General features: G+C 41.5%; 2 protein-coding genes across 4 annotated transcripts; one reads left to right on the forward strand and one right to left on the reverse strand.

Moving 5' to 3' along the window:
* Positions 1-2,352: 2,352 nt before the first annotated feature.
* On the reverse strand, positions 2,353-50,572 carry ACSF2 (acyl-CoA synthetase family member 2). 2 transcript variants are annotated; one of them, XM_056816658.1, is made up of 16 exons: positions 50,462-50,572; positions 20,702-20,897; positions 20,028-20,156; positions 19,440-19,493; positions 18,645-18,763; positions 18,235-18,397; positions 17,799-17,894; positions 17,244-17,392; positions 16,751-16,842; positions 16,303-16,379; positions 7,623-7,730; positions 4,321-4,472; positions 3,823-3,964; positions 3,590-3,703; positions 2,678-2,746; positions 2,353-2,535 (listed from the first exon to the last, which is right to left on the reverse strand). In XM_056816658.1, exons 3-16 carry the CDS (start codon positions 20,148-20,150, stop codon positions 2,485-2,487), a joined length of 1,509 nt encoding a protein of 502 aa, XP_056672636.1. In that variant the 5' UTR covers positions 20,151-20,156; positions 20,702-20,897; positions 50,462-50,572; the 3' UTR covers positions 2,353-2,484. The 2 variants fall into 2 exon arrangements, with proteins under 2 accessions (XP_056672636.1, XP_056672635.1); XM_056816657.1 differs by lacking the exon at positions 50,462-50,572 and adding an exon at positions 49,676-49,982.
* Positions 10,420-16,031, forward strand: CHAD (chondroadherin). 2 transcript variants are annotated; one of them, XM_003342148.4, is made up of 4 exons: positions 10,424-11,902; positions 14,481-14,644; positions 14,988-15,133; positions 15,878-16,031. In XM_003342148.4, the coding sequence occupies exons 1-3, from the start codon at positions 11,123-11,125 to the stop codon at positions 15,127-15,129; spliced, it is 1,086 nt and encodes a 361-aa protein (XP_003342196.1). In that variant the 5' UTR covers positions 10,424-11,122; the 3' UTR covers positions 15,130-15,133; positions 15,878-16,031. The 2 variants fall into 2 exon arrangements, with proteins under 2 accessions (XP_056672637.1, XP_003342196.1); XM_056816659.1 differs by having other exon boundaries at positions 10,420-11,902; positions 14,988-16,031.
* Positions 50,573-71,640: the final 21,068 nt, after the last annotated feature.

Below are 71,640 nucleotides of genomic sequence, written 5' to 3' on the forward strand. Positions count from 1 at the left end.
TGTGGTACAATCAAATGTAATGGACTTCTCTACTGGTAGCAATGCAATGATCCAGGACAATTCTGAGGGACTTATGAGAAAGGACACTATCCACATCCAGAGGAAGAACTAGGGAGTAGAAACACAGAAGAAAAACAACTGCTTGATCATATGGGTTGAAGGGGATATGATTAGGGATATAGACTCTAACTGATCACCCTAGTGCAAATATCAATAATATGGAAATAGGTCTTGATCAACAACACATGTAAAATCCAGTGGAATAGTGTTTTGGCTATGGGGGTGGGTTGGGGGAAGGGGAGGGAAAGAATATGATTCTTGTAACCATGGAAAACTATTCTAAATTAATTAAATAAAATTTTCAAATAAAAAAAATAAAGGTAGACATTTTCTCCAAAGGGGGGGTGGGAAACATGGCCCTTTCCCAGGGACTTTTATACTCTTCTCTTCCACTTTTTAGTTTCCTTTCATGTATTCTCTTCCCCTATTAAAATTTAAGTTCCTTGGGGCTAAGAATTCTTTCCTTCTTCCTTCCTCCTTTCCTTCTATCCTTCCTTTTTTCCTTTCTTCTGTCTTCCCTCCCTCCTTTCTTTCCTTACTTACTTGATTCTTTCCTTTCTTTTTCTTTCTTTCCTTTTTCCTTTCTTTTTCTCATTCTTCATTTATCTTTCTTTTTTAATTCCTGCCCTTTCCCCTTTCTTCCTTCCTCTTTCCCTTCTTTCCTCACTCACTCCCTTTATTTCCTTCCTCCCTCCATTACTCCTTTTCTTTCCTTCCTTCCTTCCTCCATTCCCTTCTTCCTTCATTCCTTTCCTTCCTTTCTCCATTCCCTTCCTTCCTTACTCCATTCCCTTTCTTCCTTCCTTCCTCACTCAATTCTTCCTTTTCTTTCCTCCCTCCCTTCCTTTCTACTTTGTGCCATATGGTTTGAAATTTTGATCTATTCCTATTTTTCATCAAACTGCTAACCAATTTTCCCAACAGTTTTTGTTGAATGATGAATTCTTTTATCAGTGTTTTGTGATCTTAAATTCATGAAACAAAATATTACTGTATGAATTTGACTTTAGCTTGTCATTATTTCATGAGTTCCACTGTTCTAGTTTTCTTCTTCTAATAATGGACATTTTTATAATTACTCTTAGAGTATAATCTGAAATCTAGAAGTATAAGCCTTTGAAAAAAGGAATATTTGAGAAGAGAGGGGAGAATAGAAAAGGAAAGCTACTTCTGGGTCTTAGTTTCCCCTACTGTGAAATGCGGGCATCTTTGCTTCTAGCCTCTCATTAACTGACATTAAAGCTAAGACTTGAAGGAAGCCAGGGAAGCCAAATGGCAGTAATGAGGAGAGAGAGAATTCCAAGTCTGGGCAACTGCCCCTGAAAATGCCTAGGGTTGGGAAATGGAGTGTCTTGTTTGAGGAACAGTAAGGAGGCCAGTGTCACTAGATCACAGAGTCTGGAAGAACACTCTGGACTGAAGAAGTTTTAACTTTACAATCTTTGGCCACTGCTAGATGAAAGACATCCTTATTACTCATCTGAATCAATTCTGTCCCTTCTTGCCTAAACCTAGCGTCTGAGAAACTAATGTGTTTGTTGTTGTTTGGTCACGTCTGGCTCTTCGTGAGTCCATTTGGGGTTTTCTTGGCAAAAGTACTGTAGTGGTTTTCCATTTCCTTCTCCAGCTAACTTTAGAGATGAGGAAACTAACACGAACAAGTTAAGTGACTTGCCCAGGGTCATACAGCTAATATGCATCTGAGGCCAGGTTTGAGCTCTTTCTGACTCCAGGCTAGGCACTCTATCTACCGTGCCTTTTTGCTGCCTAACCTGAGTAAACCTTGGGCAAATCATTTGACCAACCTGGGCCTTAGTTTCCTATCTATAATTTGAGGAAGGTTGAACCAGATGGTTTTTAAGGTTCCACTTATTTCTAAATCTATGAACCAGACTAGTCCCCACTTTCTATTTTCTTCTGTTCCCTTCTACTTCCTTGTCCTGATTCACCCATTAGGAAATACCCTTCAGACTATAAGAACTATAAAAAACTATGCCTCTTCCCCTCCTGCAGTATGATGATGGAGACAAAGGAAGGGAAGATGGGACAACCACAGACGTCTTAAAAGAGTAGTAGGACTGGCTTCAGACACCTCCTAGCTGTGTGACCCTGGACAAGTCACTTCACCCCAGTTGCCTAGCCCTTGTCCCTCTTCTGCCTTGGAACCAATATACAGTATTGATTCTAAGACAGAAGGTAGGAGTTTAAAAAAGAGTTGTGGGAGAATCTTATCTCCTGCTCTATCTTTTAGGGTTTCTTTTTTTCTTCATTAAAACACCTGAAATACATGAATTGAAATGAGCTCTTTATATGATGTTAAAAAGGAGTGATGAATATGGTGATGATTGGGGCAGGCAGGGAGGCTCTGGTAGGCTGGAAATGGGGTGCTGAGAGAAAAGCCCTTCCCCAACCCTGGTTCTGGATTTAGAGCTTCAGATGCTCTTCCATCCTCTGACGAAGTTTATATTTTTGAATCTAAAGGAAAAAGAAAAGAGATAACATTTGAATGACAAAGCCCTCCTCTATCTACCCTGCTTGTCTCTGATCCTTGAGGTCCTCTCCCAGGCTATTGGCACCCACTCTTCCTTCCCTCTTTCTTCTGCCCAACTTTACACACCTTCCCAGAGGCAGTGAGGGGATAGTCCTTAACAAACACGATGTATCGAGGGATCTTGAAATGGGAGATCTGTGAACACAGAGAGAGATCAGAGAGTGAGAATGGAGGTCCCCAGAGGGAAACTTGGGGTAGGGGATAGCCCAAGAAGGGGAGGCTATTAGAGTGTGGATGCTAAGGGGGAAGGGCCATGTACTTCATCCCTTTCCCTGACTAAGTTATAAAAGTGATCTTCCTCAGGGGCAGCTCTAATCATGTCACTCTTCCACTCAGGAAACTCAGGAAACTCCTTCCTTCTTTCCCTCCTTCCTTCCTTCCTTTCTTTTTCTTTCCCACCTTTTCCAGGAAAAGGACTCCTGGTCTCTTTGGTCTCTTCCTCTTCCACTATTATTGCCTTCCCTCTGAGATCATTTCCCATCTAGAGTGCACATATCTAGCACTTACACTGTATATTTCTTGGCACATGCGTGGTTGTTGCATGCTGTCTCACCCAAGTAGAAGGTGAGCTGCTTTAGGGCAGGGATGATGATTTTTGCCTTTGCTGCATCCAAGCACTTAATACAACACCCATCACATTTGTTGTTGTTGTTGTTGTTGTTGTTCAGTCTTCTGAGTTGGGTCTGAGTCATTTGGGGTTTTCATGACAGAGGTACTGGAGTGTTTTACCATTTCCTTCTCCAACTCATTTGGCAGATGAGGAAACTGAGGCCAACAGGACTAAGTGATTTGCCCAGGGTCACAAAGCTAGGAAGTGGCTGAGGCCAGATTTGAATTCATGAAGATGAGACTTCTTGATTCCAAGCCCAGTGCTCTATGCACTGTGCCATTTAGTTGCCCTCATCTGGCACATAGTAGGCACTTGATAAATGCTAGTTGACTGACTTGCTGGATTGTGCCAATGAGTGAACCACCTACCTTTCCTTTGCAGTAAGCTTTCAGGTCTTCAGGGGTGATATCCTTTGCTGTGCCTTTGAGACGAATACAAGCACAGATTTCCTCCCCCAAACGATGATCTTTCACTCCAATCACCTGGTATAGGGAGATGAGGCAGGTGGAAGAAGGGCTGAGAGCATAACCCAAGCCCTTACCACTTTCTTTCATACTTTTGGTCACTGAATGGCACCCTCAGTAGGTCAGAGGTGGCTCACCTGGACTTCCTGGATCATAGGATGCTTGTGAAAGAAGTCTTCCAGTTCAGCTGGGTAGATATTCTCCCCTCCTCGGATGATCATGTCCTTGGAGCGGCCCACAATCCTACAAAAGCCTTCTTCATCTATGGTGGCAACATCCCTGTAGTGAAATTCTCAGACTCAGTTCTCAGCTCTTTCCAACTCAGACCTACTCTAGCCTGCCCCTACCCAATGCTTTCTAGCCCTCTAGATGTGGTGCCCACCCCTCCAACTGACTACCTAAATCCCTAGCAATAGAAAAACCCTCTCCCCTGAATCCTAGCATCTGTTCCCCCTCCCCTCCACTTTTTTCTCCCTCATTGTTTTAACTTTCCGCTTTCCTTGGCTTCCATCATAACTCAAAAACTGTGGCCTTGAGCCCCTTCTCTCTTCTCCTTCTAACAGACCCTTTCCTCTCCCTTTGTAAACTAAGTCTTCTCCCCTGGCCATTAGGCTTGATCCCTTATGTCCTCTCACCCGGTCCAGTACCACTTGTCCTCATCAATGGCCTCCTCTGTCTTCTGAGGATCATCCCAGTAGCCCAGCATGACACAGTAACCACGGATACACAGCTCCCCTGCCATGTTTCTCTCTAGCTCCTTCCCTGTCTGTAAATCCAGGATCTTGGCCTGGGACAGGGTAACTTTATGCCAGGCCCTCCTCAACCCCAACTTATTCAGGGCTGGGAGGACCTGACCAAATGATCATGACTGGAGGAAAGCAATTGAACTGAGCTCAAGATCAAAGAATGGGCAAAGATCTCACCTCATTGTAGGAGGGTAGACTGAGGATTGAGATGAGGCTAGAGTGGCCAGTGACAAAGGGAAAAGTATGTAGTACAGGAGTACAAACAAAAGGTGTTAAGGGTCTAGGATAGTCAGAGTAGATAGGAGAGCATATAAAAGAGACCTGGCAGAAGTGAAGAAAAATATTTGAGAAGAAAAGCAAACAAAAGCAAACAATAAGGGAGGGTTCAATTTACAAAGCACCTTCAGATTGAATTTGCAAATCACCTTACAGATATCATCTCATCTGACACAACAGCCCTGGAAGGTACAGATATTATTCCCATCTTATGGATGAGGAACCTGAGGCTGATAGCTCAGGATCACACAGATAATGTGTCCAAGGCTATGTGTAATCTCAGATCTTCCTGACTCCAGAGCCAGCATTCTCTCCACTACGCAATCTAGCTGCCTCCCTTATAAAGTGTCCAAAAAATCACAAAGTATTACACAAAGTATTATTTTACCAATAATGGCATTAATTATTAATAAAAATAAATTATTGACCATTATATAGTTAGAAAGTTAATTCTATAACATTATAACAGCATTATATAATTATGTAATGATTGATCATTATTAACGTTTAAGGAGAATGATTTCAATATGATTGGCTTTCTTTGTCATCTCATTTATTTTATCTTTTACATTTAAAATATTTTTCAGGGAAGGGGTTCATAGGCTTATTAAATGATACCCCAAAGGCTAAGAACCCTTGCGCTAAGCTGTTGGTGTGTTAAAGATGATGGTGGCAAGAGGAGTATTTGGGGGATGGAGGGGAGTGAGAGTGGGCCAGGATCCACAAGAAAGTACAATGAAGAAAAACAGAGCACGGATACTATGCTGAGAATTATTCCATGCCTCAGTTTACTCATCTGAATAAAAAAAGAAATAATACCTCCCTCATTTCCTTCACAGGGACTTCATAAAGATCTACTGTGAAAGTGTCCTATGTAAGGGGCAGCTAGCTGGCACAGTAAATTGAATACCAGTCCTGGAGACAGGAGGTCCTGGATTTAAATTTGGCCTCAGACATTTCCTAGCTGTGTGACCCTGAGCAAGTTACTTAACCTCCATTGCTTAGCTCTTCACACTCTTCTTCCTTGGAACTGATACTTATTGATTCTACGATAGAAGGTAAGGGTTGTTTAAAATGCCTGCAGTAGGAACACACTCCACCATAAATCCCAAGGAGTTGCTTGAGGTCCCTGATAAGTGACTTGCACAGGGTTCACACAGCTGGTATCTGAGGTAAGATTCAAACTCAGGTCTTCCTGTTTCTGCTATTTCAAAAAGAGTTTAAAGTGTTAACAAAATGAGATGTCTGTAAAGTGCTTAGCATTGTGCATGGCACATAGTAGGTGCTCAATAAATGTTGGGGATGTCATTTAAAAAAACCCTGTACCTTCTGTCCTAGTAATAACTCTAAGACAGAAAGGCAAGGGCTAGGTAATCTGGGTTAAGTGGCTTGCCCAGGGTCACACAACTGGGAAGTGTTGCAAACCAAATCTGAACCCAGGACAGCTCATCTCCAGGTCTAGCTCTCTAACCACTGAGATACTTAGCTGTCCTCTTCCATTATATCAATGGGAAGTGGCACATTATCATTCATTTATTAACAAACATTTATTAAACACTTTCAACATATAAGATGGGAAGACTCTATGCTATAGTGGACAGAGAATGGCCTTCAGAATCAGCAGGGACTGGATTCAAGTTTTATTCCTGACAGATATTGTTTGTGTAACTCTAGGAAAGACACTAAAGTGTCTTTGAAGTGTTTTTCAGTGTCATAGGCAGTTCTTTAAGACTATAAATTTCAGGTGCCAATCTGCATTAGTAGTGGGATTTTATCAAAGGTCTAGAGACAACTCTATTACAAAAATGAATAATATGGAAATGGGTTTTGAGTGATAATCCCTGTATAACCCAGTGGAATTGCTTGTCAGCTCAGGGAGTGGGGAGAGAGAGAACATAAATCATGTAACCATGGGGGGAAAAAAAAAATATATATATATATATATAAATCTAGGGGCAGTTAGGTGGTACAGCAGATAGAGCAATGGGCCTGGAGTCAGGAAGATCTGAGTTCAAATGTGACCTCAAATACTTACTAGCTGTGTGACCCTGTTTGTCTCAGTTTTCTCATCTGTAAAGTGAACTGAAGAAGGAAATGGCAAACCACTCCAGTATTGCCAAGAAAACCTGAAATGAAGTCACGAATTATTGGGGCAGTTGGTGGCACAGTGGATAGAGTGAGTGCCAGACCTGGAGAAGACTCTTCTTCCTAAGTTTAAATTTGGCCTCTGACACTAGCTGTGTGACCCTGGGCAAGTCACATCACCCTATTTGTCTCAGTTCCTCATAAAATGAGGTAGAAAATGTATTAGCAAAACACTTCTTTATATTTGCCAAGAAAATTCCAAATGATATCACTAAGAATTGGCCATGAATGAACAAAAAAAAAGTTGGCAATAACAAAGCTGAAAAAGGAAGAGAGGTCAGTAAGACTAGCCCTGATCTGTCTTTGGCTGGTCACTAGTCTAACTTTCTTAAGACTGATCCCTATCTTGGGATAGAAGGAGATGATAAACCAGCCCCATCTTTAGTCACCTGAGAATATTCTTCTAGGCTCAGGAAGTTTGTGGAAATATGGGCTTTTCTCAGTGACCTAAATGAAATTGACTGGGATTACTTGGTAAGAGAGGAGGGGCATTTTTGTACAAGAGAGCTTCAGTTCATTAGTTGACAGATGGGGAGGGTTGGAATTATTTAGGTTTGACTTTGGGGCTGAAATTGGTGTGGTAGACTAGGACAGAGGGCAGAAGGCTGAAGTTCAAAGCCAAGCTGTCACCTGCCCCTGTGACCTTGGACAAGTCACTTATTTTCCTACATCTCAATTTCCCCAAATGTAAAATGAAGGATTTGGAGTAGATGGCTTCTAAGATTCCTTAGATTCCATAGATATATGGTTTAATGAATTGGGGTGCTCACCTCTGTGTGGTCCATAATCCTGCCCACTGTTTGTGTCTTCCTTTCTATGCTGTCTTTAGTGTGTTGCATGAAAGTCACAGGGCTGTTTTCTGTGGTCCCATAAGCAACCTACAGAGTTGAAAAATAGGTCTGAATTAGGGGAGGGGCATCTTGTAAAATTATTAGAGGAGGGGCAAGATGATACTCCTTTAGTTTCTTATAGGGGACAGCTGGGTGGCTCAGTGGATTGAGAGCCAGGTCCAGAGACAAGAGGTCCTGGGTTTAAATATGACCTCCTGACTTCCTAACCTTGTGACCCTGGGCAATCACTTAACCCCCATTGCCTAGAGCAGGGGTTCCCAAACTTTTTATACAGGGTCCAGTTCACTGTCCCTCAGACCGTTGGAGGGCCAGACTATTTTTAAAAAGCTATGAACAAATCTGTATACCACTGTCTGAGATAGCAGAGGCTGCAGTGCTGACTGTGATGAGCCTGTCACACCTTGCAAAGGCCCATCACTGCCACCACTATACCAGGCAGCAGTATACCCAGTGAGGAATCCCCTCCCTCAGATCTTTGCTCACCATGCTGATGTCTTCTACTATGCAGCTACATAACCCTTTGCACAGCGCCTCGTTCTCCTTCAGTTACTCTCAGAACAAGGTGCCATGCAAAGGATTATATCACTGGAAGCAGTACTGTACCTGAGTGACATACAGTGCTTCTCTCACTGACCACCAATGAAAGAGGTGCCCCTTCTGGAAGTGTGGTGGGGGCTGGATAAATGGCCTCAGGGGCTGCATGTGACCCCTGGCCTAGAGCTTACCACTCTTTTGTCTTAGAAACAATACACAGTATTGATTCTAACGAAGATAAGGGTTTAAAATAAATAAAATAAAATAAAGTTTCTTTTAAGGGGGCTAGGGAGCTCATAAGAGAGCAAGGATAGAGGCAACATGAGGAAACTGAAATAGTAATTAAGTCATATGGAGACAAAGTGGCTAGATAATTATTAAGCCTATCCAGTAGGAGTTTTAGACAACCTTAAACAGCCTCTGGTCCTCTTGATTCAGTCTCTTAGTTTCCTTATTTACCCACAGTAGCCACAGTCTCATCAATTGGGGCATACCTCTTACCCGATCCCCCTCCCCACTAACCCCCATCCTTCCAGTTCTCTACCCTCCTTTGCCTGTTTCTGGCCTCAGTGCCTCCTCCTTAAACTCCAAAGACGCCAATAAAAATCTGATGAGAAAACCAGCCTCGTTCTTGATTGGAGTGTATGTGGGGTGTGTTTGTGTGTGTGAGGGGGGTGACAGTGGGGACTAGACCTGGGATCTAACCAAGAGACACACCTTTACCCTAGCATTACTCTGGCTAAAGAGCCCTAGGGTGGAGGGCCCCTGCCCTGGATAGTTCCAGGGCTCTGGAAGGTTAGCAGTTTCCTGTAAATTTATGATTGTAAAAATCAAATAAATATCCAAAATGAGGATATTAAGAACCTCAGCGGTCCAGCCATCTCCTGTCCCAGCTAGGGAGGGGCCGGAACTGCATGAAAAATAGAAAAACCAGAAACCAGACCTGGCGCACTGGATGCAAAGGGAGACAAGGGAGAATTCCACTCCCCCAGTACGGGAATTAAGAGAATAGAGGGGAGGAGAAGAGACTAAATTTCCAGGAGAGGGAGCTGGGGGTCCGACAAAGCGGGACTCCACACCTAGATGCAGGATGTGCGACTAGGAGACTGGGTTTCCCATACTTCTAGATACCCTCCGCCTCCCAGCGTCCGGCGCCTCCACTGACCAGTGCCGAGACACCGGGCCCTTTGTCTGTTGCTGAGGCTGCCCCCGTCTCCACCCAAGGTTGGCATGGAGCTGACACCACCGAGACCTGGCGAGACCTCCGTGCCCGGGCTCCTTCCTTCCCTAACCCCTCCCTGGCCATGCCCGTTGCCAGTCAGGCTAGAACTTGGCCTGGGGCCGAATCCAATGCCCTTCATCTTCTCCCGGCCCCCCGCCCCCGCTCCCCTCCACGCCATCCTCCACGCACATGCACGGAGCCTAGCCGACAGCCTCTCCCCATCCCTCAGGAATCCGGACACAGTGGCTGGCAAAGCACAGGGAGACCTTGGGGACTGGCAGGGAATCTCGGAAGGTGGGTGGGGAGCACCTTTCCCATCCCGAGCGGAACCCAGCATCCCCTCCGCCTGACCTGGTCCGACTCTTGTTAATTCCTTTCAGGCTCCCTAAGGAAAAATCCTCGGAGAGAGACCCCTCCCCCTCCCCCCAATCAACCGAAGATCTTGTCTTAGCCAAAAACTGAGATCCAGGCGGGCATTGCCTGGCATGAACACACCCTAGCTCCCCGCTGACCAACCATCTCGAAAAAAAAAAGACCCCGTGGAAACGGAAGTCCCAGGATAGGGTTTACGATGTGGCTGGGGGAAATAAACAGTTGAAGCCTTCCAAGAGTGCTGGCTGGCTTGGGGACTAAGAAGCACCGCGAAGTTCCCTTGTTTATTTACAAGCTGTGGCAGGGTGGGTGTGGTGGTCCACATTTGTGTCCGTTTCTGCACAAGGCTAGCTGCCATTAAGACTGAAGTGCTCTCTGTATATAAATCCCCATATGCAAGCAAACAAATCCTGGAATTCTTTTTTTTCCAACTCCAACTGTCGGAAAAAGTGGCTATAGCCGCAAGCAACTGGGGAAAGGACAAACTGCAAGGGAAGGGGGGGGGAGGAGAGAAAAGAGGGAAAGGCTGGCAGAGTTTGGCCGCCCCAGGGGTGCGGTGGAGTCTGGTGTTTGTCCTGCCCTGGGCTGGCTGGAGAGCTGGACACTGGAGCCACTTCTCACGTTCAGTCTGGGCCGCACAACAAGGGCTCTATTAATACGGCGCGCCCTAGTGGGCAGCTCAGAACCGCCAAGTCCGACGGCGGTCCCAGCCGGTCTTAGGCGCCGGGCAGAGCCCTGGGGACTTGACAGGAGGAGGAGGGAGAGAAGGGTTGGGGAAAATCTAAAACTTTAGGGAAAGTCGCAGAAATCCACGCCCTCTCGCTGTACCCACTTCTCCAATCCGACATAAGCCCTGTGTACCTTCCCACTGTGTCCCTAAGGTGGGTCCTGGCTCAGCGTTCACCTAGGACAGGAAGGGGAGAGAAAGGAATTTGGGATCCGTTAAGAGGCATCCAAATCTAGTCGCATCAGACCCCCCCCCCCCCATTCCTTCCAGCAAAGGGCATACTGCCGACTCTATTGAGGTGTGGGATGGGGAAGAGAAAAGACAAAGGGATTCAGGGGGTGAACTAAACCAGGATAATTGGGCAGAGCCCTCGAGACTCCCCCTGCCCAGGGAGGAGACGTATCTCCAGACGTGAGGGGGTTAAGACTCGACAGCTCCACATAGAAAGTTGGCTCCTGCGGCTGTCTGCGGTCTGGGATACTGAATATATAGGGCGGAGACCTCCGTCTTTTGCAGGACTCCGCTCCCGCCAGTTTATCCCTCTGGTCCGGCATTTCCACGACCATGGCTCCCCCAGCCCTCCTGCTGGGTCTCTGTCTGCTGCTGGTCGGCTTCCTGCCCGCTCTGCACGCTTGCCCCCAGAACTGCCACTGCCATGGAGGGGACCTGCAACATGTCATCTGCGACAACGTGGGGCTGCGCAAGATCCCCAAGGTGTCCGAGAAGACCCGGCTGCTCAACTTGCAGCGCAACAACTTCCCAGTGCTGGCAGCCAACTCCTTCAAAGCCACCCCGGCTCTCGTCTCCCTGCATCTCCAACATTGCCAGGTGCGCGAAGTGGCTGCCGGAGCCTTCCGAGGACTAAAGCAACTCATCTACCTGTACCTGTCCAACAATGACATTCGGGTGTTGCGCAGTGGCGCCTTTGACGACCTCACGGAGCTCACCTACCTCTACTTGGACCACAACAAGGTGAGCGAACTGCCTCGGGGATTGCTCTCCCCTCTAGTCAACCTCTTCATCCTTCAGCTGAGCAGCAATAAGATCCGAGAGCTGCGGCCAGGAGCCTTCCAGGGCGCCAAAGACCTGCGCTGGCTCTACCTGTCCGACAATGCCCTGAGCACCCTGCAGCCTGGAGCCTTGGATGATGTGGAGAACCTTGCGAAGTTCCACCTGGACAAGAATCAGCTGTCCACTTACCCGAGTGCTGCCCTGAGCAAGCTGAGAGTGGTGGAGGAATTAAAATTGTCTCACAACCCACTTAAGGTCATCCCAGACCAAGCCTTCCAGTCTTTTGGACGATACCTGGAGACCCTCATTCTGGACAACATGAACCTGGAGAAGGTGAGTAAGCCCTTTTGCCCATCCTTATTCTCCCTCTGCAGGGGGCTGGGATCCAGAGCCTCCTTGTCACGGCCCAGGGATACCAAGACATCTTGGGTTCAGGATCCCTTCCTTTTCACTGCTGTCTGCCCATCTCTGAGACCGGCCTCCTAATGCTCTTGGAGAAAGTGACATCCCAGCCCGGGATTTCTTCTTTTCTGCCCTCACTTTGTCCAATCTCCTTAGCTCTTGGACATTTCCATCCTAGAATCCTTGCTTATAAAATATTTGGGAACCAGCCTGAGGTGGTATTCACAGCACACCAACTGGCTGCCCCCTCCAGTTGGACCTTGGTGAGAAACCTTCCCTCTCTGCTCCCCCTACCCCAAATTTTCCCTGTAAAATACCATAAAGGAAGGCTTGTTTATTGATGTGCCCTCCTGCAGAATCCAGGCTGAGTCGATCCCACAAAGAGTCCCTGTTCCTTGTGGGCAAAGAGTGAGTGCTATTGGTGGGGATGTGGGGAGTGGAATCAGGAGGGAAGGGGAAGGGCAGGGAAGCAAGGACAGGAAAACAGAATCCCTGATCTTCAGAAGAACAAGAGCCCTGAGCAGAAACATTTCCTTTGCCTAAAAAACAGACAAACAAACAAATCCCTGGATCCCAAAGAAGTGCTTTTCTAGTAGATCTCTCTCTCTTCCCCATAATATTCAACTATTTTTCATAAGCAGAGACATTCCTCTTGTCTCTGAAAAGCCCCTGAGTCCCAGAGAAACATTTTCCTAGATCTCTAATCCCTCCTCCCTCCACCCCCCATAATTTGACTATATTTCATGTGATTACTTTGCCACAAATATAGCTTACAGGGTATAGATTCCCCACCCCACTCCCAAAGGTTTGTTTCCAGTTCCCCAGGAAGGCTCAACTCTCATCCATTCAATCCTTGGCATATGGAGATTGAGTAACTATGATCATCCATCTATCTGGAGATTGGAAGGAGGCTTTCAAGGTCATTTAGTTCAGTGTCCTCTTTTTGATGTTGAAGAAACAAAAGGCTGAGGGAAGGTGGCTTGCCTTTGTGATAAAGATTCAAACTTAGTTTTAAAAATTTCATATCCGGCATTCTTTCGACTATAAGCATAATGCCTCCTCACTAGAGATTATTAACAATGATAATAATAGCTCCAATATTATTTCAACTGATCCTCATAACAAGTCTTGATTCTGTGTGATAATCATTATTATACCCATTTTCCAGAGAAGGAAACTGAGGCTCAGACATATTATTTGACTTGCCTAGCTAGTGTAAGTGTAAGCAAGAAGGTTTGAAGTGAGGTCCCTTCTCTGAATCCAAATCCATTGTTCTTTCTCACTATACCAATACTGTTTGCCTATAAGCCTCTGGACTTGCCTACATTTCCTTTAGCACTGACTGTGACCCTTCTTGGAAAATTCCATATTATGAAAAATAATTCTGAACTATGTTCCAGTGAGCCTTCTGCCCTTCATCTTCACCAATAGAAGACCCAGGGTACAAAGTTGGAGAGTGAAGAAATGGGACAGTGGTGGAAGTTAAATGCTCAATTGTCCCCAAGTCTCAGGAACCTCCCATGCTTTGGCCAATCTAATGCCCATGAAATTCTTTGGCCAGAACTCCAAGGCACAGAGAAGGGTTCCCTCCTTGCAACAGTGGAAAATCAGTCTCAGGCCAAGAGGACTAGGCAAGGAGGCTGGGGTGGGTGCCAGCCCTGCCTGGTGAAAGCATCAGGGCGGAGGATGCAAAGGCAACAGGATAGATGGGGAGGGCTTTAACCAAGGCAAGTTTCAGTGCCAGGAATGTCCTAAACTCCAACACTAACAACAGATGGGGAGGAGCTGGAAATATTGTGAGATGTGTTATAAGGGAGGGAGAAGGGTCTAGATAGGGTTTCCAGTTTTAGAGATAGGGTATCGAAAGCCCATGGCTGATTGTGCAGCTTTTTTGGCTAATGGAAATGATTATTGGGCCTCAGAAGTCCCCTGGTGCCCCTTGCCTGGATTCTATACCTCACTCCCCTCAAGCCTAAGCTGCCCCTCCCCTTCAGTGCAAGAGCACAACTTGGGCAAATCTATTTATGAAGGTTTTGATATTTTCCTATTTCTAGAGGTTCTGGGACTTCTGGCAAAGTTAGCTGTGGAATAGGAAGCAGCAGCTGGATTAGAGAAGGGAGCCAAGATAGTTGGGCCCAAGGCATGAGCACAAACAAACTAGTTTCTCAGGAGCCCTCATATCCAGACAAATCTACAACAGATGATCGAGGAAATCTCAAACATAAATGTGTGTAGTGGCTCTCCATCCTATTAACACTGAATACTTCCTAGATTTTGCAGTTAAAAGTCCTGGACTCTTGGGCACAAAGTTTGCTTACCTCTTTGTCCTTCCCCTAACTCCATACCCTTTGGCATAGGGTCAAAATATAGTGGTAAGTAACAATGTTGACCTCATAGCCAACAAGGGGTGCTGAAAAGCCATATTGTACAGTTAAAGGCTCTGAGAAAGGAAGAAAGGGAAAATCCAGCTGTAACTAGATTCCAATAACCAGTCTACCTTTCTCTTCAGTTCTCTGATAGTGCTTTCTTGGGTGTGACTACCCTAAAACATGTCCATCTGGAGAATAACCGGTTGAGCCAGCTGCCCTCTAATTTCCCCTTTGACGGTTTGGAGACACTGACTCTGACCAACAACCCCTGGAAGTGTACCTGCCAGCTCCATGGCCTTCGAAGGTGAAGCTTGTCCTTAAATCTTGCACTAGGGATTAAATGAGATCTTTTCTCCATTTCCTGGTTTGGGGAGCAGGCATGAAACACCTGCTGATCCACCTGCTGGAAGGTGGGGGTGGGAAATAAAGGAACCCAACTGCTCTGGGCCTCAGAAGGAGAAAGATCCCTACTCATCTGCTCTTTGTGGTCCATAGAACAGAAACTTGAAAGACCTTGTGCTCTCTTCCTCTCTGATTCACATACAAGGTGCAAGTAGCTGTGTCCTTTCCCCAGCAGCTCCTTGAAACACTCATACAGGCCAGCAGCCTGTAGTTCTAGCCCCCACCAACTCTTTCTGCCTTACCAGGTGGCTGGAGGCCAAAACTTCACGCCCAGATGCAACCTGTGCATCTCCCACCAAGTTCCGAGGTCAACACATCCGGGAGACGGCAGCCTTCCGAGGCTGTAAATTCCCCACCAAGAGATCTAAGAAAGCTAGCCGCCATTAAACAGGTAATGGAGTATTGAGTCATGAAGCATGGGGATGGAGTGGAGCTGTGCATGGATTAGTAAGAAGGTCCTTTCTTTCATTCATTTCCATTACCTAGAAACAGGGTCTGAGGGGGTTGAAGGAGTTGGGTTCAGTGGGAGAAGAGAGGTTGGGAAATGTAATCCAAGATACCAAAGGGTGACTGGTCCATTGATTGGACAAGGGGATATAGCTCAGGGACAGGTAACCCTTTCTTTCTAGGGGGAAGGGAGAGGTGGGAGAAGAAGGGGTGGGTTTATCCTTGGGAGGTCTCTCTGGGAAGGGTTCCACCTATGATACAATTCTCTGAGGAATCTCCAATTTTTTGGTTCACCTCCCTATTCCAGGTCCTGGTTACTTTGATCATAGCTCCTTATCCCCCTTTCACTTACACATCCCCCTGATCTGGCCAGTTCCAGTGACTGGCCTCTGTGTCTCAGTAGAGAAACTACTCCCAGTCAACTCCATCCTCTCCCCCAAACCCCTCCCCTATCAATCCCTAGACACCCGGGGGATGGCCTTCTGAGCCACAGTTCTTCAACAACCCCCAATTCCCCTCTCCCATCCCAGATTATCCCTGATAGAGAGATAGTCTGAGGTCAGGATTACCAGCCCATACATTTATTACAAGTCTTCCCCTACCACTTGCCCTCTGAAATTGGAAAGCAGAAATCTTATTTCTCCCCACTCACACCCCACCCAAAGGGATCACCCTTAATTCTTTACAGCCCTACCATGGAGAGAGAGACTCTTCCCCCTTGGCCCTGCCCTCGGGAATCTCCAGCAGGACACCTGTGCTTTGCTGACCTGACCTTCCCTATGTTATATTTCATTCCCTCCTAGATTTATATAAATATATATGTATAATATTTCTTCATCGCTCACCTGTGTCAGTGACTTTCCCATGCTCTGAAGAGATCAAATTGTATTTTTTCTTATGTCCATTTTCTAGATCAAGCATTGGATATGAAGCCATATTCTACCCCTACTCCTGCCCCATTATCTCCCTGGTTGCTACCCCACCCTCAAACCCCTACCCCCTGCCCATCAGGTCTGCCCTTATCCTTGGTCTAGCTCCTACTTGCCCACCTACAAAGTCCATATTGAAGATTCCAGAACCCAAGGGATCTCTTCCCTGTCTGGAAAAGCTCACCGTCAGATCTACCATGTTCATCTTCCTGATGATGGCTCTGATAAGCTCCGGAGGGGCTAAGGACCCCGCAATCACACCTGAATCAGAGACAACACTCACTTACAACTCAGTCTCTCCTCTTCCCTCCTCCCCTTCCTCCATCAAAGAAGGAATATTATTCCCTTCTTTTTCACCGGACATTGCGCCTATCTATCATTTATACCATCCCACATACTACAGACTGGATGGGAGGGACGCAGGGAACTTCTACACATTCTTGTACCATTCACTTCTCAGGGGTGGGGGGAAAAGAGGTTCTGGGCAATAACAGCTACTCTCCCTACTATCCCTCCCTAAAGTACTGTGGCCCAATCAACTTGACCTCTTTGTGGACTTGGTCCCAGAAGAAAGTAGGAGGATAAGGCTCCCAACCCCTTCATCCCTCCAACCCTTGGCCCCCATCATTAACCTCCTTGAAGGGATGAAAGGTCATAGCTGGAAAAATCAGGTTGATTCAGCATGTCAATATACATTGTAGGGGTCCCATATATCAAGGTGGCCCTGCATGGAGAGATGACCTTAGAATCAGGTCTGAAAGTTGGGGTGCCTCCCCTTCATTTTCCATACCCTTCTCTAGCTCCCTAAAATGACCCCCAAATATACAGAACCCCCAGCTCCAAGTTCACGTGTTAAGAAAGAAAAAGGGTCAACATGACTAACCTTGGGTGAGGGGAAAGATAGAGAAAATTGGATACAATGCTGGACCTCTCTTTGAGTCCCCTCCCACATCAAGCCAGGACCCCTTGGTGAAGAAGGAAATCCCAGGGAAGACAGGACAAGAATGAGCTGGTATAACAATTCAGAGGGGCTCCATTTGACAGGGCCAGGGGAAAACAGCCCAGATCTGCTCTAAAGATAGGTCATGGGGCAGGAAATAGAGGGGCATAGCCACAGATGCCCACCTCTCACGAGCAACAACTTCCAGTGCCGTCTTGCCTTCAAAACTTGGAGATGATAAGATGAAAGTGACACCATATAATATAGACACCATCGTGCCCCCCACAGAGCCCAGGCAGTGGTAGAGGGGGCTAGGAAGGACCAACCGGGCCTCCTGGAGTCCCAGATAGACAGAAGAGTGAGGTTAGGCCGTGGGGCCCAAGGCTAGGGCTAAGTACCTAGAAACCCTTTCCTTTAGCAAGAAGTTGGAATTTAGGACACTGTTTAATTCCAGCTTAGGATCATAAATTTAAGAGCTGGAAGGGACCATGGAGATAATCTATTTCAATCCAGATAAGGAAATTGAGGCTTCAGTAGATTAAGTGATTTGTACACAAGCAATAGAATTGAGATCTAAACTCAGGTTCTCTGACTCCAGAGACAATATTCTTTCTAAACTGCCCCATGCACCTTCCCACCTTTTCTCCTTCTAATTGCTCCAAATACTGCTTTTGGGCCCTCTCCCAAAGACTAAAGCTCCCTCATATCTTCTCCATTCCTTTATCCTTCCCACCTTTTACCTTCTTATGAAGATTCATCCGCCTCCCTATGAAGATGGAATTGTTAACAATGTTGTGGTGAGAAAGTGTGGCTGCCTTAGGTGTTCCAGTAGTTCCCTAGCAACACAAAGGTCTTGTTAGTCTGGACATCTCAGAGATAAAGAAGGTGTTTTCCAAAATGTTACCCCTATGCCATGTGTAGGACTTTCCCAGAAGGCAATAGAGTACATGTGTGTTTCAGAGGAAGAGTGGTGCCATGTACATCCTTTCTGGGGAAGGTGGATAAGAATAGAAGTAGTTCAAGCCCCAGGACATTTTTCCTGGCTGCCTGGAAAGGGGACAATGCCCACTACCTGATTCCTTGATCTCCCAGTCCCCAGAAAAATGACCTTAACCAAAGGCCACCTGATTGAGGCTGGGAGACACTGGGCCTGAGGCCCCAAACCCTTTGTCCTACCGAGGTGAACTGGATGTTGATGGGGTCATAGCAGGACAATGATTTCTCTATATCCCTGAGCTGATCCATCTGAGCAGCATTCCCAGACTGTAGTACATCATTCATGTGCAGAGTCCCAGGCAATTTGGAGTCCACCATGATGACTGTGGTCAGGTCTGGAAGTCTGAACCAGGGAGGGTAAAGGAGGATCAGTGAGATCCTGGTGAGTCTGGGCAGGGTAAAACCACAAAAGACTCACCGGCCCTGATCCTTGTTGGAGGGTGAATCTTGATGGGATGAAGGGCTCGGTAGGAATAGGATTAGCTTTCCTTGGAACTTGGGATCACAGTATCAGGAACCAAGAAACCTCCCAACCTCCACATCCACCTCCCATTCCTTACCATTCTTTCCATCTCCTATACCATACCCACCTCTCACTCCTTAATTCCCGTGGGCTGCATGTTTCTAGCTCTGGGCAGATCAACTTCAGAATATTATAATAATTCTGTGTCTTGAACTTGTTGGGGAAGACAATGGCTTTGCAGTTCACCTGGGGAGGTAAACCCCATATCCACATCATCCCAAGTCATAGGGAAATCCTAGGTCTACAGCCAGGGATACCCAGTGATAGAGGGCATCCTTGAAGGATGCTCTATAGATATAACTTCCTTATTACATCTTCCCCATAGGCAATCTCTCTAACCTCTGTGCCCCAATCCAGCTGCAACCCCCAGACAAGTATTACTCCTACCCTTCAGGGCTCCCCAAGATGCTCAATTCTGCCTCTCACCTCCCAACTTTTCAGAAAAGCTCATAGAATAAAGAGTATGAATGAATCTTAATGATCATTTATTCCAATCCCCTTATTTTGAAGAAGTAAGGGAAATAACTTGCCTAAGTTCTCCCAGGGAGTAAGCGGCAAAGATTTAAACTCTTTAACTTCTAGTCCTTTCTACTCCAAAATGTGGCTGCTTCTATGAGACTGGATTTCCTGCTCCTACTTTCTACTAACTAGCCTAAAAAGAGAGTACCTGCTACTCTTTCCAAATTACTCTATGAGATCTGAAGGCATCACTGAACTTAAGGTACAACCTTGCCCCATGAGATACTAGTATCAGTTGAGATATGCAACCCCTCTGCATCAGAGGTAGGCTATAGTCAGAGCTCAGTCCTCTGTACTTATCCTTGCCTCCTCCTCACTCCCATATTCCCCCAGTGGTTTGTACCTTTTTGAGAACAAACTCTAGTTCCTGGGCCTGGTAAGCAGGGTTCACAGATACCTGGCAAAAAGGACAATACAGAAATGTTACCTGTTGTGCAAGGTACAGAGGCTACCTGGCCCCCAGCCTTCCCTAAGTGAAGACACAGATCACTTCCTGCTGTGCTCAGGAAGGGAATTTCATCCCTCTCTTTCCCTCCTGTGTCCCCAAAAGGAACATCTGGATCTCCAAGATATGAACCCTTTTGTGTCAAAGTGACCAGACCTAGAACAAGGTTAGAGACCTGTGGCCACTGGTGAAGTCTCATCCCTAACAATGTAATGTTAGAGCTTGAAAAGATCTAAGAGAACATCTCGTTCAACTTCATCACTTTACAGAAGAGGCTAAAGTCCAAAGAGAAGGGGATTGGGACTTGTTAAGCAAATTCATTTCAGATCCTGGATATAAATCCAATTCTTCCAGCTGAGTACTCTCTCTAGGCTGCCAAACGTTGCTTTTGTTGGAGCTTTCTGACCTTAGGGATTCTCCATTCCATCCTCCACCCTCTTCTTACCCTCTAGGACATTCAACCTAACTATTCCCACCCATCCTCACCAGAACAATGCCAGCCTGAGCAGTGGCCAGTTGCATCAACACCCATTCATAGGAGTTAGGGCTCCACATGGCAAGTCGGTCCCCTGTGTTGATGCCAATTTTCACAAGGCCCAAGGCAGCCATGTCTACCTGAAATAGAAGGTACCATTTGATTACAGGGACAGGGTATATCCCTCCTTCCTCCACTCAAATTACCTGGCCCTTTTGCACTTCACCTTTAATGTTTAATGTTCCCTCAGGAACAGACTGGTTAAATGTTTAACAACTATCCAGGAAGACAGCCTCTTTCCAGAAAAAGCAATGTACCCTATGACACACTTTAACTTGAATCTACCTTTCTAACATATTTTCTATCACTCTTGTGTAAGTTTAGGCAATTAACAATAAAACAAATCTTGATCTGTAGCATTTATCAAATTTAGAGGTATAAATGCTCACACAGAAAATTTAATAATTGTGAGCTTAAACTAACTCTAGTACACCTCTGCCTCCCTTTCCTCATTTCCCCATGGCCTGGAATGGAGGGAGGACACTTTAAATTACAAGCAGTAGGAGAACTTAAGAGTTCACAAGAAGTTCTTGGAGCTTGGTACCCATTCTAACCCCTTTCCCCATTATCTGATCCCAAGCACTAGACCTAGGCTGAGGTTCAAGGATCCTAGGTCAGAGCCTACCTCCTGCTTAAGCTGAGCAAATGTTTTCCGGATGTTCTGTGGTACAGCAACCAGGGCTTCTCGGTCTGGAAACTTCTTGACAGTGTCATCAAAGCACTCTCCCACTGTCTTACAGACAAGCTCAATGTCTTTGGGCCCCTGAATATAGCTGAGGTTGCCTTTAGATGATGAACTGTACCTTCTAATGTCTGCAGAACTTCAAAGAGAAAAGTGAAAATTTACTGGAGTGAAGATCACCTGGCCTAACAAAGGTTGCCTCACCCAGCTTCTTTAGCCATCTTTCCTACTCCAAGATAGCCAAAGCATATTTTTAATAAAAACTCTTACCTTCTGTCTTAGTATCAGTTCTAAGATAGAAGAGTGGTGAAGGCTAGGGCAATCAGGGTTAAGTGACTTACTCAAGGTCACAAAGGCCAGACTTGACTCCAGGTCCTTCTGACTCCAGGTCTGACACTCTATCCACTGTGCTGCCTAGCTCTCCCACCAGAGCAGATTTAGTACTGCACAGACCACTAGGGGTTAGGCCACCCTTTCCCCTACATCCCCCTAAGATTCATTCCCTCCCAGCTCACTTCCTGTTATAGCAGGAGGAAAGGACTCGTGATTTTCCTGATATCAGATCTGGAACAAAATGGAATGGGAACTAGGACAGAGACTAGCTTATATATATGTGTGTGTGTGTGTGTCTATATATAACCCTTACCTTCTGCCTTAGAATCAATACTATGTATTGGTTCCAAGGCAGAAAGAAGAATGGTAAGGACTAGGCAATGGGGGTTAAGTGACTCATCCAGGGTCACATAGCTAAGAAGTGTCTGAGGTCAGATTTGAACCTAGGACTTCCCTAGGCCTGGTTCTCAATACACTGAGCTATTCAGCTGTCTCTGACTAGCTTATATCTTTAAGATACCCTCCCTTCCCTGACTCTTGGGCACAAGAAAAGCACTAACACCAAGTTGGGAAGGAGCAGAGTATCCTAGACACAAAATGGGAACTGTAAAAAGAAAGCAACAATAACAAATAACAAACATTTTTCAAAGCAAGCAGCAACATAGTAATTGGGAAGTTATACAAATTAGTTTAGGTGATGGAATATATCAGAGTCAGGAGGACTCTAACACCCAAGTGAGATGAAATCTCAGTTTACTCAAAGAGAGGATGATCTCACTCTAGAAGACGACTTTTAGCAATCTTTGTGGGTACAGGTGCTGGGATCCAAAAGTCTTGGGAAGCCAGATTTCCTCACATGCCTATTGTTCTTGAGTTTTCTGTCAGCCATTAAAATCTATATCCTCCCTTTCTTTGGCCCTGTTCTCTTCTTCTCCCTCTCCCCACTCCCCCCCACCTCAGCTTTTTTCTGACAAGGATTTTTCCAACCACCAGGAGTCATGTCTCCCTCATCAAACACAAGATATAGCATCCCAAGCCTATCCTTCAGTGAACTGCCCAATGCCCTCTGGGTAGATGCTATATTCTCTATCATTGATATCCTATTAAAACATCTCCTAATATGTCCATCAATTGGGGAATTGCTGACCAAGTTGTGGCATATGGATGGAATACTGTGATGGAATACTATTGTGCTATAAGAAATAACAAATAGGGTGGTTTCAGAAAAACCTGGAAAAAAATTTATATAAACTGATGCAAACTGAGCAGGACCAGAAGAACATTGTATGTAGTAACAGCAATATTGTAAAGATGATCAACTGTGAAAGACTTAACTACTCTGATTAAGACAATGATCTAAGACAATTCCAAAGAACTCATGATGAAAGACTGCTATCCACCCACAGAGAGAGAACCGATGAATGCTGAATGCAGATTAAAGTATACTTTTTCATTTTCTTTATTTTACTTGTTTGTGTTTTCTTTTGCAACATAGCTAAAATGGGAAATTATTTGCATGACTTCACACATATAATTGATATCATATTGCTTGCCTTCTCAAAGGGATGGGAAGGAGGGATAAAGAGGGATAGAATTTGGAGCTTAACATTTTTTCAAATGGGGGATAGAGAAACAAAGCCAAGATGGCAGAAAAAGAGGCAGCAGCCTAGTAGAACTCTCCTAGCATTCTCCTCCAAACAACTTCAAAATAATGCTTCAATTCAAACTTTGGAGAGTGGAGTTATAGTTAGACATTTTTTTCAGCCCAAGACAATTTAGGATATCAGTAACAGAAGTCTCTGACACTCGGGTAAAGGCTGGCTCAAAGTTCAAAATTCTCTTTGCTGGCAAGAGTGCAACTGGCACTGATTGGCACCTCTATTGCTCATGCAAAGTTCCAGGACAGAAAGAAATGCTTGTGATTGGCCACAAGAGAGCAGAAGCCCTGGTCACAGTTTCAAAGCACAATTCCAAAGCAGAGAGGACCATTAGCACTTGCAGAAGCAGGGGATTATAGGACCTGGTTACAGTCAAAGGACCAAACACTAGCACTAACAGATGAAAGAGAGCAGGGGTCCTTCTTGAAACTTTGTACAATGCCTCCCCACCTCCAGATAAGTAGAGCCCAACTTAACTTAAAGCTCAAAATCAAGAAATAGGCTGGAAAAAATGAACAAACAACAAAGAAATAATATGAACATAAAAAAGCAACTGCAGTTGCAGAGAAGACCAAGTCAATCTTTTTCTTTTTAAACCCTTATCTTCCATCTTAAAATCAATGCTGTATATTGGTTCTGAGGCAGAAGAGTGGAAAGGATTAAACAATGGGGGTTAAGTGAGTTGCCCAGGGTCACACAGTTAGGACATGTCTGAGGCCAGATTTGAACCCAGAACCTCCTGTCTCTAGGCCTGGCTCTCAATCCACTGAGCCAACCAGCTGTCCCACAAGACAATCTTAGAAGAAGATAACAAGGTAAAAATATCTATTAAGTCTCAAAGGGGAAAGAATTGGACGTGAGCAAATTGGACATGAGTCCAGAAAAAATTCCTGGAAGAGTTAAAGGGATGAGAGGTTAAGGAAAAATTGGGAAAAGAAATGAAGGGGTACAAGAAAATTATGAAAAGAAAATTAATAGTATGGTAAAAGAGGCACAAAAATGCTGAAGAAAATCACATCTTAAAAGACAGAATTGGCCGAATGGTAAAAGAGGCTAAAAAACTCACCAAAGAAGAGGCAGCTAGGTCGCTCAGTAGATAGAGAGATAGACCTGAAGTCTGAAGGATGTCAGTTTAAATCTGGTCTCAAATATGGCTTAGTTTCAATTCTAAGATAGAAAGCAAGGTTTGTTTGTTTTTTTAAATTCACTGAAGATGTATATATGATTATATGATTTGGGGTCTAGTCTTTAAAAAATTGCTCTATAACAAAATGAATAATATGGAAATAGGTATCAAGGTACAACATTTTTACAACCCAGTGGAATTGCTTGTTGGCTCTGGGAGCAGGGAGGGAAGAGGGGAAGGAAAGAAAATGAATCATGTGAACATGGAAAAAATTCTAAAAAATAAATAAAATTATTCTTAAAATAATAAATAAATAAATAAAATTCACTGAAGAAAAGAACTCCCTAAAAAAAAAACCAACAGAATAAAGGGAAATTGGTGGCTCAGTGGATAGAGAGCCAGGCCTAGAGATGGGAGATCCTAGGTTTAAATCTAGCCACAGACACATCCTAGCTGTGTGACTCTAGGGAAATCACTTGACCTTAATTGACTAGCCTTTATTACTCTTCTGTCTTGGGACCAATAGAGGGCAAGGGTTTAAAAAAAAGGCAGAACAAGCCAACTGGAAAAGGAGGTACAGAAGGTCACTAAAGAAAATAAGTCGTTAAAAATTAGAACTGGGCAAGTGGAATCTAATGACTCTCTGAGACATCAAGAAACAATATAACAGCCAAAGGAACTGAAAAATAGGAGATGTCAAATATTTCATCAGAAAAACAACTGACCTGGAAAATGGATCAAGGAGAGATAATTATGAATTATGGAACTACTTAAATAAAAGCAATGTTTTAAAAAATGAGCTTAGTCATAGTATTTCAAGAAATTATCAAGGAAAACTGCCTTGATATCCTAGAATCAGAAGATAAAGAAATTGAAAGAATTCAGGGATCACCTCTTGAAAGACCCTACATTGAAAATTTCCAGGAATATTATAGCCAAATTTCTCACCTGCAAGTCAAGGAGAAAATATTAAAAGCAGACATAAAGAAACAAATCCACTATCATGGGGTCACAGTCAAGATCACATAAGATTAGCAGCTTTCAATTTAAAGGAGTAGAAGGATTGGAATATGATGTTCCAGAAGGCAAAGGAACTAGAATTACAACCAAGAAAAACTTACCTAACAAAACTGAGTATAATCCTTCCGGGGGGGGGGGGGGATAGATATTTAATAAAATAGAAGACTTTCAAACATTTGTGATGAAAAGACCAGAGGTGAACTGAAAATTTGATATTCAAACACAAGACTCAAGAGGATCATAAAAAGGTAAACATGAAATAAAAATCATAAAAGACTATGAAAATAAACTATTTACATCCCTATATAAGGGAAGATTACACAAGTAATTAGAGCAGATAGAAGGAGTCTGCACTGACAGAGGACATGGATGTGAGTTGATTAAATTGAAGTAATATTTTTAAAATCAAGGAGTGAGAAAAAGGAAATCAATGAAGGAAGGGGAAAGGGAGAGGTAGAATAAGGAAAGTTATATCACATAAAAGAAGTGTATAAAGAAGAGCATTTAGAGTGGAGGGGAAAATAGGGGGAGAAATGGCTGGCAATGCTTGAACTTCATTCTCACTAGAATTGATTCAAAGAGAGAAGAGTATACACACACACACACTCAGTTGAATATAGACATCCATCTTATTCAACAAGGAAATAGGAGAGGATGGGAATAAAAGTAGGGGTTGGGAGTGATAAAAGGGAGAGCACATTAAGGAAGATGGCTATCAGAAACTAAATGGTCTCCTTTTTCCATTTTTTTCCCTCCCAGTAATAGCTTATTTTTTCTCTCTCAATTAAATGTAGACATTTATTTTCTTATATTTTGAGTTGCAATTTCTTTCCCTTCTTTCCCTTCTTTCCTTTTCTTATCCCCCCCTCCTTGAGAGGGTAAGCAATTTGATATAGGTTGTATATGTGTTATCCTGTAATGCATATTTCCATATTCATCATGTTGTGGAAGATGTATCACTAAAAAAAAGACTCCAGTGAAAAATGGTATGCTTGGATTTGCATTCAGAATCCATCAGTTCTTTCTCTCATGGTAGATAACATTTTTCATCATGAGGACTTTGGAGTTGTCTCAGATGGTTATATGCTGATAATAGTTAAGTCATTCATAGTAGATCATTGTACAATATTACAGTTACTTTGTACAATGTTCTCCTGGTTCTTCTCACTTCACTTTTCATAAGTTCATATAAGTCTTTCCAGGTTTTTATGAACTCATTCTGTTTATGATTTCTTATAACTGTTAGGGGTAAAATTTATGGTTGGACTGAATATTTGAGAGTTGGTCCCCAGGGATTTAATTACTAAATCCCAATAAATTACTCAAGTCAGAATGACTTTTATGGTAGTTTATTTACAAATAAAGGGAAGAAATTAAGGAAATAAGAGAGAGAAGGAAAAAGAGAGAGCTTGCTTCTCTGGCCTGGTCTGAACCAGGTAGGAATTCAGAGGTGGGGGGAGGGCCCAGAGGATTAAATTTAACACAGCCTTCAGCCATGAAGCCTCCCAAGACAATGGGCCTCTCCAGAGGCTAGTGCCTCCAGAAAAAGTCAAGGAAAGGGAATTAGCCTTTTTCCTCACCATGTGGCAATTCAAAGGGAAGCAGTCTGAGATCTCAAGCCCAAGCTCCTCCACAGTCAAGTTCCAAGGCGAAGATGCCCTCACAGGAAGTGACCACGAAATTTAAAGGCAACTCTTTGTATCACTTCCTGTGCCTTATGTGTACCAATGGTGGCTTAAACTTTGCTTTGGCCTGCCCAGGAGGCAATCAGTTGTTTCTGATTTGTCACTTGCTAGCACATGTGGGTCATAGAACTTCCTTCCCAACACTAAATACTTAAGTGGGGGTGTATATATTCCTGATGGATAAAATTCTAAAGAATAAGTAGGGTGGAGTTCATCTAAATTTCACAATCCCCTCTGATGATGATTAGAAGACGTCTCCCCAATTGATCACTTAACATAATCATCTTGTACCTCTAAAATCTTCTAACTACAGCTGCATACAAAATTTCACCTTCTAAGAGGAAACTGCAATAGTTAGAGATGAGAGGGAAATAGAAGAGAGAGCTACTGAATGGGTAAATGCAAAATTACTTAAATCACTTTAATGAGCGAGCATGGCTGTGGTGAGTGGAGATTTTGAAATGGCTAATCAGCCATGGGCATGTGGTCTTTATTTTGTATCTTCTTTATTCCTTGATTCTAATGATCATTATTAATAAATCCCTTAAAATATAATGTTTTCATTATTGAGATATAATTTTAATTTTTAAATTGATGGCAACCACTACTTGGAGAAGAACTCCCAATTTTTTTAAGATAGCCTAGATAAAAATTTTTAAGCCACATTTCTTCTCCCAAGGCTTCTTTCCCACCCCACCCACCCACCCACCCTCGCAAACTCTGAGAGAACTCCAAATTTTCTTCAGAGCTGCTGCTGTACTTCTGCCATCTCCACTTTTTGCCTGGTTGCTCTCCCTACCAGCCAGACTATTTTTAGCTGGGGGTCTCTTGGCAAAGAATAGATAAGTCACTTCTCTCTCCCATCTGCTTGAGCCCATGTTCCTCAGTTCCTCACTGCTGCCTCTGGTATTGCTGATACTGCTGCCCAATCCAGCCTCCTGGGTTGTTCCAGCCATCTGCTCCTGATCTTCTTGATCCCAATCACTCCTCCTCTTGCTCCTGCTCTGGTCCCAGCCCCAGCTCCGGGCCCTGACCCTGGTAGCTGCCTCTGTTGATCCTTTTGGTGCTGCTGATTGCTGCTGCTGAGAAGCTGGGAGTCCTTGGAGCCACTCTCCCAGCAGCTGGTAAAAAGACCTGGGTGTGCTTTCCATAGGCAATAATTAGCCTCCACATGGCAGGGGACCTCAGGGGGGAAAGGGAAGGAGGAAGTTACTCTTCCAAACAGGAAATAAATTGCAAGAATGGTGCATTCTGTGAAAGAGCAGTACCTTGCCTATTTCAAACAGTTTCCAGTTTTATGATGTTTTTTGTTTCTACCATTCATGAGTGCACTGGTCCTTTCAATTATCTTGCCTGAGATTCAGGGGAAAATTCATCTTCCTACAACCCTTTGCCATTTGGGCCTGCCCAGTCTCTAAGATTTATTCCATTTGAGATTCCTAAACTCCATGTTATCCCTCACTATGGGAAATACCACAGTTCTGACAAAAGGAATCTGAAAGGATAGAGAATGGAACTTTAAAGAGACTAGAGGTGAAAATTTTAAGCCTTTTCAGACCCCATTGTTTTATGAAACTCTCTGTATTTTATTGTATTTTGCTGATTGTCTGCTTTAAGATTTAATTCTGTTGTTTTAAGTTCATATATTAATGTATTCAATACTATTCTGTTATATTGAATCAATTTAATCTACTGTGTTTTAACTATTATCTAATATTCTGTTACTTTTCCTCTATAACTACTGAACAATGTGAAAATATTGTAAAAGCCCATAACCAGCTTTTTCTTCCATTTTGGCTTTGTTAAATTGTCACATAGGTGATGATGGACTCCACCAACCTGGTTAACAACCTTTAGATAATTTAGATTATCTAGACTATCTAAATTATCTAATCATTTAATATCTCAAATTGATTTTTAAGGGGTCTTTAGACATGATTTTAGATTTTTTATTTCAACAACTCTGATCATTTTGCCTACCTCTGACTTATTTGTAATGAGAGGTAAAGAGTCCATTTTAGTGGCTGAAGTAAAGTGCAATTATAATCCCCACCTCCTGCATTTTTAAAAATGTGAATGGATGGGATATAACAGCCTCATACCAAAGGAGCTGGGAAGTTGATCCCAGGGCATGGTACCCTAAATGGTTCCTAAGAGAGAGCATCTCTCATTTGTAACTTGTCAGCTTACTCTACCCTTCCACCAGAATGATCTAGATTCTTGATTGCTGGGAGCCATGATGTCTTGACAAAGTCACTTGTGGTACTTGGTGACATTTTTTTAGACCCAACATCAATAGTACAGAGGTTTTTTTCTCTCTCTAGACTCCTCTGCCACATTTTTGTAATGATAGCAGGAATCAATTTAAACAAATATCTCAGCCAAGGTTGAAACATTGCTACACCTGAAAAACTTGTGACAAGATCACATTATTTTTAAATGTCACACAGCAGACTCATGTGAATCCTAATGATAGTGGGTTTGTTTGCTATTTTCATTAAATGGGCTATTATAACTTTGGGGATTTTGATACTTTTTGAATGTGCATTACCTATTGCATCACTGTTCTTTATAACAAACTTACTTTGTGAAAATCATTTGCACTCACACAGAGTGCATCATGGCTAAGTTTGAAGAGGAAATGGATCTCATTTTCTGGGTGAGAAACCTTTGTATTCTACCTTTCCTTAGCTGACACAGTGTGTCAATGATTGTAAGCTATCTGTTTTTGATTTTTAAAATTCTTTTATTATTGCTTTTGCTTGCATGTGCAATATACTATTTCAGTTTTATTTTTCTCTCCTTTTTGTATTTGAAGTGCATGTCACCAGCATTGAGATTTTCATTAACTTTTTTGATTTTGCATTAATATGTTAAATATATATATTTTCTATAATATTAATACATACCCCAAAACTTTAGACTATGGAAACCAGCCATTTGTTGATAAACATTATGAGACTTTGCTTAATGATTTTGTCTGATTCTAGGAGAAGGGAACAAAAGAGTCATTATAGAGTTCCAAGAAGCAAAAAGTCAAAAAAGACCAAACAAATCCAGGTAGGACTGATGAACTTCTATGCCAATACAAAAGGACTTGTACCTAGTGTGAGACTCGAGGTTCTGATTCTTGACATATGCTAAGACGCAGGACGCCTTGTATCCACACTTTTTGTGAAATACTCACAGACAAGTACCAAAGTTTGGCTATCATTCTGGCTTCCCCTATCCCTGAGAATGAAGGTAAAATCAGACCAGGGAATGACACTTGCCAATCACACAAAAATCTAGTCCTTTTTTCTCTCTTATAGTATAGCAACTTCCTGTAGTCTTGGCTGCAAATGGGTAAGTGAAATATTATTGCATTTTGTCCTGCAGACTTGTGGAACAGAAATTACTTTAACTGGGCCCTGATTCAAAGACCTATTATAGGTTTATTTTCCTTTACTTAAATTTTTTTTCACATAAGACTTTGATAGTCTGTATTTTATCCAGAAGTTATCTTTTCCCTTTTATTTGTATTTTTGATGTTTTTATTTATCTTGCCAATTGATTCATATACTTCATAACTCAGCCATGCATCCCTAAGTGATCCCCGTGTTTTTCAACACCCTCTTTGGGGGGGGGGGTAATGTATAATTATTCTAAAATGCAAAGTTTAAATTCTTTTGAGAGTAATTTTAGGTTAAGAAACATGATACCTCTCTGAATTCAGAAAGTGAACTGTTTGGAGAAGGTACCATGAAGATGCCTATCCAGACCACACACTGCATCAGAAGATCCAGAGTGAACTTTGGGATGTGGTGATTTGAACTGTGTGGGGTTGAATGCATTTGTTTTGTATGTATACTCTTATGCCAAAATGGACTGCCCCCTAACTGGCTTTTTGTCAATGTGCCTAGCAATCATTGGTTTTGTTCTCTTTTCCTCTTATCCCCAAATTATTGTAATTTAAAAGTTGCTTATGTTTACAAGATTCATTGGAAAGACCAGTCTTCTACCAGATCTCAGGGGGGGAATGTATAATTGAAAATCTGTTACCCTAAAAAAGAACTACATTTCCTGGGAGCCCATTGACTTCCTGTTGTTATATACTTCCTGTAGACAGGGGACATTAGGTGGGGACATGGAGGGTCCAGCCCTTTTTTTTTGGTCCTGTTGGGGAGCATAGTGGTGAGTGGAGATTTTGAAATGGCTAATCAGCCAGGGGCATGTGGTCTTTACTTTGTATCCTCTTTATTTCTTGATTCTAATGATCATTAATAAATCTCTTAAAATATAATGTTTTCATTATTGAGACCTAATTTTAATTTTTCAATTAATAATCCTATAGCAAATAGGATTCCCTTAAAATAATATACCACAATTAATAATCCTATAGTAAATAGGATTCCCTTAAAATCATATACCACAATTTGTTCAATCATTTCATAGTTGATGGACATCTCAATTTCCAATTTTTTGCCACTACAAAAAGAGCTGCTACAAATACTTTTGTATGAATAGGTACTTCTGCCTCTTTTTAAAAACCTTTTTGGGGTACAGAATTAATAGTGGTATTGCTAGATCAAAGGGTATGCATAGTTTTCTAGCCCTTTGGGTATGGCTCCAAATTATTCTCAAGAATGATTGAATCAGTTCATCACTCCACCAACCATGCATTAGTGTTCCAATTTTCCCACACCCCCTCCAAAATTTGTCATTTTATTTTTCTGGATAGGTATGAGATAATCTTAAAGTTGTTGTAATTTGAATTTCTCTAATCAACTGTGATTTTGGAGCATTTTTTTCATCTGAATATAGATAGCTTTGATTTCTTCATCTGAAAACTGCCTGATCACATCATTTCATCACTTGTCACTGGGAAATGACTTGTATTCTTATAAATTTCACTCAGTTCTCTATATATTTGAGAAATGAGGCCTTCATCACAGATAACTTTCTATAAAGATTTTCCCCTCATTTTCTATTTTCCTTTTATTTATTTTTCCCTTTCCTGTTTGCTTTTATTTTGTTTGTGTAAAACCTTTTAAAATTTGATGTAATCATTTTTTATATTCTGTAGTGTTCTCTTTCTCTTGTTTGATCATATTCAAACTATACCATACTCCCCTAACATACTTAGGTTATCACCCTTTATATATAAATCATGTTTCCATTTTGACTTTATCTTAGTACATGGTGTCAAATGTTGGTAAGAAGCAAAACAAAGTTTTAGAGAAGGAAAGAAAGAGAAGGATAAGAAAATAGAATAGAGGGAAATACAGAATAATTATCATTGTGAATCTGAATGAGATGAGCTCATTTGTGAAATGGAAGCAGTTAGACTGAATTAGGAACTGGATTCTAGCAATAAGTTGTTTGTGAGAAACACACTAGAAACAGAAACACACACAAAATTAAAATACGGGGCTGAAGCAGAATCTAATATGCTTTAGCTGAAGTAAAAAAAAGACAGAACAATCATGACCTCAAAAAAAAAAGCAACAGTAAAAAACAAAATAAAGCTAGACCTAATTAAAAGAGATATCAAGGAAGCTACATTTTAAATGAGGTCAGGGCTCATCTGGGTTTGCTTGCTTGCTTTTGGACTAAGTCTGTTTCTCTTATCAGAGACTGAAACCAGAAGAAGAACTTACCAAGTGGACCTTAAAAATGAAATAGGGGAACTCAGTACCTGTTCTATAGGATGACTTCTACAGGCTGATCCTCATTTGTGCTTAATGATGTTTAAAGACCTGTAAAAGGGGCAATTTGGTGATTCAGTGGCTAGAAAGCCAGTCCCAGAGATAGGTACTGGGTTAAAATATGAACTCAGATACCTCCTCACTGTGTGACCCTGGGGAAGTCTCTTAACTCCAATTCCCTAGCCCTTGAAACTCTTCTTACTTTGGAACCAATACTTTAGTATTGATTCTAAGGCAGAAGGTAAGATTTTTTTTTTACAATCATACACACATCTTGTAAACATGACCTCCCACCTCAGGACCTTTATGCAGGTCAGCTATTCCCATCTATGGAGTATGACATGCTCTCCTCCCTCCCTACTTTTTTGCCTTTGGAATCCTTAGTTCCTTTCAAAACTCATCTCAAGTAGGTTTTAGTGCCTCTCTTTTTCTGTATGTTTTTAAAAAATATTTCCTGTACTTATCCCCCAGTAGGATGTAAGCTCCTTGGGAGTAGAGACTGTCTTAGTTTTATATTTGCTGTGTCTGCAGCAGTGATGCCTACATAGTCAGTATTTCTTATAAACCCTTATTTTCTATTCTAGCAATAACTATAAGACAAAAGGGCAAGGGTTAGGAAAACGGTGTTGTGACTTGCCCAATTACACAGCTAAGAATCATCTGAGGCTAAAATTGAATCCAGGACCTCCCAACTCCAGGCATGGTGTTCTATCCACTGTGCCACCTAGCTGCTCTCTTCAGTTGCTGATTGACTGACATGTGCCATAGGTTCACCAACACAGACCTAGGATCTCTCTATATCCTAATAATTTATATTATAACAGATCCTCTAAGTCCCTCAATATCAAATACTACCTTACGATACACACATAATTGCCCTTATGGCCAAAATACCATTCTACAGCATTCACCTATTCACCTAAAGCACATGTTGAAGCCCCAATCAGTAGTATTAGCTGCCATCCTACTAAGGCTAGCATACTTAAAGTTCACAATTATTGGCTCATCAATTTAGAGTTTGAAGGCATCATAAAGCCAAAGGTATGTTGGTAAATGTTTCATTACCCCTTCTTGGGGTATGGGGGGTGGGGCAGAAATAAATGTAAAACATACTTTTAAAGTTTAATCTACATTGTTAATATTTTCTCTGTCATTTTCTTAAGTCCAGGCAATCAACAAAACCAATAAATTAAGCCCTGACTTGTGTGTTTGTCAGTTTCCAAGGTATAAATGCTCACACTGAAAAATTTTAGCTGGTTCTAGAACATCCCTGTCCTTAAAGCTCATCTGAATGCCCTCTGTTACAAACAGGGAAACTGAGATATTAGAAACAGGATTTGATCCCAATTCCTTTGATTCCAAAGTCAGTATCCTTTGTGTACAGTGCTCCACCACTCGGGTAATTCCTTGGGCTCAACAATCAGTTGCCAACCTTGCTTGCTTGTCCTTTTCCATGACATTTTCTTGATTGTGTTCCATTCAGAGCTCCTCATGCTTTTAGGACTCCTGGATTCAACCTCCCATCTCCAACTTGTTTCAAATCACTGCCCTTGGAAATACTTAGTTTCAACTTCACCGTATCAGAGGTTTTGTTTCAGATTTTTCCTCCTTCAATTTTGTTTATGACTTTCTATCTGACCCTTTGGAACAATTGCTGCTCTACAGTTCTGTTTTGAGCCTCAGCCAGGTTTTTCTCCACCTACATGGCTCTATCTTTGATCATCCCAGGTTTTGTGCTTCCTCTCTTCCTCCCTTAAACCCAAGTGTTCTTCCACAAATCAGTTCATTTCTAATCTGTCAATGCTAATCTGCCTATACTCCCTCTTCCCTGACTGACTTTTTGGTTACTTTTCTACCTTTGGACTCAGACAAGGACGGAGCAAGCACCTTCCTGTCATTTAGGGGACTTCCAAGCAGGAGGCCCAGAGGGGATGTACACCTGCAAGAGTTAGGCTAGACTCCAGAAAAACTGGCTAAGTTTCTTGGAGCTTTGAGAGACCTTAAAGAAAGTACACAAAGGGCTCCAAAATAACACTGAATAATCTGCCCTGCCTTCCAACAGCACAGTAAATCACCTCGATCTAGTTACTTGTCCAAAAGAGGCGTGCCCAGGGGTTCAGGAAGGTGGAGGAAGAGAAGAAACATGTATATACCACTTTAAAATTGAAAAAGAAGGTGCTTTACATACATTATTGTACTGCATATGTATTAAGAGGATTTCATTTTTCTTTCTCTTATTGTTCAAGATTGGGGAGAGTAGTAGGAGATGGAAGAGATAAATGCTCCAAATAGATAGATGGGTAGATTTTTTTAAAGCAATATTTCAGTGACAATTATGCCCATTTTATGGATGTGGGAAGTAAGTCTTAGAGAAGCTTTTTAAAAAAAGGAAATCATAGATTCTTGACCTGGAAGAGGCCTCTTGTTTAACCTGTCACCCCTATTTTTTACAGAGGAGAAAACTGAGGCACAAGCAGATAAAGTTCAGAGTAAATGGTAAGAAGAAATGGTAAAACTCAAAGGTTACAGAGTTTGTTCATGTTCATGTTAACCCTAATTTGCCTCAGTTTTCTCATTTATAAAATGAGCTGGAGAAGGAAATGGCAAACCACTCCAATATCTTTGCTAAGAAAACTTCAAACCGAGTAAAGAAGAGTTGGACATGACTGAACAACAACAAAAGTTCCTTTTAGCTCTAGCTCCTATATCCCTATGACTCTTTATTAACGAAAAATATTTCCCCAGAGCTCATTCATTGGACAATGTTCATAACTGGGGGTCTATGAATTTTTTCAACCTTTACCTTCCATCTTAGAGTCAATACTCTGTATTGACTCCAAGGCAGAAGAGTGATAAAAGCTAGTCAATGAGGGTTGTGACTTGCCCAGGGTCACACAGCTGGGAAGTGTTTGAGGCCATATTTGAACCTAGGACCTCCCGTCTCTAGACCTGGCTCTCCATCCATTGAGCCACCCAGCTGCCCCCTGAATTTTTAAAAAATAACTATTTCAATATAATTGGCTTCTTTTTAAATCCTCTGATTTTATTTTATGCATTTAAAAACATTTTTCTGAGAATGGTTCTATAGACTTCACCAGACTGCCACAGAAGTCCACAGTACAAAATAAGTTAAGAATCTCTGGGGTAGGATTTCAAGAATTTTAACACTCTTTCTTCAGTCTATTTGAAATTGTCACCCACACGATTTACCAAACAGGAGCAAAGGCAAAACCAAACAAAGCAGGGGTGGAATATTCTACATCCTTCAGGATCCTAAGCCAACTTTTGATTTAGAATTCAGGTGTCCAGGATAAACACTTTCCAAGATAATTGGCTGGGCTTATCAGCAGTGAATTAAGGAAGGGATGTTAATTGGGGAACTTTGCCAGGAGTCTACCCACATTCATCTGGCAATGTGCTCACAAAGTCCTTCGTCCTTGGTCATACTTGAAACCACCATGTTTCAATGGACTCCAGTCCATTCCCTATCTACCAACTAGTACCATAACAATTGATATTCTATGCATGTTGGGAAGCACTGGTTGTAGCAACCAAGGAATAGGGCTAACTATAGATCAGCCTAGATTGAACCCACTTCCCATCAGTCTTTTCATACACAGATGGCCTTTTGGCAGTCTCACCCTTGAGATAATTTCCCAACAATTAAGCCTTGGGGCTCAGGGAATTTTATGGTTTTCTTGCATGTTCAACAAAACTAAGTATCCTTGGAACCTAGTGTTTCTCTTGTGCTAGTTAAGGTCAAGGATAGTTGATCCATTTATTTGGACAAGAATTCTAGGAGGCCAAGTCCATCATTATTTTTCCTTAGTGGTTTTGGGGAGTTCTTTGTGGTTCACATAATTGTAAGTTACTTCCTAAATCCTCTGAATTTGTGAATGATGTGGTGATTACATCAAGACCATGACCACATTAAAGACCCTACAAAATAAGATAGATAGAGGGCAGCTAAGGTGGTTCAGAGGATTGAGAGTCAGGCCTAGAGATGGGAGGTCCTGGATTCAAATTTGATCTCAGATACTTCCTAGTAGCCACCACACCCTGGTAAACCAGCTTGGCAAATGGATTAAAACAGGTTGAAGGTAACCAACAGAAGGTGAGATAGGAGGGCATCTACCCCAGGCATGTGAAGACTTCTCCCAGTGGGAAGGGCAGATGAGAACAATCTGTTCCAAAGGTTTTAAGGCAACTGAAACAAGCACTATTGAGCACTAGAGCTTATTTAGAAATGGAAGAAGCCAAAGTCATCCATTGTAGCCTGAGCTATCACCAGTAGTCTTTACTTTTCTCTTGCCATTAGCCTTGAATGATGCTAGAAGCAAGCATGAGGCTGAAACTTTTGTACAACTCTGGCTCGCTTAAATCCATTTTTTGTCCAAGTCAAAAGACATCACCAGGGGAAACTAGATGGTTCAGTGGCTAGAGATCCAAACCTAGAGACAAGAGATTCTGGGTGTAAAGCTGACCTCAGACACTTCCTAGCTGTGTGACTCTGGGCAAGTCACTTAACCCCAACTGCCTAGCCCTTACTGCTCTTCTACCTTGGAACCAATACTTAGTATCAATTCTAAGACAGAAGGTAAGTACTTAAAAAAATTGGTCCTTTTTAAGTACAAAAGACAAATGGCAACATTAGAAGACAAGCTCCTTCCTAGAAGGCAAACACTGTCTCTTTTTATATTTGTCTCTAAGACTTAGCCTAGTTTCTGGCAAATGGAAAGTCTTTTATAAATACATTTTCATTCCTTCCTTTCTGCCTTTTGGCTGTAAACCCAGAATTTCCTCTACACCACAATACACTAGAACTTCAGCTTGCCTCAGATTTGAGATAAACAAAATAAACAGAATAATGATGAATTAGATCTACATTAGACACAATGTCTGGCTTCTGGCAAGTGAATTGAGGACACTCAGCTTTTAATTCCATCCCTAACTTCTGTTCTCTAGTCCCCTTGGTTTCCTAAAGGTACTATTCAGCTCTAAACTTATAGTAAGATTGTAAATGAGGTATCCATCAGGCTAACATTAATGAATGAGACTAATGAGCTACTCCATGTCATGCTATCTTTAACTAGGTAAGAATGCCTCTTTCATTAAGTTACAGAATCAAAGCTATAAAGCAGGTATCCATGACATCTCTAATAAATTAATCAAAGGAATCATCTATGTGGGAATAACCTAGTTAGATCAAGTTGGAAAGGCATGAAGTGCTTAGAGCCATTGGACGAAGACAACTGACAAAATGTATTAAGGCTGACTGAAAGAATGACACACTTTTTTCTGGCCCTATGTATATCAAAGAAAGAGACTGCTCTAGTAACATTCAACCAGCTACTTTGAGAGATAAATGTTGGAAGAGCAGTTGGAGGAGCTGACCCCTTGTGCTTATAATAAGGCAGCAGCAAGGATAGAGGGAATATTCTATTCCCCTTCCCTCCCCACCAGTAACAAACAATACATCCTAAAAGAGCATCCTCTCATTCAGCAGAGAGAAGACAAACATGATATAACAAAACAAAAAGGCAGCTTCAGAGAGCATTTCCTGTTCAAGGTGAATAGTAAGTAGCCTCAAGACTCTACAATGGCACATACACTTGGAGCCCAAGGAAAAATAACAAACACGAGAGGGGAACTTCATGAAGGATCAAGGAAGGAAGAAAAGGACTTCCATCCAAATAGGATTTCTGAATTAATTCTTTGACATGTTATCTCTAAGCTTGTGTCTACTTTCTGCTGGATGTGTGATAGAGTGTAACCTAGACTTTTGGAAGAATATTTTTGTAGAAACTCTTCTTACTATGCCATCTTAGTAAACCCCTCTTTTAAAAAGAGATTTAACATTGAATGCCAAATTGATAATCAATTGAGAGTACACCAGTGAGGCCCCATGAATGACTGTGTTAGAAAACCCATAACTCTAAGAGGAATAGCCAGTAGCCATCTGGAAACTGAATCCAGAGCCTGTGCCATATAATGATTTAAAAGGTTCTGGATCAGTCTGGAAATTCTCTGTGTAGTGGCAACATACTTACACATCTCACTAAACTCTCTGGGCATCCCCCATTTAGAACTTAGCATAATGGTTCCCCTGAATCATCTAGAAAACTTCAAATAGTACTCCATATTATGTAGATAATTTTAGGGATGTGACTTAAAATCTAAATTAATTGGTCACCAGGGGAAAAAATACCAAATAAAATACCCAAGTCAGTCTGGAAATTTATGGTAATTTTAATTAATATAGAGGGAAGGATTTTAAGGAGAAAGAGGGAAGAGGGTAGAGGATTTCTCCCGCCTGGCCTGTGCCAGGGGGAGTTCAATATCTCTGCTGCTAGATCTCTGAAGGAGATTAGAGGCTTCTAAGAGGATAAAGTTTGGCAAGTAAAGGAGGAAAAACTCAGACAGAAACTCACCCCCAAATTGGACAATAGCTGTAGCCACACCAAGATGCCGAAAGGCCCAGCACACTGCCACCAGCCACCTCTCTGCCGCCAAAGGTACCAGAGAGAGGAAGTGATGAGAAATATATAGACTTTTTACTCTTGTGTCCCCTCCTCTAAATTTTCACATCTACCAATGATATCAGAGGCTTTTCTCTAGGACTATCCATTCTTTAGTCCTCATCTTCTTTGATTAGATTATATCTTTTGAGTTACTTAGCACTTCTTTGTCAAGTTCACCTTTTGTTAGTTACTTAACCTTTTTGTGATTAATTTACCCTTTATAGTTACTTAACACCTTTTTATATTAAGATCTTAAAATAGACTTAGCTTAAAGTTCTAGCTTCACTATAAAGTAAGAACTAAGTACCTTCATTGTTCAATCAGGAAATTACAATTTCATCTCCATAAAGTAAGATCTAAGTAGGGTGGGGTAATCTAAATTTCACAATATTCAAATAGTACCCTAAGGAGGTAGGGAGTAAGTAATAAATTTCAGACAATGTGGAGACACAGTGGTTATTAAAATACAAGCAAGTTGTGGAAAAGTCATCTATATAATCCACTTATATGTATTGCCTTATTTGCTGACAATGCCAGATGAATAGCTATTAAGGAATTGTTATTATATTTTAAATTATAACAACTGACATTAATATCATATCTATATCACATTAATAGCATATCTAATCATAGATATGCAGAATGGTTTTTCATATATTTAATTTTATTTACATTTAAATAACACTTTAAGTTTTGCAAAGCACTTTACATGTCATTTGATCCTCACAACCCTGGAAGATAGGTGCTATTATTGTCATCTCATTTAAGGAGGAAGCCAAGGCAGACAGGGGTTAAGTGAATTGCTTAGGGTCACATTGCCAGTAAGTAGCTGAGGCTGGGTTTGAACTCAGGTCTATCCTTTCTCCAGGATCACTGTTCTATCTATTATACCATTCAGCTGACTATTCTTGGAGGTCAAAAAAGGTGAAATAATGTGTGAATAGTCAGATCAATATTGAATGTCTGGACCAGGACTTAAAAATTCAACTCTGGAAAATTGCTAATGCATTTTCCCATTACATAGTAGGAGTATCCTTTCCACATCACGACTTTGCCAATTGCAGTTTCACTGTATTGTTGGCTGGCATAAAAAAATTAAATGGGAATTTTTTGAATTCTGCAGAAGCTGCAGATGACACATGAAGACCAGCAGAAAACACAGAAAAGGTTTGGAAACTCATTTTTACTTAACATTGACCTATATATAGCCTATGACCAAATACTTAACTGGAACTTTACAATAAAATAGTGTAAACAACTCATAAAAGAAAAAGAAGAAATTCAGACTTCTCTGGTACAGAGGGAGGCCCAAAAATTTTTATGCAGAATTTCCAGATTCCAGGGTGCCACATCTCTAACCCCTGTGATGTGGGCAAGATACCTATATTACCTTTCCTAAAAGCTATGGATTTAAGCAACAATCTTAACCTTTTGAGGTTCATATCCTTACTATTTCCTCTCAAATGTCCCTCAGAGGCACCAATAGGGACAAAACCCTCGGTTAGATGGATAACTTCCCATCCTATTTTGGTAGTAGTTATAGTAGTAGTAGTCTCTCCGTAACTGAGGATGACAATTGTCTTTGTGCATTTTCATCTATGATAGATGAGTGTGCACAAAGACACTTGTGCGTGAAGGAGATTTAAGTGGAAAAGTCGATGCACAGAGACAGTCCCACTCTCTTGGCGTTGAAAGCCTGGGTCCAGTGGCACGAAAGATTGTTACATCTGGAGACATCCTCAGCTGCATTGGATGGCCGTGTTGTCTTTTGTGCTACTTTTGCAAGTAATTCCTGAGGTTGTGGACCAACTCACAGCAGACTTTATGGGCAGTTTTTAATTAATGTTATCTCATTGGAAGTCTTTCTAAAATGCTATTTTTAGAGGGTCTTTTGAGGGTTTTCAAAGTACAAGCATCCTGTTGACTTGTAACATCAGACCTTATGGGTAGTTAGAATCTCTTAGGGAGCACTGAAACCACTGAGACTATTCAAAAGTGTCCCTGGGGCTCCTCTTGAGTTTCATTCTGAGTTATGGAGACATCTTAATTTCCTTTTTTGGGGGAGCTGGGATGGGCTCCCCAAGAAATATTAAAGATCCCTTTTATTGGCAAGAGTGGAGAAGGTGGATGGTATTGGGAGTTTAACTCACACATCTAAGAAAAGCATTAAAATTTTTTTTAAATCCTTACTTTCCATCTTAGAATTAATGCTGTGTATTGGTTCCAAGACAGAAGAGCAATAAGGGATGAGCTATGGGGGTTAAGGGATGTGCCCAGGGCCACACAGCTAGGAAAAGTATTGGTTTTTTTTTTTTTTAAACCCTGCCCACAAACTCTCATTTGTAAAAGGAGCCTTTGGACAAAGTCACCTCCAAGGGCTCTTTTAAGTCTAATTATGTGATTGGTAGTAGTTATAAGGTTGTGATAAAAGATCCAGAGTGATACATAGAGACAAAAGAAATTCATCCATGTGATCATCTCCAAGAAAGATGGTAGCCCAGGTATAACAGTCAGGTGGGAATGCCTTGTTTGCTAAAGAGAGCTGCCAGAGACTCCTATGAGAAAAATCAAGGGCAAGAGGGACTGGTGAGGCACTTATTTAGTACCTGGAAATTTTCCATAAAAAGGAACAAGTGGCAGTTCTGTCCCTCCCCAGATCTTAAACTACTAGTGAATTGCCTGGATGCTATGAAGAGTCTTATCTCTCCTGTGGTGGGATATGAAAGTGTATGTTGCCAAACACTCTATACATTAGAATTTACAAGTAGCATTCTAAGACACAAAGTACTCTATTTCTCCCTTCTCATTCTATTAGCAAATATCAAAGATAAAAAGAGCAACCTCATCTCTAATGAAGAGGAAATTAAGGTAATTATTAAGAACTATTCTGCTCAATTATATGGCAAAAATATGCCAATCTAGGTGAAAATTTACAAAAATATCAATTGCCTAGATTGACAAAAGAAGAAATTGAATACTTAAACAATGATTCTATTAGCAGCAGAGGGATTTTATCTCACTTGTGGCCCCTAAAGTATTCCTTGTTCAGTTGAGTCTGTCTCTTCATGACCTCATTTGGGGTTTTCTTGGCAAAGATACTGGGATGGTTTGCCAATTCCTTCTCCAGAAGAGGAAACTGAGGCAAAAGCTAAAGTGACTAGTCAAGGGTCACACAGAAAGTTTCTGAGGCTGGATTTAAACTGTCTTCCTGACTCCAGGCTTAGTGCTTGCTCTCTGCACCACCTATCTGCCTCCAAGGTAAGTGTCAATTAAACAAAGTAGAGATAACAGTTACAGTGTCTTAAGGACTGGACATTAGGCTACTCAGCCTGTTCTTAATCACCTGACAGAATGAAAGTAGGCTTTGATGCTAGCTAATGGGAAATGGAGCATGCAGGGAAGGGTAGGGAGAAACCCCATTTCCTAGGCTGGGCTATGAAGATAGAGCAGGAAGGAAGCCTTCTCTCCTAGTGTGCTCTGGAACTAATGGGGAAAACTCCTCTGAGAAACTCAGAGTACAGGAAGTAAGACCTCTCTCATTGTTGCCAGAGGCTAGGACAGAATATTTCTGTGGAGCCAGATACAGATGACACTTCAGAAAAAATCCTAAATCCAGACTCCAAGGGTCACAATTTGATGCCAAAACCTAGTGTCTCCTTTTTCTCTCTACCCTTGGGAAAGGGATAGCCTTTGTGCAATTGGGCAATATTTACACAATCCTAGAAGGACTTGAAATTACATGCATTGACTAAGATGTCCATACCCTTTGTCCCAGAAATTCTACTGCTAAGCATGTATCCCAAGAAGGTCACTGATTAAAAAAAGAGAGAAGGGAGAAGAAGGAAGGAAAGGAGAAGGAGGAAAAGAAGGAAGGAAGGAAGGAAGGAAGGAAGGAAGGAAGGAAGGAAGGAAGGAAGGAAGGAAGGAAGGAAGGAAGGAAGGAAGGAAGGAAGGAAGGAAGGAAGGAAGGAAGGCCTCTCCCCTACACACATATTTCTATATAAATATAGAAAATAATATTTCTGTGGTAACAAAGAATTGAAAACAAAGTAATAGCCCATTGAATGGAGAATGGCTAAAATGTGATCTATGAATGTAATGGAATATTATTGTAATATTAGAAATGATGAGCATGATGAATATAGAAAAGCATGGAAAGATATATACATATATAAATGATATGATGTAAAGTAAAACAAGCAGAAATATATCAGGCCAAGTCTTGATTGGAAAATTCAAGAAAAAAAGTCACAATGAATAATTTTTCAAGCAAAGATTAAGACAGAGAGTTCTTCAGACTGTGGACAAGGATAATTGGCTAATAATACTCCACAGAGCATTCTAGCACATGGAGAGGCAAAGAGCAGAGACTCAATCTTGTGTGTTGTTCAGTCAATCTTCCATGATCTCCCAGGACACTAATTTCAGATGATGTTATTAGGTTATATGAGGATGAGCTTAGATTTTAGGAAAGGACCTTGAAGGCCGGTAATTTTAAAAACGAATATAGTTGTAACAGAGCCCAATGGGATAATATCTGTGAACTGCAGCTAGGATTCTCTCTGAAGGTAAAAGCTTAGAGGACCATTTCTCCCTTACTATAGCTATGTCCCTCTTTTTCCTGTTATGGCAATTTTCTATAATCATGATGGGTGATGCAATCTTTAGATAGATTAATGTTGAGATACATAAGAACTAAAAATGCAGGTACATAGAACATTAAAGTTATTCAAATGATCAAATAGATGGGTACTGAGCTTGTCATCTGCCTGTTAGCCCTTATGAGGTTCTGGAAAATACCTGAATGTTATGGTAACAATTAGAGTGGTCTTTGAAAGTAAGGTATAAATCTATTTAGTGAGATTAAACCAATTGTCATTAGAAAAGAATGATTTATGGTCTATCTTGTTACCTCAAGAAGATCTCTAGTTATTCTGATTTGTTATTTAATATGGCATTAACTCTAATATACAGAAGTACTGTGAAATTTGAACAAAATGCAAAAGAGTTCAAAAGGGATCTGAAATAAGTGTTGAAAGTAGGGGTCTATATGGATAAAATATGTAATCCATTTGAGCATTGTTAAAGGCAACTAAATTGATACAATACCTACAGTCACTTCACCCCCACCTTTTGACTCTTGGTTAAAATAAACAGTTAAAAGAAGTTAAAATAAGAGTGAATTGGGGGCAGCTGGGTGGCTATGTGGATTGAGAGTCAGGCCTAGAGATGAGAGGTCCTAGGTTCAAATCTGGCCTCAGACACTTCCCAGCTGTGTGACCCTGGGCAAGTCACTTCACTACCATTGCCTAGCCCTTACTGCTCTTCTTCTGCCTTGGAACCAATACCCAGTATTGATTTGAAGATGGAAGGTAAGGTTTTTTTTTTTTAATTAAAAACATAAATAAATAAAAGTAAGAGTGAATTCATCAATGTGACAAAAAAGGATCCTTAGCATATTATTCTCCTTGGGGAAAATGAGAATTTTGAATTTAATTTTGAATTTGTTTTGAAATTGGAAATGTTCATTTGAGTGGTCTTAGCATTCAGATATTGCAACAGTTACCTGATATGTGTTTGAGCAAACATTTTAAGATTGTTTTATTTTACATAGAATATTCAACTAGAATTTTTCTTTTATTTACTATTGATCTGTTATATTTGTTTGTTTCCTTTTATTCAATGGTGCTTTTTTTCATTGCCAGGTCTGTGAATTTTGGAAACGTGTGTATTCTGTTTATAGTTTTTATGTTTTTACAAAAGGAAGCCATTCTGAGAACCCACCAATTGCAGAAGAGATTTCTTGATGGTCCATCTACTTCATGATGGACTGATTAAATGAATTGTGGGAAATGGGTTACCCTTCTTTTGTATGGCCTATCTGCCAAAGCAGACTTAGCCTGGCTCTTTGCCATTGTTTCTCTTCCCACAGCTCTGCTTTGTTGAGCAAAGCTCAAACTAAGGTGACTAACTTGATCCCAGCACATCTGTCCCTTTAACACCTCCTTTTGGTTAATGGTGAACCCCCTTATCCTACTATGGAAAACATGGCATTATTTTCAGATCATATCCTTAATGACTTTCCATGATTATTAAAACAGAGAACACAAATGATAATGATTAAATTAACTATAAATTGGTCTTGCCTCTTCCCCAGGACTTAAGCTTCCTTTGCTTAAGTACTAAAATTAAAGAGGACAATCCAACCCTAAAGAATCAGAGGCTACTTCAAGTCATCCTCTTTAGTTATTGCTTCTTTTGCAAGCTTTTGTGAACTCAAGAGACCTAACTATCGCACTCTCCCTTCTTAAGACTATTTAATCACCCTCCCTTCTATAATTCAGTGGAATCCTAGTGTTATGACTCTGTGTGGCTTCCCAGATTATAATTCCAGAGCTACAACTCTGTGTGGTTTCCAAAATTACCCTGATTAAAGACCTGTTATTATTACTACTTTGATAGTTATATATATATATTTTCCAGGTTGATACTTCACTTGGAGTTTTCTTAGCAAAGATACTGAAGTGGTTTGTCATTTCTTTCTCCAGCTCATTTTAAAGATGAGGAAACAGAAGCAAAGAGGATGATGTGCTCAGGGTCACACAGCTAGTAAGTTTTTGAGACTGAATTTGAACTCATGTCTTCCTGATTCCAGGCCCAGTACTCTAACTACTGAGTCACCTAGCTGCCCAAGTCTTATATAAAGAGTAGGATATATGCCAACTGGCATCTCATTATCTAGCTCTAGGTTACAGATCCAGAGACAACTGAGGATGGGCCCTATGTGTAAAGGTAGCATTTGAAGGATGAAAAGGACTTGCAGGCTGGTATAGACTATAGGCAGACAAAGAGAAAGTTCAGAGGCACCAGCAGCTGTCTGATTTCCAACCCTAGAATAGAGTGAGGTCTCAGTTATAGTTTCTAGGTCTGTCTGAAGCCTGCCACATGGAATAACCAGGTCAGGAATCCCAGACCTAAAATAAGCCTGTAGTTCTGCCAATCTGAACTTTTCAGAGCAGAACTTTCCAAACAGGGCAAGCCCAACAGGTGTGTTGCTCAGAGCTAAACCTATGTCAGGAACTTGTAGAACTCAGGCCACAAGAGCAGAAATCAGATATAGTCCTAAATCAGATTACTGTTGGAAGCACTGAAAACTGGCAGGTCTCTAGCCTGAGCTATCTCTGATATCCCAGAATAACTCAATCCTTAACATATTAAGACAAAAAAAAATCCTACCATAAAAAACTATTATGGTGACAGAGATGCTTAAGACACAAACCTAAAAGAAGAGAATGACTCCAAAACACTTATAAGCAAAATCTCAAAGGAAAAATATAGCTTGGACACAAGGTCAACTAGAATTTTTAAAAGACATGAAGAAAGTTGGAAAATATTTGAATAAATGAAATGAAGGTGCTAGCGTTGTAGGGAGAAGAGAGGCTATATTTCGCGTTTCCCCAGGGAAGTAGAAGTAGTAGTCCATCTTGGTTTTTCTCTTGGTGTTTTAGACCTAGAAGAAACTGGGGTCACCATCCAATACAATCTCCTCATTTAATGAATAAAGTCATTGATGCTCAGATTGGAAAATGATTTTTCTAAAGGCAACACAGTTAATATTCAGGATGGGGAAAAGAAAAAAGAAAGCCTAAAAGCAAGGTCTCTATGTAAAAAGCAGCCCCTTGCTTGCCAGTCTCAACCTTGCTTACCAGTCAGGTTCTCCCTAGTGTTCAGCAGTGAATGGCCAAAAAAAAAAAAAAAATATATATATATATATATATATATAGTAGGTGCTTAATACATGTTTACTACTTTACTGAAAATGAAATATCAAAGTGGAAGTTTTCCTATAACTTAAAAATCACATGCTATTGGAAGATAATGCATGCAGTTGGAAACCCAACCAGATGAAAATAGCCTAAATCCCTACACTAGGACAACATTTAGAGGCTCATTCTATTTAAAATAAATAAATAAAGATAAAGGGACCAAAATAACATACAAGATCATTACAAAATCCATTATTAGAAGGTATTTTCTGGCAGGCAGATGAAATAAATAGCACAAGAGCAATTTCACTGATTTATTTTTAAAACTTGGTTAGTGGTAGACAAAATACACTTCCTTCTTACCTCATTACCCCTACAATTACAAGTTTCCACCAATCAATGCTGTCAATCTACATTTACTAAACAACTGCTATGTGCCAGGCACAATCCTAAGAGGGAAAAGTTCCTGCCCTCAAAGAATTTACAATCTGATGAGGGAGACAACATGTAAACAAATATATACAAGCAAGCTATATACAGGATAAACAAGCAATAAGAGTTAAGACAGTGGAATTAGAGATTAATTAAGCACAGCTCAAGTGCTATCTCTTACTTGATGCCTTAGCTGTTTCCCCTCTCCTCCCACAACCCATAATTAGTGTTCTCTTCCTTTTGAAATTATTCTGTGTATATATGTATATATATATATATATTAATTTTTAAGAATAAAAACCCTTCCCTTCTTTTTTAGAATGTATACTAAGTATTGGTTCCAAGGCAGAAGACTGGTAAGGGTTAGGCAATTGGGGTTAAGTGACTTGCCCAGGGTCACACAGAATGTTTGAACCCAGGTCTTCCTGTCTCTAGGCCTGCTTCTCTATCCACTGAGCTACCTGGCTGCCCTGTGTACATAGTATATATTTGTCTGAGCATGTGTTGTACTCTTTCAGCCTTCATAGTAGACCATTTCACCTTTGTCCTTATTTCCCACTCTAGCACAATGAACTCTCAATAAATGTGTCTCAAATGCAGAAGTCCCTTATAATTGGGTCATAGCTTTTGAATGGGAAGGAACCTCAGACATCAAGTCCCATTTCCTCATTTTAGAGATGAGAAACCTAAGGCCCAATAACTTATCCAAGGTCTTATAGGTAATAGATGGCAAAGCCAGGATTTGAATAGAAATTTCCTGACTCCAAATCCAGATCCTGATTCCCTGAATCCAAATCCTTAAACCACACCAGCAGTAATATGAGATCCCAATCCTAACATTCTAACCTAGGGACTGTGCATTTGTTAATTTTTAATGAATATTTTGATGAACATATTTCAATTGATTATTTCAATGTAATTCCTTTGTAATTACTATGCATTTTATTTTATACATTTAAAAACATTAACCTCACATAAAAAAAAGGCATTAACTAGAGAAGGGGTTTATAGGCTTCAACAGACTATCCAAAGGATCAGGATATGAAAAAGGGTTTAAGACCCTATATATATCACTTAACTCATGCCTAAATCGACCATTTCTTGGAACACAGCTTAGAGTTCTCAAGTCAAAGACTCCCTTTACAATGAAGCAGAAACAAATGGTCACCTAGCCTCTAAGAATAACTTGAGTGGCAGAAAATTAATGCTTATTTCTTTTGCAGAATGTGATCTGTCTAGGAAATTTCAGACTTTTGTAAGTCCATGTAGATAGATTGTCCAAACTGATTCTGTCTTGCTTTATCTTTTATTTTCTTAATTCAATTCAGACCTAGCAACTCCCTAATTCTCTGTCACCTCTGAGCTCAGTCATCCAGAGCCTTGATTCACCATCTTCCATAGTCCACAAGGTCTCTGAGGCCTTCTCTCCTAATTCATGAGTCCCTAGGCCAAGATACCTTTTCCTAAAGGTCTACAGCCATGCTTGCTTCATGCCAGACTTAACTCATTCTCTGACCTTTTCCAACTTTACCTCCTTTTTGAATATCTTCTTACCCTTTCCTTCTAGCTTCCTTTTATGTGTGGTCTTCCCCTGTTAAAGTGGAAGCTCCTTGAGACAGAGACTGTCTTGTTTGCTTGTTTATATATTTCTAGTACTTAGAACAGTAACTGTTACATACTAAAAGCCTTAATAAATTCTCTCCATATCTCTGCTTGTATTTCTCTTTCTCTCTCTTTCTGTCTCTGTCACTCTCTCTCTGTCTCTATTCTGTCTCTCTGGCTCTCTCTCTCTTCCAAGTGTAGGTATAGGGAATATGGGAGCCAGAGTCGTAATCAGTACCCACTGAGCCTTCCCTGAGCTTCTACCTGAAGGGTTCAGAGGCCTAATGAATATCCAAAGCGGAAGTCTCAATATTGTCTAACTGTTGAAAAATATCCCCAGTGTTAGCACTTATATCCCACCATGAAGGACCCTGACTGAAGACGTCTTATCGAGGAATGAAGAAGAAATCAGTGAGGAGTCAGATATCAGGGAGGGCTCTGGGGATTCAACATTTCTGGTCTTGCAATTTGGAAGTCACACTCAATTCACTTCACCCAAATACCCCAATTCCCATTCTCATTAGCTGAGGCAGGTCTGAAAATGAAATGTGATGAGAACTCTGCTGAAGAGTGGCTGGGTTTTTACCACTAAAGACCCAAGAACCCAAGGTTGTTGATTGGGGGAGAGCCTAGGGAAGGGATGGCTCCTTTCCCTCCCCCAAGTCCAACTCAGGCCTGAGGATTTTAGCTAGCTAACTCTAGAGGGTCCTACATAACCTTTTGTGGATTCACAGAGTTAGCTACTCAGACTCCTATCTGATGAAAAGAGGCAGGCCAGAGCTCTCCAGCCCTAGCCACGAAGGAAGGGAATGAGGAGAGGAAGCAAGAAATTACAGACTCTGGGAACCTCAGACAGGTTGGGGGAAGACTTCAGTTCCAGACCACATTGGTCTCGAATGGGTCCAAAGGGCAGAGCATCCCGATGAGATCGCAGAGCACCCCACGAAGGGCTGGGCAGCATCGCGGTTCTCCTAGACTCCAAATGCCCGGTCTCGGAATATCTGCTTCTTACATTCCGGGCCACCCCATCCCCCTCGCTCCTCTATCCCCAACCCCCAGTGCCCTCCATCCCCAGACTCCCCAGTACCTGAGCAGGCTGATTCCATGGAGCCCAGCTCTCCGCCAGCCCTGGACAGGCGTTAAAGCTGTGTGAACCCCCAATACCCCAATAAGTCCCGCAGACAACCGTCCCAACTGTCGCACCCCAAGAAGGACAGCCATAGCTCCACTGCAGCCAGAACCCCAAGCCCAGCCCTGCGAGGAAACTTTTAAAGCAACAGGAGGCTAGGCGGGAGAGGGGCGGGGGGCGATGGGGAGGGCAAAGGAGGGGAAAAGTGGCGAGGAGAGGGGGAGGTGGGGGTTCCTAGCCTATGGCGGTACCCTAGGACTGGACCGGGGCGGGGCGAGGGAGTGTCTCATAGCCACTCCGCCTTCCCTCTCAGCCTCCAAGGCTTAACTCCCGGAAACTCATCATTTCGCTTCTGTCCTCCTACTGAGGATCTTGTCAGTGGTGGGGTTGGGAGGAAGGAGGGGGTCTGGCGAGGGGATCTTATCTGGAACTAGAGGGGTCCATGTCGGTTTTATAAGTGACGGGTCTGGAGCCCATCTTTTGGCGCCCTAAAACGTCACTGCCTCCTTCTTAATCTAGAGTTGGAGAGGAAGGAGGGGATCTCTTCACTGGCTAAATGCCTGGCAGTCAGTAAGCCTTTATTAATATGTCCTTATATGCCAAGGACTTGGTCCGTTCGCTGGGGGTACAAAGAAAAACAAAAACTCGGGTGGGAGAAAAGAGGAGGGGTTGTGTGAGAGCTCTACCTGCTCCTCCAGCCTTAAGGTGTGTAACTTGCTCAGAAACGTCCCTGCCTCTACCCACCTCTAGCTTCTTGAAGTCTGTCGCAAGTCCTTCCCTTCCAGCCCTGAGCCTCGTATTAACAAGGCATTAGGGGAAATATTAAGAGAGCTGTTGGTGAAGCACGATGCCTCTGGGCACTCAATGAAGAGGTGGTAGACCACGGGGGGCGGGGGAGGGGGCGGGGGGGGGGGGGAGAAACGAGGCACACATTTCCAACATGACAATGAGATAATTCGTTTTACTCGACAGTATTAATTTGTTGCCCGGGGGAAGGAGAGGGGGGGGGAACAGGGAGGGTAGTAATTAGAAAATGATAATGATGTGGGGAAACAAAAAAGGAAAAGGGCACCAATAAAATTGTTTCTAGTTATTGAGATTTTGCTTCAGGAAATCAACTGGTGGGGGTGGAGAAAGATTCCTACTCAGAATAATGATTAGTTGAATACCTTTATAATTATTGTCAGAAGAGCCCCAAGTTTAGTTTACTCTTGTCATTCTGAAATGGGTCCTGGGGTCACATGGCTTAATCTCCCTTTTTCTTTCATTTTAACTCTGAGCTTTCCATCTGGATTGACAAATTATAGAGTTACAAAATCCTGAAACTTTAGTCACACTTGAACTCTCTCACAAGTCTCCTGAATGTGGAAAGGGTAGTAAGCCTATAGAAGTTACTGCAGAAATGAACCATAAAGATTAACTCGTCCAACCTCTTCATTTTACAGAGGATGAAAAGACTGTCTCTTGTCAAAGGGCATAGAATCATAGAATCTCAGAATAATCAAAAAGGACTCAGGGGGCAGCTAGATGGCTCAGTGGATAGAGAGTCAGGTCTAGAGGAAAGAGGTCCTGGGTTTGAATGTGACCTCAGTCACTTCTTAGCTAATAGGTAAACCTGGGCAAGTCACTTAACCCCAAATGCCTAGCTCTTACCACTCTTCTGCTTTGGAACAGAGGGTTTCTAAGAAGGTAAGGTTTTTTGTTTTTTTTTTAAGAAAGGAAAAAAAAAGAAGACTCCAAAGATTGCATACTCTTAATTGGCTCCATTAGAATGTGAACTCCCTGAGATCAGCAGCTGTTTTTGTCTTCTTTTGCATCCTTGGAATTTAGGGCAATGCCTGATATAATAAACACTTAGTAAATGCTCATCAACTGACCTTTGGTATATAACTGATTTCATATTCTGCCTAACCAAGGGAATCACAATGATAAAAAGGAGTAATGTCTTGACTTGCAAGTGAATTGGATTAATGAGGCAGAGGTACACAGAGTCCTCAGTCTCACTCTTCCAGAGTCATCCAAGTCCAGTGGCAAGATAAAAATTGGGATAATTGACCATAGCCCTGGATGCAGGGAATGATCATAACCTCTTTAGTATCTCTGAAGCACTCCACAGTATCTGTTTGAGTTGCCTTCATGGTCATTGGAACAAAATGTTCTAGCTGCCTATTACACTGAGGGAAGCCTTTGCATGCTTGGGGTAGATAATATCCCTAAATCACTGACAGGTTTGAGGCCTATCCATTGCCCTCAATCTGGATTGGCCTGTCTGACCAGATGGCCTAGTGGGGTGAAAGTACTGTGCATGGGATAGATTCTTGGAGCCACATGTGAGAGTTGAGTGAAAAGTGGACACCGAAGGCCAATGAGTAGCCCTGAAAAGGGCTCAGCAAGCCCTCACAGCAGAAGTGCTAGTTTTCCCTGAGCACTCTATACACAAGACTCAGTATCCCCTCTTTAAAATACAGTCTTCAGAATGGTATCCAGATCTAGAGAAAGAACTGTGGGAATAGAAATCCAGAAGAAAACCTATGATTTATCACTTGTTTATATGGGTATATGATTTGGGGTTTGGATTTTAAAAGATTACTCTATTACAAATATTAATAATATGAAAATAGGTATCAAGTGATAGCACATGTATTACCCAGTAGAATTGCTTGTCATTTCCAGGAGTGGTTGGGAAGAGGGGAGGGAGACAACAAGAATCATGTAACCATGGAAAAAAAACCTTTTAAAATAAAATAAAATAAAATATACATTCTTCAGGCGCCGGCTTCTGTGAAATGGAAGGGACCTGAAAGAAAGATGTCAACATTTCTTTCCCAACGATCACAGGATCTTGGACTCAGCCCCAGAAAGAAACTTAGTTGATATTTTACAGGTAGGGAAACTGAGGACCAGAGTAGTTAAGTAACTTATCTAAGATCATATAGGTAGTAACATCAAAATGCCTGTCATTCTTTCTTTAACCCTTACTTTCTGTTCTAGAAACAATTCTAAGAAGTTGCCCAGGGACCCACAGCTAGGAAGTATCTGAAAGCTAGATTTGAACCCAAGTCCTCCCACCTCCAGGTCTGGTGCTCTATTCACTGTACCTCATAGCTGCCCCCTGTCCTTTTTTTCCCAATAGCTGCCTAGTTTAAGCAATGGACCCCTACCTTTTTTCCTAAGTAGAAGATATGATCAGACTTTATTTTTCCACCAGGAGCATTTAGCATACAAGACACCCTCAGCACAGTTGGTGGTAGAAACCCTTCAACACCCTGAGACCAATGCTGGAGAGACCTCTGGGGGGAGTTCAGCTCGAGTGCAGCAATTATAAGTGCTATTATCAGCATCCTAGTTCAAAGATCCTATCATCCTGACCTAGATGTGGTTCTGAAAGTAGACTTGCCTTTCAGTATCTTCTGACAAACTTTGCGATCTGTTTTTCTGAAAAGAAACAGGAACTTAATACTGCAAATTCACAAATATACATAGACATTGGTGAACAACATTCCCTCCTCTTCTAAGTTTTGGTAGTATCTATCATCTGAGATTCTTCGATCATTTTGGGGACACCAGATTTCTTCTCAGAATAAGTTTGTTTCCTACATTTATAATAGAAGGAAATGCTAAATTTCATTTAGATGTTAGTGAAAATAGTGCCATTTCCCCCTCCAAGTTCACAGACTCCCTTTTTAAATTTATTCATTGACACTTGGAAGAGGAGGCCAGTGTATCCCATGTCAAGAATCCCTTGTCTACAAGCATTTGTTTTTCGCCTTTGCTAAATTGTAAGTACATATTCTAAAGGGAGTACTACAACAATTAAGCAAGATGATTGTTGTTATTGTTGTTCAGGCTTGTCCAGTTCTTTGTGACCCCATTTGGGATTTTTCTGGTAAAGATATTGGAGTGATTTGCCATTTCCTTCTCCAGCTCATTTTATAGATGAGAAAATTGAAGCAAACAGGGTAAAGTGATTTGCCCTGGATCACCCAACTAGTTAGTGTCTGAGATCATATTTGAACTCAGGAAAATGAATCTTCCTGACTTCAAGCCCAACATTCTATTCATTATGCCACCTAGGTGCTCAAACAAGATGATTGCTGTTCACTTTTAGAATATAGTGGAAAGAGCACTGATTCTGGGGGCAAGAGACCTGAGTTTGAATCTTGCTTTGGTCTACTTTCCTCATCTGTAAAATAAACGGATTGGGACTAGGTGGCTTCAGAGTTCTCTTAAAGCACTGGCTCTCTGATGATAGTCTCTGTACCCATCTTTTGTCACAGTTCAGTACCTTTATTAAGTTCAAAAAGAGAACACATTACTGGTAGTCAATGCAGGTCTTAAGGTAATTTACTGGAACATGCCAAGGAGCTACTTGACTATGCTATTTAGGGAAGAGAGGGAGATTTCTACCGCTTTGTTTTGTACCCTTTTGGTCTACTTGGGGGGAAGTTCCAGGTAGTTTCTTTCTATTTTTTTTAATATCCCATACAATGAATCACTCAGAGATTGAAGGTTCAAATAAACAATCTTTTCTGCTAATGTTATACTACTTCTACTTTCAAATAGTAATTCTTAAGACAGTTATGAAGCATTTCAGGAAGAAAAAATCCATGATAAGAAGGCTAAAAAATCAACAGTGGGATTCCTTGAAGTTTCATGAGTCTTCCGGCAAAGCTCTAAAAACTTCTTTTTATATTTTTCTTGCCTATAAAAGGGCCACAGCTATCAACCTACCCGGAATCAAAGTTCACCCTAACTCACTCCTTCCCAATTTTAACAATATTCTGGCCCACAACAGGAGGTGAGTAAGATTGTAAATTTGCCTTCTGTTTGCTCAGTTATCACATCAAAGCTGGCCCCTGACAAAACAATGAAATATATAAATTCAGCACCTTCCCATCTGTCACTTAAATTAGAGTATACATATTAAAAGTCAGGTTCTCTGATTCTAAAGATAATGCTCTAAATACTATAACACACCATCTCTGATGGAGTGAGTGGGTTGGAGTCCTAAGCCATTTCTTCTAACCCAACCAATGCCTGAGGTTCTAGGGCAGAAGTTAGATCTTGGCCTGGCAAGAAAGAGTCTCTGGGGGCAGCTAGGTGGCTCAATAGATAGAGTCAGGCACTAAGGAAGAAGGTCCTGGGCTCAAATATATAATCTCTAGCATTGTCACTCTGGGCCAGTCACTTAACTCCAGTTGCCTACTCCTTACTGCTTTTCTACCTTGGAACTGATACTTAGAATTGATTCTAAGGCAGGAGGTAAGGATTTATGAAAAAAGAGAGAAAGGAAGGAAGGAAGGAAGGAAGGAAGGAAGGAAGGAAGGAAGGAAGGAAGGAAGGAAGGAAGGAAGGAAGGAAGGAAGGAAGGAAGTTAGGAAGGAAGGTAGGAAGGAAGGAAGGAAGGAAGGAAGGAAGGAAGGAGGAGGAGGGGAGGGGAAGGGGAGAAGGTGCAGAGGAAGGAAGGGGAGGTGGAAGGAAGCCAGGAAGGAAGCCCCTGGCCTGGTCCAAGGAAAGAGGGAGTCTATGTTAGTGTCATAACTCTAGCTCTCAGGTGTGGCCCTCTATGATGAACCTTCCTCCACCAAAATGAAAGAAGTTTCAAGGGGTGATGAAAAGAGCAGCTAGGTGGCTCAGGGGATAGAGACGCAGGCCTGGAGACAGGAAATCCTGGGTTTAAGTTTGGTCTCAGATACTTTCTAGCTGTGTGACCCTGGACAAGTCACTCAACCCCAATTGCCTAGCTCTTACCACTCCCCTACCTTGGAAATAATACTTCATATTGATTCTAAGAAAGAAGGTAAGGATTTATTTTTTTAAAAGGAGTAATGAGGGGTGAAATAATGTATTTACCAATACCTCTCCTAACCTGCCTGTAGGGGCTAGAGTATTATAAAGGGGGGCGTTAATTTGTACCTCAAGGGATCAGTCTTTCAGTATAGAAAGGGGAAAAGAGAGGAGAACCTCCCTTCTCAAAGCAGGGTTCAGCAGAGACAGCTGATATTTCAGGTTGGCTCAGAGAGAGGAGAGGGGATTTGAAGATTTTCCCCCTTCTGCCTTCCCTCTTTAGCTAAAGCTGCTCTCCCTAATTTGCTCTTGTCCCTCTTGACCCCCCTCTACTACTTGAGACCAAAGGGTCTCCTCTGGATCTGTTCACTCACACTCAGCTTGGGGAACAGATAATTTTTAATGTCAACTCAATCAGGTAATACAAAAGGAAGAATGGGCAGGGAAAATGGGAAAAGGAAAGTGGGGAAAGGGGTCCCTGTCTCTATCTAAACCCTTTCCCCTCCATCCTCGAGTTTGGGGGGAACTCAGGCCTTGGTAGCCCGAGTCCCCTGAGAGAAGTCAGGTTGACTAACCCCTGGGCAACAGGAGCTGAGGTAAAGTTTGCTCAGATTTCTCTTCAGAAAGTCCCTTCATTTGGGAAGTGTTGGGGGGAAAGATTTCCAGTCACCAGCAGGAAACGTGGGTAACCCTCAGGAGAAAGTCTTTTTCCCACCTTCTGTCTTTGGCTTCTCAGGACTGAGAGAAACCAACTCCTCTCCCAGCCAGAGTCTTCTCCTCCTCCAGATTCCAATCCCTTGGAGGGCCTCCCCCATAGAGGTGATAAGTTTCGCACACTCTTCAGCCTGGCACTTTTTCTTATGTGCCAGCCAGCCTCTGTCACACTAGGAACTGTGCCATTGCAAAAGAAACTCATCCCCCTTCCTTTAAATGACCTTTGTTCTGTTCTAAAAACACTCAGAATGAGAGAATAGCAAAATAGTGAGAAGAAACTTGGAGTTTGAGTTCAGGTTCAAGATCCAATGGCTTGCTGATTTGCTTTCTGGACTTGGAGATGAAACAGCTATAGATGCTTGTGCAATGATTGGGTTTGCCTGGGCTCACTACCTAGGTTAAACAACAGTGTGAGCCTCCCTTTTTGCACCCCTGTCCTCACCTCCCATGGCCCTGTGCTCTCCTGTTGTCTCTGTTCACAACACTATCAACACCTGCTGTCAATCAATACCTACCTCCCCTCTAGACCAAATGTCTATGCGTTTTGCTCTGAAGAAGGGCTATATTTTATTTTTCCAAGCAGTGGGACCTTGTCCCTCAACATCCATCATCTCCTCCTATCCTCACTCCCACCCACACTTTAGAGGACTTATTTCACAAAACTTTGGGATTCTGTCTAAAGGCAGTGTTATCTTGATTGACAAATGAGTGAAAAACTTACTGAACCTACTAGTTACTAGTAACTAGTACTTGCTGTCCTTTGTACTCAGAGGACCAAAATGACATCACGATATTGGAGTTCTATGTACAGCGTGCCTGACTGTGGCTAATTAGATCATTATGAGCTCAGAAGAGTCTACCATGGGTTGCTCAAATAAGCCATATCAACACTGGGGATGGAGATGTCTCCAAATCTGCTCATTTCACATTTCTTTTGAGCTATTACAATTCTGCATTACTCATAGATCCCAGTTCCTTCTTTGATGTAGGCACACCATGTTAAAGGGTCCTGTGCCAGAGACTCTGATGTTCCATCTACCAAATCCAGAAATGGAGCAGCCTGTAGAGTCCTTTGGTATCTATCCAATATTAAGAGATTTAGATACAGGGGAGCCCATGAACTTGTTTTTTTGTTGTTGAGTTTTTGATGTTTTGACAAAGTGTATTTCAATATAATTGGTTTCCTTTATAATCTCATATATTTCATTTTATTCATTTAAAAACATTACTCTGGGACAACAAGATAAAGGAGATAGAACACCAGCCCTAGCCTCTGGAGGACCTGTGTTCAAATTTGACCTCTGACACTTCCTAGGTGCTTGATGCTGGGCAAGTCACTTAACTCAACTTCTTAGCCCTTGGTGCTCTTCTGTCTAGAAGTCATACTAAATCAGAAGGTAAGGTTTAAAATTTTAAAATTTTATTTAATTAGTCAATTTAGGATATTTTTCCTTGATTACAAGAATCATGTTCTTTCCTTCCCCTTCCCTCCAGCCCCTCCCAAAACTGCACTGGGTTTTACATTGTCCTTGATCAAAACCTATTTCCATGTATGCACTAGGGTGATCATTTAGAGTCTATATCCCTAATCATATCCCCATCAACCCATGTGATCAAGCCATCTGTTGTTTTTCTTCTGTGTTTCTACTCCCACAGTTTTCCCTCTGGATATGGATAGTGTTCTTTCTCATAAATCCCTTCGAATTATTCTGGATCATTGCATTGCTACTAATAGAGAAATCCATTACATTCAATTGTACCACAGTGTATCCACCTCTGTGTATATTGTTCTTCTGGTTCTGCTCCTTTCACTTTGCATCAATTCCTGGAGGTCGTTCCAGTTCACATAGAATTCCTCCAGTTCATTATTCCTTTGAAATTCCAATTTGTTCAGTCATTCCCCAATCAGAGGGCATCCCCTCATTTTCCAATTTTTTTTACCACCACAAAGAGCTCAGCTATGAATATTCTCGTACAAGTCTTTTTCCTTTTTTTATCTCTTTGGGGTATAAACTGTAGCGATAGAAATTACAGAGTGCAAGGGAATGATTAACAGGGCGTGAGACGCAGAATCTTCCTGAACCTGGTTGAGTCAGAACTCCTAGAAACATTTCCCCAACTGTCACTCTGGACTTGAGAGAGAGAAGAGACAGGTGTATGTGTGAATCATCTTGAAACCCATCCATCGAGATACTGGCCTTTTAAAATATCTGTTGGCTATTGTGTGGAGTCATTCTTCAGTCTTTTGCTGGACAGTGATTGAAGAGTGGAATATCTACTTGGAAGAGACCATCTGTAGACATTACACCTGGGATTCCTGTTTCTGGCTCACCAAGGACTCTTTGTGAGATACTGATCCCCTATTGGACTTGCCTTTAGATAACTTAGGTTTTAGTCTAGTGTAAGTCAGATATTGTTTATTTAGTGGGTAAAAGAATTCAGATCTCTCCCTTTCCCATTTCCCTTTCCTTCATCCCTTCTATGTTAAATAAATTCAATATTTATGTTTTTCCCTCTGTATTGCTTTCCTTCCCTCTATTCAAATTATATATACTTTTAACAGTTGGCAGAGCTAAAGCTAGCTCTGCCAACTGTTAAAAGTATAAAAATTGGGACACTAATGCACTGCTGGTGGAGTTGTAGATTGATCCAGTCATTCTGAAGGCAATTTGGAATTATGCCCAAAGGGATTTAAAACTGTGCCATACCCTTTGTTCCAAAAATACTACTACTAGGTCTGTATCCCAAAGATATATTTTTTTTAAGTTTTCTATTATCAATTATATGTACTAACAAATTTTCACACAAGTTTTCCCAAATTATAAAAATGAACTTATCTCCTTCCTTTCCCTTCCTTCCTTCATCCTCCCAGTACTTGCAGACAATTTGATCTGGGTTACATATATATATAACCATGTATAACATATTTCCATATTGTTTATTTTTGTAAGTTAGTAATCTTATAAAACCAAAACCCCAAAACATAAACCCAAATAAATGACTGAAAAATCATATGCTTTCTGAGATACTTTATTTTAAATTTTATTTATTTGTTTATTTGTAAAATATTTTTCCATGCTTACATGATTCATTTTCTTTTCATTCCCTTTTCCCTCTCTCCTCCCAGAGCTGAAGCAATTCCACTGGGTTGCATAAATGTTATCACTTGATACCTATTTCCATATTATTCATTTTTGCTAGAGTTATTTTTTAAAGCCTACAACCCAAGTCATATAACTACATATACGTCAAAGGTGATGTCTATCATATGTTTTACTTTTGAATTTCTACTCCCATAGTTCTTTCTCTCAATGTGGATAGCATTTTTTTTTGCATAAGTCCTTAAGGAGTGTCCTGGCTTGTTGCATTGCTACTACTAGTAGCAAGGTCTATTACATTTGATCATTCCACAATGTTTCACTTTCTGTGTACAATATTCTTCTGGTTCATCAGTTCACCAAGGCTCTCCTAATTCATATGGAAAGCTTCCAGAGAGATCATCAGTTCTTTTTTTTTTTTTAATTTTATAGTATTTTATTTGATCATTTCCATGCATTTTTCATTAAAGACAAAGATCATTTTCTTTTCCTCCCTCCCACCCCCTGTGGCCGATGCGTGATTCCACTGGTATCATATGTGTTCTTGACTTGAACCCATTGCCATGTTGTTAGTATTTGCATCAGAGTGTTCGCTCAGAGTCTTTCCTCTGTCATGTCCCCTCAGCCATTGTAGTCAGGCAGTTGCTTTTCCTTGGTGTTTCTACTCCCTCAGTTTGTCCTCTGCTTTTGGATAGTGTTTTTTTTTTCTCCTTGATCCCTGCAGATTGTGCAGGGACATTACACCGCCACTAATGGAGAAGTCCATTATATTCGATTATACCACAGTGTGTTTGTCTCTGTGTACAATGTTCTCCTGGTTCTGCTCCTCTTGCTCTGCATCACTTCCTGGAGGTTGTTCCAGTTCACATGGAATTCCTCCACTTTATTGTTCCTTTGAGCACAATAGTATTCCATCACCAACATATACCACAATTTGTTCAGCCATTCCCCAATTGATGGGCATCCCCTTATTTTCCAATTTTTGGCCACCACAAAGAGCGCAGCTATGAATATTTTTGTACAAGTCTTTTTGTCCATTATCTCTTTGGGGTACAAACCCAGCAGTGCTATGGCTGGATCAAAGGGCAGACATTCTTTTATCGCCCTTTGTGCATAGTTCCAAATTGCCCTCCAGAATGGCTGGATCAGTTCACAACTCCACCAGCAATGAATTAATGTCCCTACTTTGCCACATCCCCTCCAGCATTCATTACTTTCCATAACTGTCATGTTAGCCAATCTGCTAGGTGTGAGGTAATACCTCAGAGTTGTTTTGATTTGCATCTCTCTGATTATAAGAGATGTGGAGCACTTCTTCATGTGCTTATTAATAGTTTTGATTTCTTTATCTGAAAACTGTCTATCCATGTCCCTTGCCCATTTATCAGTTGGGGAATGGCTTGATTTTTTGTACAATTGATTTAGCTCTTTATAAATTTGAGTAATTAAACCTTTGTCAGAGGTTTCTATGAAGATTTTTTCCCAATTTGTTGTTTTCCTTCTGATTTTAGTTACATTGCTTTTGTTTGTACAAAAGCCTTTTAATTTGATGTAGTCGAAATTATTTATTTTACATTTTGTGATTCTCTCTATGTCTTGCTTGGTTTTAAAGTCTTTCCCTTCCCAAAGGTCTGACATGTATACTATTCTGTCTTTACCCAATTTACTTATGGTTTCCTTCTTTATGTTTAAGTCTTTCACCCATTTTGAATTTATCTTGGTGTAGGGTGTGAGGTGTTGATCAATTCCTAATCTCTCCCACACTGTCTTCCTATTTTCCCAGCAGTTCTTATCAAATAGTGAATTTTTGTCCCAAGACCTGGGATCTTTGGGTTTATCGTATACTATCTGGCTGAGGTCGCTTTCCCCCAGTCTATTCCACTGATCCTCCTTTCTGTCTCTTAGCCAGTACCAAATTGTTTTGATGACTGCTGCTTTGTAATATAGTTTGAGGTCTGGGACTGCTAGGCCCCCCTCATTAGTGTTTTTTTTCATTATTTCCCTGGATATCCTTGATTTTTTGTTATTCCAAAGGAACTTTGTTATGGTTTTTTCCAAATCAGTAAAGAAATTTTTTGGGAGTTCCATGGGTATGGCACTAAATAGATAAATAAGTTTGGGCAGGATAGTCATTTTTATTATGTTGGCTCGTCCTACCCATGAGCAGTTAATGTTTTTCTAATTGCTCAAGTCTAGTTTTAGTTGTGTGGCGAGTGTTTTGTAGTTGTGTTCATATAGTTCCTGTGTTTGTCTTGGGAGATAGATTCCTAGGTATTTTATTTTGTCTAAGGTGATTTTGAATGGGATTTCTCTTTCTAGTTTTTGCTGCTGAGCTGTGTTGGATATATATAGAAAAGCTGATGACTTATGTGGGTTTATTTTGTATCCTGCAACTTTGCTAAAGTTGTTGATTATTTTGATTAGCTTTTTGGTTGAATCTCTAGGATTCTTTGAGTAGACCATCATGTCATCTGCAAAAAGTGATAACTTGGTCTCCTCCTTGCCTATTTTGATGCCTTCAATTTCTTTTTCTTCTCTAATTGCTACTGCTAGTGTTTCTAGTACGATGTCAAATAATAGAGGTGATAATGGGCATCCTTGTTTCACTCCTGATCTTATTGGGAATGCATCTAGTTTATCCCCATTGCAAATGATATTAGCTGATGGTTTTAGATATATACTGTTTATTATTTTTAGGAATGACCCTTCTATTCCTATGCTTTCTAGTGTTTTTAATAGGAATGGGTGTTGTATTTTATCAAAGGCTTTTTCTGCATCTATTGAGATAATCATGTGGTTCTTGTTGGTTTGCTCGTTAATGTGGTCAATTATGTGGATGGCTTTCCTAATATTGAACCAGCCCTGCATCCCTGGTATAAATCCTACTTGATCATGGTGGATGACCCTTCTGATCACTTGCTGAAGTCTTTTTGCTAGTATCCTATTTAAGATTTTTGCATCTATATTCATTAGGGAGATTGGTCTATAGTTTTCTTTCTCTGTTTTTGACCTACCTGGTTTTGGAATCAGTACCATGTTTGTGTCATAAAAGGAGTTTGGTAGAACTCCCTCTTTGCTTATTATGTCAAATAGTTTGTATAGTATTGGGATTAACTGTTCTCTGAATGTTTGATAGAATTCACTGGTGAATCTATCAGGCCCTGGGGATTTTTTCTTAGGAAGTTCTTTGATGGCTTGGTGGATTTCATTTTCTGATATGGGATTATTTAAGAATTCTATTTCCTCTTCTGTTAGTCTAGGCAGTTTGTATTTTTGTATATATTCATCCATATCACTTAAATTGGTATATTTATTGCCATATAATTGGGCAAAGTAATTTCTAATGATTGCCTTAATTTCCTCTTCCTCAGAGGTGATGTCCCCCTTTTCATCTTTGATGCTGTTAATTTGCTTTTCTTCCTTCCTTTTTTTAATTAGATTGACCAGTACTTTGTCTATTTTGTTTGTTTTTTCAAAGTACCAGCTTCTTGTCTTATTTATTAAATCAATAGTTCTATCACTTTTGATTTTATTAATTTCTCCATTAATTTTTAGGATTTCTAGTTTGGTTTTCTGCTGGGGGTTTTTAATTTGGTCACTTTTGAGTTTTTTTATTTGCATTTCCAATTGATTGATCTCTGCTCTCCCTAGTTTGTTAATATATGCACTCAGGGATATGAATTTACCTCTGATTACTGCTTTGGCTGCATCCCAAAAGGTCTGAAAGGATGTCTCGCCATTGTCATTTTCCTCGATGAAATTATTAATTGTTTCTATGATTTCTTCTCTAACTAAACGATTTTGGAGTATCATATTGTTTAGTTTCCAATTAGTTTTTGATTTGGTTTTCCATGTACCATTACTGATCGTTATTTTTATTGCCTTGTGGTCTGAAAAGGCTGCATTTATTATTTCTGCTTTTCTGCATTTGTGTGCCATGTTTCTGTGACCTAATGTATGGTCAATCTTTGTGAATGTGCCATGTGGTGCTGAGAAGAAGGTGTATTCCTTTTTATCCCTATTTATTTTTCTCCATATGTCTATTAATTCTAATTTTTCTAAGGTTTCGTTCACTTCTTTTATCTCTTTCTTATTTATTTTTTGATTTGATTTATCTAAATTTGATAATGGTTGGTTCAAGTCGCCCACTAATATGGTTTTACTGTCTATTTCTTCCTTCAATTCTCCTAGTTTCTCCATTAGAAATTTGGGTGCTATATTATTTGGTGCATATATGTTGATTAGTGATATTTCCTCATTATCTAAAGTCCCTTTTAACAAAATATAATAACCTTCCCTATCCCTTTTGATCAGGTCTATTTTTGCTTTGGCTTTATCAGATATCATGATTGCCACTCCTGCCTTCTTTCTGTCACTTGAGGCCCAGAAGGTCTTACTCCGTCCTTTAATTCTGACCTTGTGGGTGTCAACCCGCCTCATGTGTGTTTCTTGAAGACAACATATGGTAGGGTTTTGGATTCTAATCCATTCTTCTATTTGTTTACGTTTTATGGGTGAGTTCATCCCATTCACGTTCAATGTTATGACTGTCACTTGTGGACTCCCTGGCATTTTGATATCCTTCCCTAATTCTGACCTTTCTTCTTCAGCTCTACCTTTTAGTCCAGTGATTTACTTTAAATCAGTCCCCCTTGTATTTCCCTTTCTACCCCCCTCCCTTCTTATTCCCTCCCTTATTTTCCCCTGTAGTCTTTTTAAAACCCCACCCCCCACCCTCTCCCTCCCTTGTACTGCTTCCCTCCCCACCAGTCTGTTTTTTATCCTTCTACTCCCCTATAGGGCGCAAATCTATTCTCTTCCCCAATGGATTGGATCGTTCTTCCCTCTTTGGGTCAGTTTCAAAGTACGTAAGAGTTGAATATTTCCTGTCTCTAACCTCTTTACCCTTCCAGTGTATCGATGTTCTCCCCCCTCCCGCCATGAGCTTCTTTGTGACATATAAATTTACCCCCATTTGTTTCTTTTCCCATTTCTTTTAGTCATAACCTCTTTTCTTTTTTAGCTTTAGTCATGTATATATATATATACATACACATGTATATGTATTTATGCATGCATATCTCTATATACCTATTTATGTCTTGTCCTTTCATCCTATACAGTTTGTCACTGTTCCCTCTGAGTGTAGTTCTTCTAGCTGCTTAGGTGATAGCAACAGTTTTTAAGAGTTGCCAATGACCTCTTTTCTTATAGGGATACATATCATTTTAACTTATTGAGTCTCTTAAAAAAAACCTTTGTTGTTGTTGTTGTTTTTCCCCTCTTTTTTAATTACCTTTTGATGATTCTCTTGAATTCTGTGGTTGGACTTCGAATTTTCTGTTCAGGTCTGGTCTTTTATTTATGAATGCTTGGAATTCCTCTGTTGTGTTAAATGACCATACTTTCCCCTGTAAGAATATAGTCAGTTTTGATGGGTATTTTATTCTTGGCTGTAGGCCTAGTTCCCTTGCTTTCCGGAATATCATATTCCATGCCTTTCGGTCCTTCAGTGTGGATGCAGACAGATCCTGTGTTATCCTCACCATGTTTCCATGGTATCTGAATGGTTTCTTTTTGGCAGCTTGTAATACCTGTTCTTTTATCTGATTGTTTTTGAATTTGGCTATAACATTTCTTGGTGTTGTCAGTTGGGGATTAAAAACAGGGGGTGATCTGTGGATTCTTTCAATCTCCACTTTCCCCTCTTGTTCTAGGATTTCGGGACAGTTTTCCTGGATAATTTCCTCTAGTATTATGTCCAGGCTTTTTCTTTTGTCGTGGTCTTCTGGTAGTCCAATTATTCTTAAATTGTCTCTTCTTGAACGATTTTCTAAATCGTCTGTTTTGTGAATGAGATGCTTCACATTTTCCTCAATTTTTTCATTCTTTTTGTTTTGTTTTATAGTGTCCTGCTGCCTTGTGAGGTCACTTGATTCTAGTTGTTTTACTCGGGTTCTTAAAGATTGGATTTCATCTTTGGCTTTTTGGTCGTCTTTTTCCTTCTGGTCTGAGTTTCTTTGAAGATTGTCTTTCATCCTCTTTATCTCGTCTTTCATCTCCTTTGCCTCATCTTTCATCTCCTTTGCCTCATTTTCCAGCTGGATGATTTTGGCTTTCAGGACACTATTTTCTTGTTTTAGTTCAAGTGCCTCTGTTTCCAGATGACTTATCTTAATTTTTAAGTTCTTTTCCCAATTGTCTTCAGCCTCTCTTAGTTGTGTTTTGAGTTCTTCCACAGCCTGTATCCAATTCGCTGGGATTTCTGGTTTATCATTTGCTGATCTCTCCCCCTCTGTTCCATTTGGTGAGTAGTAGCTGTCTATTGTAGTTTCTTTCTTCTGTTTCTGTTGTTTGTTCAAATTCACCCCTTCTTTCCTCCCTGTATTTGTCTGTGCTCTTGTTCCTCTCATTTTTTTGTTTTTTAGGGACTTCTATCAGTCTCCCCTCTTGGAGCTTTAACAGAGGATCTCTTGGTGTAATCTCTGAGGGAGGGTTGTTGGGGGTTTGAGCTTTCCTGTCCTCTGGAGGCTTTTGATTGGCTTAAAGTTCAGCAGTCAGTGAGGATGGATGGGGAGCCTGGGCTTCCCTGTGTTCTGGCGACTTTTGATGGGATTGAGTTCAGCTTATTTGGGATGGGTTTATTCTGAGTTTTAAACTTCCTGGACGGCTGGAGCAGATATGGAGGATCTCTAAAGCTCTGGCCAGGCTGCCAGGTCTATGCTCCTTCTAGGCTGCCATCTTGACTTCGCCTCTAGGTTTCTGTTTTTTCAGAAGACCCAGCTCTCTAAGGGGGAGGGGTTGTGGCTTGCCTAGACTCTGAGGGCTCCTGATGAGATTAGGTTCAGGTGGTGTGGGCTGAAAGATCCCAGAGCCAAAAAAGGGAAGGAAAGAAAAGAAAAAAAAAGCAGCCACCTCCTCTTCCACAGTCTGTGTTGAGTGCCCAGAAACTGGCCGAGTTACTTTCAAGGAAAGCTCTTTGGAGCAGCCCCTTTGCCAGCCCTGAGTTTTCTGTCCTTTCAGTAGCTCTGAGGGCTCCTGATGGGATTAGGTTCAGCTGGTTCTTTCAGAAGACCCTGCTCTCTAAGGGGGGAGGGGACGTGGCTTGCCTGGACTCTAATGGCTCCTGATGGGATTAGGTTCAGGTAGTGTGGGCCAAATGATCCCAGAGCCAAAAAAAAAGAAGAAAGAGAAAAGCAGCAACCTCCTCTTCCACAGTCTGTGTTGAATGCCCAGAAACTGGCCCGGGTTACTTTCAAGGAAAGCTCTTTGGAGCAGCCCCTTTGCCAGCCCTGAGTTCTCCGTCCTCTCAGCAGCTCTAAGGGCTCCTGATGGGATTAGGTTCAACTGGTTCTTTTAGAATACCCTGCTCTCTAAGGGGGGAGGGGTAGTGGCTTGCCTGGACTCTGATGGCTTCTGATGGGATCAGGTTCAGGTGGTGTGGGCCGAATGATCCCGGAGCCAAAAAAAAGAAGAAAGAGAAAAGCAGCAACCTCCTCTTCCTCAGTCTGTGTTGAGTGCCCAGAAACTGGCCCGGGTTACTTTCAAGGTAGGCTCTTCGGAGCCACCCCTTTGCCAGCCCTGAGCCCTCTGTCCTTTCAGTAGCTCTGAGGCTCAGCTGGTGCCCCAAAGCTGGGACCTCCCCCGAGACCCAGAGGGAAGAACCCAGCCAGGGGGCCACAGGCTTCCCCCTTCTCTCTATGCTTCCCTGCCGTCTGTGTTGGGCGCTCCGGAGACTGGCTCGGGTTGCTTTCAAGGTGAGTCCTCAGAGCCCTGAGGTTCCCGCTGCTGCCTTGGGCTCAGCACTCTGGGTTGGGGGGGATGGGTCCTGGGACCTTCTTTCTGTCTACCCCTTAGATCTGAGTGATCTAGGGTTCTGGCTTTTGGGGTGTGGTACCTTTTGATCCAGGTCCAGGAGGAGATTTCCCCAGGTCTATCCTGTTGTTCAGCTTGAATTTCGGTGGCCTAGGAGCACTTTGTTTGCGATCGGTAGGGAAGGGTTTCGGAGGTCTGAACTTTCGCTGCTTCTACACCACCATCTTGACCGGAAGACCCAGATCATCAGTTCTTACAGCACACTAGTATTCCAATATCATCACATACCACCACTGTTCAGTCATTCCCCACTGATAGACATTCCCCCATTTTCCAAATTTTTGCCATCACAGTGTGGCTATATATATTTTTATACAAGTATTTTTACTTATTATCTCCCAAAGAGATTTTAAAAGAGGACAAAAATATTTATAGCAGCTCTTTTTTGTGGTGGCAAACAATTAGAAACTGAGGGGATGTCTACCAAAAGAGGAATAGCTGAATATGTTGTGGCATACGAATGCAAAGTAATACTACTATGCTATAAAAAAATGATGAGCAGACAGATACCAGAAAAACCTGGAAAAACATATGAACTGATGCCAAGTGAAGGGACTTTCTGAAGAGAAACCTGAGCAGGCTTTACCTCAGCTCCTGTTGCCCAAGTGAAGTGAGCAGAACCAGAACACTGTACACAGTAACAGCAATATTATATGATGAAAATTTATGAATGACTTGGCTATTCTTAGCAATCCAGTGATCCAAGACAATCCTCAAGGACTCCTGATGAAAAATATCATCAGCCTCCAGAGAAAGGACTGATTGAGTTTGAATGAAGATTGAGACATACGGTATATTTTATTTTATACTTTATTTCTCTACTCTTTTTTTTTTTTTGAGTCCTCGTTCACACAGTGGCTAACATGGAAAGACCAGTGGAGGCTAGGGGCATTTCAGGATGGGTTCCAGGAGCTCAGGGAACAAGTGGGAAGGAAGATGGTGGGATAATGTTGCTAGCAGGGTCTGGGGCTGTCCCTGGGTGGTGCAGAACATGCTCCTGCTGCCCAAAATCTTTGCCGAACTGCCAGTAGGTATTAGGTGGCTCAGTTTGAGTTTTGTGGTACCTCATCAGGTGCTCACACCAGTAAAGCGTCTTGCCACAGTCATGGCAAGTGTGGGACTTCTCTGGTGTGGGTGGGGGCAGGGAATGCCAGGATACCAGCAGCATTTACCATCTCTCCATGTCCTTTGAGCTCCTTGGGCTGATTCTGAGATACCACTGGCCCCCATAGCTCCTCCAGCACTGATGGCCTTCTTCCCACTCTGGGGACTGTAGTCTTGCACCTAGGCTTGGATCTAGGGGGTTGAGGTTAGATAGGGTGCTTAGAAACTGCTCTAGCACCAGTTGTTTTTGTTGTTCTCCTGGTTCTGCTCACCTCACTTTGCATCAATTCATATAATCATTTCCAGGGTTGTTTTTTTTTAATCATCATTATCATTTTTTTTCTAGCACAGGTGGAGTTGGAAGAATTGCTCCCAGGACTTGGTACATCGTTATACCACTTCATAGAGATATTGGCTATGTGACCATGGGCCAGTCACTCAACTTCTCACAATCTTAGTTTTTTCATTGGCAGGTAGTATACCCTCCCTAGACTTATTTTCCTATCTTGAACTGGCACTGTCCAGTTGGGTTTCCAGAGGGGTGGTAGTTACCATGGGTCCTAGGGGTAGCCATAAGGGTGGTTATCCTCTTAAAACCATAGCTCATGAGGCCCCCATCAGGGTGCTTCCCCTTTATAATCAGCCAGTAAACCCATTAGAAAAGATATTTACTCACGTGGCATAGCAAGAAATTGAGTTTAAAAGTATTTCCTCCAAACCCAGCATGTGCCTTCCTACAAATATACCTGAGCTTCCTCTTTGATGGGCAGCCACAATATTCACCATCTCCAGCTTATGACTTGACTGGGTGTTAGAGTGGTTTTTCCAATTGGAATCTTCTGGTACTCTTTCAATAAGGGCAAAGATCCCTACTTTAGAATTGGCAGAAGCTTCTCCTCTTTGACTTCTATAAGAAAAAAAATTTAATTAAGCAGCTCCTCATTTGTATTAGCTTAGGAATTCCTTTAGTTTGATACCTTGAAATCATGTGAAATATAGTGAGAAAATAGTCCTAGGCAAAAGTCTCTGTGTGTAACAGATTAAGAAAGTAGTCTCAGGGTAGTACCTGAATAATAGTTTTAGATGTGTGTTACCAGAAGTGAATTACTACATGAATTATACATGTCTGTTTATGTTACATTGAACTATTCTTTATATCAAATTGATTCATGTTGGAGGGCAGCAAGTGCTGAGGAGGGCTGGGGATTTTTCAGAAATGGGGATTGGGATATGCTACATAAAGAATGACTCCTGGGAGAAGCCCAAGTCAAAGGGTCCTGACCAATCCATGACCTATAAGTTTTTATCACTCACATCAAGAGTGATCCTCTGTAAGGCTTCCCCTAACTCTCTATATAAATTCTTCTGTTTGCCTTAAAAAGCCTGTCTATATCATTGATCAGGATCTCAGATTCAACTGGGGAATCTGTAGATCTCTGATTTGTTTGTCTTGCCTACCAAATAAAACCAGACTTTGCTCAGACAGTACTTTGTCCAGTCTTTTTCTTTCCCTCACCTTGCCTTTGTTATAGGGAAATTAGCAGGAGGAAGAGCAATGCTGCAAGGCAGAAGCAGGAAAGTCCCAGAACTCTGGCTGTTGTTTCTTCTTAGAGGGACAGTTAAGCTGGCAGGAGGAGGAGTTTCTGCCTAGTCTCCTGGGGTGGACCTAAAGAGCTAGATATTCTCTCTCCTGTGGCTTTCCTTGTGATCCGGCTTGTTCCTGTGTGTTCCTGCTGCTGCTGTGATTTCTACTGGACTCCTACCAGACTCCAGAGGACAACTGTCAGTGAGACCTTTCCTTTGAGCCCTGTTCCTGCTACCTTCAATTTCTTACCACCTTTGTATATTAACTAAGGGGAGGGGGTTGATTTAACTAGTTGTAGGAAGTAGATTTGTAGGTAGAGAAGTTTTAAACAGTGTAGGTTATCAACTTGATTTAAGGGGGCAGGGAAGGCTATTTATAGTTTTTAGATAGATCATCCCAATTCCCGTCCCTTCCATATTTCGGGTTACTATTTCACCTTTGAGGTTTGTTGCTTTTGAGTAGGAGAGGAGAGAGGCTTAGCCTTCAACTTTTTTCAGGTTCCAATTAGATTCCTTCAGTGAGGATCCCCATTCTTATTGATGGTGAGCAGTTACACTTCCCAAAATCTCATTTGCAACCTATGCTAATGAGTGCTAGGGACAAAGACATAGGGTCAATCTTCACTTGAATGACAAATTCATTTTCTCCTCCTGTATTTCATTTGTAACTCAACTATTCAAGCCTCAGACCTTTTCCCATGGCATGAGATGCTCTCTTTATAGGTGGTAGATAGGGCTTTCCCTTTACATTTCAATATCTCTGACTTTTGACCCTCTACTCTTCAACTTTGTTGAAGTCCAGTTGGGCACCCCTTCATATGTGAAATGGGGACATGATGCTTCGGGGCGTTAGTTTGACAGACCAGTTAATCAGCGCTCAGGTTCACATTTCAAAGTGCTAGGAGCCACATGAGAGTTACAAGGTGACACAGCATCAGGTAGAAATCTGTAACCACATAGGTACATCCATTCCCTGACGTTGCCTTAGTCCTGATTTGGACCACAGTCCTCTTAAATGAAAAGTGTGTATAACCCCATTGGATGACTGGCTGAAGCAATACTAAAACGCTTTTGTAATTATCTACAAGATCCAAGAGGAGGCAGAGAGATGAGAGAAATATGTGATGTGAGGGTCAGATGTGACTTATCTGGGCACACAATGTAGGAGCTAAATATGAACAACATGTGATTTCCCAATGAGGGATTATGGAATCAGACCTTCCTTTTATGGCATCTTAAAAACATGGGTTACCCCTTTCTGTGGCCTCCACATTGCAATGCTCCACTTACACACCTGTTGTGAAGAAAGCACTTTGCAAATCTTAGAGCTCCATATAAATGGGAGCAGTTCCCAAGTTCTTTATGGTTTTATTTCAAAATCCATTCCATGATCTGTTTATCTTCAGGTGCTTAGAGGAAATAGAGGGACTTTACAGAGAATGAAACAAGTCATAAAGAGCTGAAAGCAGTGGGCCTTCTTTATTTGCCATGTTTGAAGGAAATCCATGTGGCTAAACAGGACATGGCAGGGGCACAGAGGGGAAGATAAAAGAGAAAAATGTTGGGGCACCTCCATATTATGTCAGTTGTCTGAATCATATCTTCCTACTGTTGGTATTGACACCTTAGGTATAATGCTTTCTCTCTTTTCTAACTCTTACCTTCTTTTCTAGGAACAACCAAGACAGAAGGGCAAAGAGTACGCATTGGTTAAATGACTTGCCCAGAGTTACACAACTAGAAAGTATATGAGGCTTGATT

The sequence above is a fragment of the Monodelphis domestica genome, chromosome 2, assembly GCF_027887165.1.
Source record: "Monodelphis domestica isolate mMonDom1 chromosome 2, mMonDom1.pri, whole genome shotgun sequence".
Taxonomy (NCBI): domain Eukaryota; kingdom Metazoa; phylum Chordata; class Mammalia; order Didelphimorphia; family Didelphidae; genus Monodelphis; species Monodelphis domestica.

Coding starts and splice junctions, on each gene's coding strand:
- CHAD (XM_056816659.1), top strand. CDS start 11,123: ATGGCTCCCCCAGCCCTCCTGCTGGGTCTCTGTCTGCTGCTGGTCGGC. Junction 11,903..14,480: donor ACAACATGAACCTGGAGAAG/GTGAGTAAGCCC, acceptor CTTTCTCTTCAG/TTCTCTGATAGTGCTTTCTT. Junction 14,645..14,987: donor CAGCTCCATGGCCTTCGAAG/GTGAAGCTTGTC, acceptor CTGCCTTACCAG/GTGGCTGGAGGCCAAAACTT.
- ACSF2 (XM_056816657.1), bottom strand. CDS start 49,809: ATGGCTGTCCTTCTTGGGGTGCGACAGTTGGGACGGTTGTCTGCGGGA. Junction 18,398..18,644: donor CGGGAATTAAGGAGTGAGAG/GTGGGTATGGTA, acceptor TCCCTGGTTCAG/ACTTCCAGACCTGACCACAG. Junction 2,747..3,589: donor AAGCTTACTGCAAAGGAAAG/GTAGGTGGTTCA, acceptor CTGTGTTCACAG/ATCTCCCATTTCAAGATCCC.